Source organism: Anas acuta, chromosome 3 (assembly GCF_963932015.1).
Source record: "Anas acuta chromosome 3, bAnaAcu1.1, whole genome shotgun sequence".
Classification (NCBI taxonomy): Eukaryota; Metazoa; Chordata; class Aves; order Anseriformes; family Anatidae; genus Anas; species Anas acuta.
In genome coordinates, this window is record NC_088981.1 from 59,023,148 (window position 1) to 59,085,855 (window position 62,708).

Genomic DNA, 62,708 nt, shown 5'->3' on the forward strand with positions numbered 1-62,708 from the left:
CACCTTGAGCCCAGAACCTGCCAACTACTGTCTTCTGCTGTGCTCCTTCAACTTTGTTAACAATCAATGAGAATTGAGGATGTTGAGGCTACCTATATTGTGCAAAACTCTCTTCCCCACTTATCTAAGTGTGCTGGAAAAAAACCTTCGTGGCTTGATTGTTGCCTATAACAACACTGCCAAAACATTAAAGACAAACAAGATTAGGAGACCACGGGATTTAAGTAAAAAAGAACACACTTTATTTATCTACAAGGCAGTACATTGTCGTATAAAAAATTAAGTGCAGATGAAGCTGCACCAAATGCTATTAAGGCAGCAAAGTCAAAGGCTGTTATTAAAAAAAAATAAAAAATAAAAAAAAATAAAATAAAATCAGTGTTTTGCCATATCGATAAAGGTTTGGTATGGCAGTACAAAGAACCATGTATTTCTAAGAACCTGATTCAGTACACAAGACCCAAGTTAGGGAACAATTAGCTAGACATGGAACAAAACAGACAACATGAACAAGACAGTGTTCTCCCAAACATGTGAAGGTGCAATACATGCTGTTATAAATGAGAATGAGAAACAATGAGAAACAAAACAACACATCCAGACAAAAAAAATCTCCCAGGAACAGTGTTCAAAAATATTGCTTATAAAAAAAAAGGGGAAAATATAAATGATGTAAAAAAAATTTAAAATAAAAAGGTCTGAAATGCTAGTGCATAGTCAATTAGCTAACATCAACATCTGTTTTCTTTCCATATAAAGCTCTACTGCTCCTTTTACACTAGCAGCATGTCTACACGCTAAGGTCTGTAGCAGCAAAACACAGTATTCATTTGGCATTTACAAAATTAAATTACTGAATAAAAATATAATTTTTTTCATAAATCTATGTTTCATACAGTAATATTTTTTTTAAAGCAAGCTAATTAACCCCCCCAACAGAAACACACAATGTATAATGGTCTAGAACCATAAACAGAATGAAAGAGTATTTCAAGAGGCATGGATGTCTGAGCATTCACAATCTTGGATCAGTTTTCCCCCTTTGCACAGACTAGCGTGTGTAGTAATGCTTTTCACTTCGGTATTTTACACCAATGCATTTTGTTCAGTGATTTAAAATAAATCTGAGTACCTGCTCTTTATTATAAAAAAAATAAAAAAGAAACAAACAAAACCCCACCCCTGGATAGCACATCACTGAAATAACAATACTGGTGCATTAGGTCTGCTTGATCTCAGAAAGTACAAAAAAAAAAAAATTACCTGTATTATAAGTCTGCACTTAAGATCATTAATTACTGATTAAAACTTAGTACCTAATAATTTAGGCAAGTATCGCTTACTCAAAAAAAAAAAATCCTCTTAAGTTGGGTGAAATCCAACAAGAATATATATGCTCAGTGACTAAATGCACTTCGTGCTGCTCCCAACTGTTGTACCACAACAAAGATAGGCTTGTCTCCCATTCAATGAAAGTCTTCACGCAGAGGAACAGGGACTTCCCAGCGAACGTGGAGTGTTTGACAACCATAATGCTTCTCCGGAGAAGTCCGTCGGCCCTTTCACATCACCAGAGTCCGGGTTGGGAACGCGGCCATGTACTTGCGCGCCTGGTCGGTCAGGGCCATCTGGTCCTCGATCTTCCCGCAGGACGCTGACTCCCAAGCATTGTTCAGATGCTGAGTTGGAAGGAAACAGTGGGGAGATTTGGGGTGAACATCACATGAACTGGTTTATTTAAGAGTTGAGTGAAGCTACAGCAGGATGTTGTACCATCTCCACAGAAAGTGAAGCCTCGACACAAGAGCCAAAAACGTGTTGTCCTTGCTTCCCAGCTTGTGACCTGAGGGGCAGGCAGACCACACCACCCAGCAGAGCCAGGATTCAAAACCTCTCAAGTTCCCACTGGGTTTCTTCTCTACAAGTCCACATTTACAGCCTCGCCTTTCATCTTTCCTCTCCATTTAAGGTCTAAACAGACACTTCATTTGCAGGTGGACTTTACAGTCAACAGGGCACAGGCAGGTTAAAACCTTCAGTTATGCTTGGTGCAGTAACCACAGAAAAATGACTGCTGAGCCCTCATTCTAGCGATGCAGCTGCAATGCCTCTGCACTCCCTGAACCACCCTGATGATCCCGATGGCCTGACCACAGCTAACAAACAGGCCCGCGCTCAAAGCTGCTTTCACCTGTGCGCAGCGATTAGCACGTGCCCATTAGCAGAGCTCCTCTGGCAAAAGAGAAGAGACGTGGGGGGACCCTTGGCAGAAACAGCATTTTAATTATCGAGTAAGCCATTTTACTTCTTGTGGTATTTATGGAGGTTAGAGACACCATTTAGTATAATGTTGAAGTGAGATAAACATATCTGCACAGAAGGCTGTGTGCAGTGTGTTTATTTACTCACTACCCATGCGAGATGTTTCTCATTGCCTTGAGCTATAAACAGTAAAGAAATTTCAAAGCTCCTGGAATTTACCAGTATAACACACACACACTTATACACACATGTTTTGTTTTATTTCTTGAACTCTTTCACTTACTCAGTCTATCTGTTTTTCCACATTGAGGTATTCATTAAGCCCTAAATAAAAACTAGATTGTTATATAGAAGCAGTTGCATGAACGCCCTGCATTCCAAAAAATCACATGGCTGTCCTCAGCTGAAGGTTGCCTGCCAACAAGGGGGTCAAAGTACTCTTCAAGGTTAAGAAGGTCTAAGCCCAAAGATCCACCAACAAAGACAAATCAGGAAACAAAACTGTTTTCGTTTGCTTACAAAAGGGTCAGCTTTGCATTTCAAGATCTACATCACTCAACAAGATGCCCAAAGCCCTCCCAAAAACTAGGACACTGGGTGAAGCATTAGTGGACTGCAAACTGTCTGCTAAGAGCAAGAAGTGTCCTGACAAGCCCATGGCTCCTTATGATGCTCCTTCTAGTTGCTAGCTGTTCAAGAGGATCCTTAAACTACGCTCTCAAAGAATGCTCTTCAGACTGTAAACAGTGTTATCTGGGGCGTATGTATAGTCAAAAGGCTCTGCAACATACAAAATGGAGATAGATTTCATTACATGCCCTAATTATGGCACTGGTACAGACACAAGGATGGAGGTTCCCTGTTCTGGAGGGCTTACAGGCTCAAAAGGAACAAAACCAAAGAGCAAGCACAACCAAGATGGGGACAAGCATGCTAATCCTCTGCGATTCCCCAGACATGGCTTTCTCTTCTCTGTAGATGTTTCAAATGTTGCCTCTGTTCCTGATGACTTTTTGTAGGCAAAACTCCTGCCAAGTTTCAGTAGGAGTTCTCCATGTGAAGGAGAACAAGGTCCAACCTCAAATCATTAGTTTCTGCAGCTTTTTTTGTGAAAGCCACCTCTGTGAAGTGAACAAACGTGATACACCTCTTTCTGGTGTTGTTCAGCCTGAGTGGGCTGTATACTTTGTGCTGTGGCTCAGCCTCGGGTACACACCGCAGCCAAAACCAGGTGTGACACACTTTTTGTGTGCTGCAGACATGCATGGGACATGCCACAGTTTCTCTTATGTTTTGCTTAAACAGCTTCCAGGGTAACTTTTACAAAGGTGCCTACATCAGCTGGGAACCTGCAACCTCCTACAGCTCCTCAGTGGGACTTATACACTTTCCCATATTATCTCAGAGACATTTGCATCAAGGCTAATGCTTGATACCATTAGGGCTGCTAATGCTTGATACCATTAGGGCTGGTGCAATGCCATCAGTCTTGCATAGAAATCAGATTTGGTCTGTGCACCTCAAAAGCAATTGGCAGTTCCAAAATATCCATCATTTTGAAGGACAGAAATATGTGTCCAGACAATGTTTCTCTGTGATCTTCCAGAACTTCAAAGCACTGGTCTAACAAGGTTAGATCAGCAGTCCCCTAAATAACTGAAAACATATCAGGAAAAGCCCAATTTTTAAAAATTGGAAGTAACTTCAGGCAAGTAGTGTCCCAATTTCATAAATTAGGCTTAATTGTTAGTATCTACACTGAGCTCTTTGTATTAACAGCCATGTGTTTAGAAAAGAAAGAAAAAAAAAATCTGTATCCTGGTATCTCCAACATCTCAGCAGGCTGCTACATGTCACTCATTCCACCTAAAGCCTGGTCTTCATTTAGCCTGATGTCAGAAGAGCAGCAGAAGCTGCATGGGCTGTAACCCCTTGCCCTCTCCCAGGGTGTCCCAGGGTGTCCCAGCACCCCGGGGAATCAGGGTGCAGCCGGCATGGGAAGCAACGGGAGGATCAGTCGGATCCCCAACTCCTGCCTGTACAAAATTCTGCTGGAGAGACAGTGTGGGACAGGCTGCCTCACCGAGTTTCAACCTTGATATTATTTTCCCAGAAACACATTACACTTTTTTTTTTTCCTCCTAGGGCAATATATTAAAAGAAACTAACTTTCCAGTCTCACTGAAGATGGCGAATGCAGAATTTGACCCAAAGTGGTGTATTTACTAAAGCAGCCTACTTACTGAGAATTTTCAATTTCATCCCGGGGAACTCACGTAACATTTACAGTAGGCATTTTTAATAAACATATTCTGTGTGAAGTCTTGGCTCTGAGCAGCAAGCACATAACAAAGCACAATGCCGCTGCCTTGCCAGCCCTGCAGCGCAGCGCCGGAGGCATGTGTGAAAGTCATCTGAACGCGAGAAACTCCGCTTCCACTCTTGGCAGGGAGTGCTGGGTCTCACGACCCAGGTTCCGGGGCTGAACACCCGCAGCTTAGGGATCACCGAGTAAAAAGGGGAAGCAAAACTGGAGACTGAGAAACACGTTGTGTCCTTCCATGTTAGCGTCTCAGCGAGTATTGACATGGCTCTGCTACCAGAAAGCATCGGTGCCCTGCAGATAGCAGTGCTTCCCAGACTCATCAGAAGAGAAGGGAACCGGGCAAAAAGCTAGGGGCATGCAGGAAAACAGCACAGAAACAGAGTTAAAACACTCCCTTTGGAGAAAGCTCATTTGATCTCCCCTATCACTTTTAAAGGTCCAACTCTGCAGATCAATGGATGGAAATGCAGAAGCTTTGTAATTAGAAGCCAAAAGGCCTGACCCCAAACCCACTGAAACTGATGTGCATGTTTTCATCAGATCAGGGGATTCATTCCACTTAAATTCATCCGTCTAAGAGTGAGGTGTTCCTTTTGGCACCTAAATCCCTAGCCAGTGGGGAAAGAAAGGGATTTCCGCAGTATGATTCATTCCAAATATGTCTTTTATTGGCTCAAAGAGCAGGACACTACTCTTAATTTTGCTGTTAATTAAAAGAATTTAAGCCTTGTCTGCCAGCATTTCCATAGCTGCATTTTTCTCTTCCATGCACAGCAGCTTTTAAAATTAAAACTGGGAGTAAGGGAAGAAGAAGGTATGCTACTGTGAGTTCCCATAGCATAAAATTACAGACCCATGGTACAGTTCCAGCTCTGTTGTTCACCCTGGTTCTTTTTTTCTTTTTCTTTTTTTTTTTTTTTTTTTAACCTCAGTAATCCTACCAGCACATCCTTCTCCTGGCAGCAGGACTACCTCACTTATCCTGTAATGTGCCTTCAACTGCCCTTGGGCAGATGTGAACAGTAAACAAGCTGTCAGAGCTGTAACTGGGATATCCAGTTAAAGCACTTTAAATAAAAACTTGGACCATCTAGAGAAAACAGGCAAGAGTAAGGAAAGAAAAGCCTCTGGAAAGGTGTTCTTCAAACTCTCTGCACTCAAGCCCGCCTCTTCATGTGCTGTAAGAGAGTTCCTGCATCAAAACACCTTGCCTGAGAGGGGACAGCAAAGCCAAACACCGCTGCAGCAGCGCCCTGCAGAGCTCGCCAACTGCTGGAAGTGCTGTACGAGTGTTTTGGCAAAGAAATATTTTAAAAGACAGATTTTAAATCCCTGCTGCGCTGACAGATGTCTTCAGCAACTCCAGCAAAGTTGCTGGTGTTACATACATTTGCGTCACATTAGCCAAATCTGCAGAACATGCCACAGAAGAGAAGGCTTGCAACAGAAACTCAGTATTCCTTCCTAAGCACTGAAACAAACAATGCCGGTGCCCTAAACAAAGGATTTTCGTAGCAGGATGTGATGTGATGATATTAATGTATAACTGTTTGGTTTTCCATTCCGTAAGAATGCAGAAGCAAGGGAAGCTCTTCTACTGATCATGAGCAGACAGCAAAGACCAGCTAAGAACTCTACTACTCCACTCCATTTCCTAAGGCAGAGCACTATTTCTGCTAGTTTTTCTCTGGGGCGTGGGACAGCCTTTCTCCAAACTCTGTGGTTTCTGCAGTTGTTCAGAAATACAGCTTGCTACATGTGCAAGAAAAAAACAGCCAAACTCTTCAGCTTTTATTAAAAGCCTGATGCCAGTGCTAGGCAGAGCTATTTGATGGTGCTTTTAAGAGCTTAACCCTGAAGCCCTCACTCAGACAAAACTCCTGTTTGAGAACTATGAGCTCTCTAAGTAAGATTAACAGGGAGAGATGGAAATGGTCTGAGCACCTGCAACTCACATTAGGATCTTCGGTACCTTTCTAGTTTGGACCTTAAGTAATTTTATTTGTATTCACAGATGAGAACACAGGGCTGCAAATGGCTGACTGCCAAGCCTTCCCTTTTCTGCAACTGCTCCACAGCTTCCAAAAGCTGAGAGACCATCACCTGCTCGGCGCAGCTACAACTCCTCAACTGTTCACACCCTAAATTCTTCTGCTCTGGGAAGAAAACATGCAATGACCGACCTGTACCTTCCAACCTCCCTTTGCTTTCCTCACCTGAACAAAGCACAGCTCCTGCACAGATCAGGAGAGAACAGATAACGTTGGTGCGGGAGAACTTCACAGCTACTTTTCTTTGCTATGTAAATCTTGAAACTCCCAGGACTTGAACACAGCATGTTTTCCCCTTTCCCTAGATTAAACAAAGCAGAGTATGAGACTTTGAGATCTTCTTGCCTGAAAGAGGCATGGAGGAAAGCCAGAGAAAGGCTCCTCTTGAGGTCTGCTGCTGCAGGAGAGCCTGCTGCCTCGCCTATAAGCTTTGTCTTCCAACTAGCTGTAAATGAAATTCCACAACTTTCTTTTTAAATGGAGAAAATTAAGGCTAATGACAGCTCACGCTCTTGAAAAGGTTAACTAAGTAACTGTTTTAAAATCCTTTAAACTTACTCTTTAAAGAAAAGGGTTACATAAACCGCTGAAAGTCAGGAAATTCGAGCTGAAACGTGTCAGTCTGTGGTTAAAAAATGGAAAGTGACAGGAGCTATGGGTTTAAGAACATTCTCTTTAGCTTGCAGGGCTTTTACCTTGTGTTGTTTCCTTTGTAACTGGGGGAAGAAGATATCAAAGCAGCGCTATTTTCTTAAAAGGCTCCATTTCATGGTGTCTTTTGATAGCCTGCAGGGTTAGGTGGATGGCCTACAATTTAGCCTACTTTTCTAACTGTTAAAATGTCTATGTTAGGATAGTTTGAATTATGTACTGCTACTTGTTTGACTGGCTACAGAACATAATGAGAAATAAAACATAACTTTTAGACAGGAACAGCCAGAAACATAGTTTTTATGTAACCACTTATTTGGTGCAATTCAAGCAAATGCTCTGTATAGATCATCAGTCTGCCTCATATGCTACGCCAAAATCTTAACCCTTGAAAAAATTCCTAGTGAGGCCGAGATCTCCCTGCAGTGAAACTGAGCGTGGTACAAGTGACAAAAATATAGAACACTGGTTGTAACTAACTCTGCCAATATGAAGCAAAAATATTTGGGATCCATGCAATGCAGTGTAAGACTAATTCCATGCTTAGGCAACACATGGGGATGGCAAGATATTTCCTGTTCCTGCCAGAAAAAGAATATCCAATGCACAACCATAAGATTTGCCCTGCAGGACAAAACTGCAGGCTGAATCTTCACACCTTACTAGAAAGGTCCTACACACAGTGCATTTACTCCCAGCATTTTACAGAGAAGGGACCAAATGAGGATGAAGCCCAAACTCCTTGGATTTAAGGACATTTTCTCCCCTTGTTCTGGCATGTAATACTGATACTGCCACATTCCCAGTGCCGTTATATCCTGCCCTCGCCTGCCAAATGATGTCACATGCTGTTCCTCTCAAGTGATGGTGAATCACATCATGCCAACTGATACGGTCATCAGCTATCATTTACCAAGTTGCATACGATCAGTTGTGCATCCAAAATGCAGTAAAAAGTATCTTTAAGAGTTTGCTTTGAGTGTTTGTAAGTAATCAAACACTTTGGTGAGCTTATGGCTAGCCAAGAATCTTTTTCTTTAAGTAAATGCAGTGCAAGTTACTAAAGCAATGAAAAATGTTGCAGGCTGGTAAATACACTACTTCCTTCTTAAGTAAGTTGAAATTTAAAACAAAATGGATTTTTAGGAACAAAGTGTATTAAAAGAGTATTGGGAGAAAAAAAAAGTGTAGTGCTCTTTCTCTCTTCCCTCTCCATGCACGCGTCCCAGTGTGGAAAGAGTGCTATAATTCATGCTTGGACTGAAGTCAGTGAGAATTTGCCTCAGTAAGAATTGTTGGATCAGTCCCAAAGTATTAACAGCAGCAATGTAAACATATGCAGACACAATTAAATTTCACCCCGATGAGTTCCCTGGTGTTTCATTTCTACCTGCATGGAATCGATGGATTTAGTTCAGTGTGTGTGCATCCATGTGTGTGCGTGTGAATATGTGTACATCGGCAACACAACAAAAAGCTGGAAAGCATGGAACAGTAACACATTAAAATCTGATCACGTACAAAATGCTACAAGTCAAAAATGAAGCGCAAATACCATCATTTTCAATTGCTTTGCACCTTTGCACCCTTTAGACAGTCTGTGTACTCAAGATAGGCACACGGCTGCCCTGTGACGGATGGGGAGCACAGGGACACAGCAGCAGCACACCCGTTCTGGCATGAATCAGATCCAGACCACAGCTCTTTTTGGTGCTGTATGACACCAAATTCCCCTCTTGGGGCCAAGCAAGCTTTGTTGGGGAAGAAGATTCCCCCTCATAGCCGTGGCACTAAGACTGTTCAGTGGTGGACACCCAATACAGCAGTGTCATGAAATGTCTGTATTTCATTCTGAAAAACCTGTCTATGCTGCAGATACATATGCCTCTAACCTCATTTTTTTTTTTTTTAGGTTACATTTCATTTGAAACACTCAGTGTTTCTTCATTGTCAAGTAGAATAATTTTACCTTCATACTGGTACACAAAGAAGCTGCAACTAAGTATTCATTTGGGGGCTTTTTACAGCTGCTTTTTCTTTCAGTTCAACACTTTTTAAACACTGAGATGAGTTGGGAAATCCTTTTTAACTCAGTTCTACCTAAGCAAAAGTCCTCTTTATCTAAACAATGAGAATACCTGACTTTTAGCATGCAAAACTAAAGGTTTTTCCTGACCAAGGACTAAAGAATGGGATCCAGAATAGGCCACAACCTTATTTGTATAAACTTCCTGGCCAAAATCAGCATGAGTTAGAAGAGTAGGTTAAACAAGACCTTTCGTTTATAGCAGCTTGTAAAGAAATTATTTTTAGATAGCAGGAAACATAACATTGTTATACCCAAGATCAAAAGATCCTACTCTACAGGCACCTCAGATGCTTCATTTTTATTACAGGCAGAGTGCAGGCAACCACCACATAACAGGACAACCTATGCCATAATTCTATTTAGCTACCTGAAAATTTTGCCCTAAGTCTACTGAGGAGCCTGGGGTCCAGCTGCCGGACATGGCCAGGCACCAGAGAACCCAGGCACATGTACCCACAGAGTGGGAGCCCTGGGTTGCTCCACCACGAGATGGTTCAAGGTCAGGCCCCAAACGACTGCCTTAAATTCAGGTTGCAGAGAGAGGGCGAGTCTTCAAACCTTCCTCTGGCCCCCTACCGTGGTGCAGCTCATGAGCAAAGAGCAAATCAGGAAGTGTGAGGGTGAGTCTTTGCCACTGTGGACACCCCCCTGCAGAGGGGAGACACTGACCCTGCTCCCTGAAGCTGTTTTCACCGAAAAACTCTACAACGCAAAATGTAAACCTGCTCCACAGTAAACTGCAATGTTTCATCCAGAAGTGGTTTGCTTTGTTTAAATTTCAGGATATTTCATTCACATTTCAAAGGGAAAATACGTGATGAAATCATGGAATTCCTACAAAATAAAAATCCAGTTCTCACACAGGTCTGTTACTGCCATCAGCATATATTACCGATGCTTGAAATGCAAAAACGGGGACATGTGTGAAATTTTAATATCTTTATAATGCCAGGCTAGAAAGGCTTAATCTAAACCAGGTTTCATTCATTCTTTTTTACTGCAAATAACCCCTACTGTAAATTTTAGAGAGAGAGGGGAAATAAAGGTTTAGCCACGTGGACTGTCTTTCTGAAAGTCAGGAACGGTGGAGTTATAATTTCCTTTCTGACAGTGACTCACTCTGGGGAATGACACGCTCTCCCTCAACTCACCCATGTGGAGAAGGGATGTAAAATCACTTACTCATCCACCTCAAAAATAAGGGTTGTAGTGGAAGTACAATTAATCATTATCTACACTGCATTTTGTTCTCTGAAAGAGGTTGGAGGGCCTGATCTGAAGTCTACACAAATTGACAAAAAGGCTGCTAATGACTTTGGTGGGCTTTGGATCAGGCCCTATATAATAGTGATTTATTTATTCAAAAACATAGCAAATGTATAGAACTGCTAACACTTGGAAGAAGCCTACCTGCCCCAAATCCAGCCTGACACCTGTCTCTCATTAAGTGTCGCACATTTAATTCAGCTCAGAGGCCTCATGATGTACAAGGAGAATTTAGGAGTCTCCTGCATCTCCGGTGTGCTGCCGGAGCTAGTGCACAAGGAGCCCCGGCTGCACCAAACCTGCGCACCAGGGCTGCTGGAGTCCCTCCTCCCGCCCCGGGCTGGCTGACAAGTTCTGGCCAGCGCCCTACTATCAAACCCTCCTGCTCTCCAAAACAGCACAACCGCGTCCAACAAGTCTGCAGAAAAGAGCCTCCGGCCTACGTTAGCTCCCGCACCGTGCCTGGGAATCGCTTTGGTGAGTAATGGTTGGCGTGGTGTGAAAGCCAGCCAGGGACTATCCCACCCCTGCAACACCGGAGCCTGCTGAGATGCAGCACCCCACGTGAAAGGCTTTGCCACGCTCAGCAACCCAGCACTGCTCTGAGCACCATCTCCTTGCATCCACAGGCATGGCGCAATCCTCAACCATGTTCACCTGAACATTCTCCCTTATCCAAAAGCCTAAAATCAGTCTGTCGGAAAGCATTAGGTATGTATACATATACACATACATAAAGGACATTTATATATATACATATAAGGGTATTTTTTGTTACCTGCAGTGGACTAGCTAGTGGCCTGTTCCTAGGCATGGCAAATGTTTTATGAAAACTACCATCCTCTTCCGACACTGGCATTTTTAAAATGGAGCTGGTAAGAAGATTCTGAACAGGGAAAGAAAAAAAAAATGTTGTCAGGAACTCAAGAAAACAACCTGAATTTGAACATATTAAAAGCAAACCTGGCCTGACTGTGAAGCAAGCAGTGCTGTGCACCCCCACAAATGCATGCTCAGCCTGGGAGCACAGCTCAGCCTGGAACTCCTGAGTGCAAGAACAACAGCAGCACCAAGCAGTCTGGTGGGACAAAGGGAACCATGAACATGCCAGGTCTCCTCTGCACAAAACAAAACAGAGTGTCTTCTTCTTTTCACAGTTTTAACTCTGTGACCCACTCATTTCTATACGCAGGCACAGATGCCCTCCACGTGCACGCTTTTTATAAAGACTAAGGGCTTTTTCAGAGACTGCAACTTCTGTGGCCTTCTATACGCATCACAGTGATCTAATTAAGAGCACAATTTTGCTTCTTATGTGCTTAATACAGGAAAACAATATGGATGTAATTAGTAATGCCTACTGGTGAGGAAGGTCAACCATAAAAAATCTTTTCCTTTTAAGAACTGAAAGGGGTGCAAAACAGAAAAAAAAAAAATCATTTAGTGGTGTGAAAGCTCGCACTTACTGGCATATCTTCCATAGTAGGTGCATGTGTAAAGAGCTGAGTGTTCAGGTTTTCCCCTTCCCAGTGATTCGAGCAAAAAAAATTTCCAGCTTTATCTGTTGGAGACTCCACCTAAAAGCAGGAAAGGAACCATGAAAATAACAGTATCTAACTGACCAGAAGCAGATATATCTGTCAGTTGTTTAACAAATCGAACAAATATTCTTCACAGCTGTGCACAACGCATTTACAGTACTTTCTTTTACAGCAACCTTGCTCTTTGTTGAAAAAGATGTTCAAGGTTCTCAAAAAAATCCCCTCCTAATAAAACTTTGAATACTTGCACTCAGCGCTGTCAGTATTCAAGAGTTTAATCCCCTAAAAAGGATTGAGAATATATGTATTTTTAGAATTTTAGTGACAAAGTAATATAATGCAACGTCCTCAAATGTTCAGGTTTCTAAGTCACTCCATGTAGCTTGGTCCCTGTGGGGTTCTTCTATAGTTTTCACCAATATTAGAAAGATTCAATCCAAATTCCTGTCTAATTTTTTTTCTTTTTAAGTTTCAAATGAAAACTGCATTAGAACAGCCCAAGCAAACCCCTGCTGAAAACAGCAGAAAGACTTCTATGGAAATCAATGGGAGATGAATTAGGCATGCCTAGTACACTATATAGAACCGACACTAAGATCTTGGGGCTCACATGAAAGAAAAACAGACACAGCTATTTAACAGAAAATGGTATTGGTCTAAGTTTCTCAGCAAAGAGGGCTGAATTAAATTGCCTCAGGTAAGTTTGCGATTTACCTCTTGTTTGATTTTCTTCAGCAAAGGGGGTCCACTTTCATGTAGCCCAGCCACTATTGCAGATTCCTCCGACTCCTGCTTGATAACGTCCTGCAGATCTTCTACAAGATGAGTCGGAGTTTGAGGCTGAAAGGAAGAAACGTTACATGCAAGTCCCAGAACATCCCTCTGCACTAATATCAAAGCAACTTTTATCATTGTTTCCTTCTTACCAGCATCTTCAAAGGACCGTATTTGATTTCCTGAGCTGCAAGTGCGTTTTTGAATGGAGTGGGTGTTCTCGGAGAGCTCTCCAATATCGACCTCTTGATTGCGGGAGTTCTGAAACTTTAGAAAGAGGGAGAAAAACTTTAAAGGAACATGCTTAGAAATATTAGCTCCTTAAAAAAATACATGCATACAGGCAACGACAGCGATAAGACTCTGAAAAATGTTTTCCAGCAATCATATACTCCATTTTTCTTTTCTGGAAGAACATCTATTTAACTGTGGCAAGGCAGAACGGCTTTGTTTAAAAAAAAAACTTGAGTCTATGTGAATGACAATAACCCATCTCTGAAGTTATTCAGTGAAAGTTTTACTCCAAACTAAGAAAAATCTTAATGTATTAGAGCACATCTCCACAGGAAGCATACAGTTACCCAGAACTTTGGTTGTGTGCAAACCTGAAAAAGTTAACCCTAGTGAATCTGACAACAAAATGCGATTACAGACTTACACATGATTTTCCTTCTGAGTTTTGAATGTTTGGTCCCTGTGGAATGGGGTGGAAACAGCCATCTTATGGCCACACACTGGTGTGGAAGTTAGCGCAGGGTTGTCCAGGTTCAGATTTTCATGATTGGATGAGGTGTTTAAGAACTGTAGGCAGGAAGAGGAAAAATCAGCAAGACCATCTAGATTGCAAGGCTGACTTCTTAAGTTGACTTTATTGAACAGAAGAAAAAGAAACCATTTCTCTCTCACTGCTGCAAGTAAATCTCCTCTCTCTACAATATGGGTAGGTGCATGTGGGGTACCAGACTATGTGACAAAACTGTACTCAGGTCGGAGTACTCATGAAGCAAAAACTAGCATTTCTGGAGTGGGAAATTACAAACAAAATGACACTCTGTCCCAATCAGAAACTTTCTCCATCACTTCAAGAGAAAAATCTTAAAAACCTGCTTTGGATTTTCTGCACATATATTGTAATTAATTTAAATTAATTAAATTAATTAATTTAATTAATTAAAATTAAGAGCAGTAAGGTAAGTCTTACCTCTTGCTTGAGGTAAGAACCAAGTGAAAAGGAGTAGGGGATGTTTCAAAGAGAAACTCACAGGAGATGGGGCTAAACTCCACAAAGATTTATTAGGGGAATCGAGGAATTTTTGAAGTAGTAAATAAAGCAGTTATGCCAGTAAGCAAAATTTCCTATTATCTCTCTCTCAAAACAAAGTGCTCCACTGTCACAGCATAAAATGAAAATTGCTGCCTGTGATGGCTGCATGGAGTGTTTTGGAATGGAGACAGCTGACTGAAAAGGAGGCAGTGGTAACAGTCTGGAGAAAATTGCTTTTGCACAAGTTCTACTTAGTAACCTAAAATGTGGCTTCCATTTCTAGTGTCTACAAATCTGTGAGTGTCGTGGTATCATTTCACTGGGCAAATGATTTATGATTAAGATACCTAATGCATAACTGGAGATATAGTGGGAGGTCATTATTTGCAATCTTCTGGTAACCTTCATGCAATAGTGTTTCTCTGACTGTAAGGACTACACCAAACCAAGGCAAACACAACAGAAACAGACAAACAAAACCAAAACACAACACTTTTAAATAGTGCCACAGCTGTGAAACAAAGCAACAATGGACAGGAATTTCAAAGTGCACACCAGGTAATTTTAAGAGGCCAATTTTCTCCTCATTCCTACTCCACCCCACATGGCTGGTATTGAGGATGACGAGCCACGATTTGAATTTTCTGGTTGTTGTCAGTTTGTCTCACAACCTGAATGCTATTTAAATGCAGCTTGGGGTTTTCTATGTCGATGTGAATCATACTGTAAGTGGACAGAGATGGAAAGTATTACAAATGATCAGAAATGTTAAACTCTGGTAGTTGAAGGAGTTAACAGCAAAAGCAAAGCAAGCAATTGTACTCTCCTACAAAAATGATCCAAATCAAGCAAACAAACAAACAAACAAAAAAACCCAAGCCCCACAGATGAATTTAAAAGAAGAGAATCAACAGTTAGCTTGCTGGTGATCTGAACCCAGTGGTGAAGACTAGGAGCAGTGAGAAGATTCAAACACAGAGTGAAATCAACAAGCACAACGGCAATTAGTCATTTGTTCCAAGGGATTAGTTTCTAAATTGTTAACACTGCGGTGACTTTTGAGAATTAGTAACATCTGTGCAGAAGTCTTGATCTACCTGCGAGGGAGAGAAGGGCAGGCTTTTGACAGGGGAGCGCTTAGGAGTTGAGCTGCTGCCGTCAGCCAGTACCGAGGCGCTACTGCGGCCACTGGCTAAGGGGCTGGAGTGCCCTCTCCTTTTGCGAAGAAGCACCCACGGAGCCGGGCTGCCCTGTGAGGCAGACAAGGACTTTGGTGAGCCAGGAGGGCCCTGACTCGACAAGATTTTGCTCAGGTTTGTGATGGGGTGTCCTGGAGGTCTACATGCACTGGCCGCTCTGTGCTGAAGCTGTGCGGCTCTGCCTGAGGGAGCTTTGCTAGCCGAAGTGTCTGTGTCTTCAAAGAATTCAAAACTGCTGAGATCACCCCATGATGAAGGATCCTGAAACAACGTGGGAGGCACGGAGCTATAAGACAGTGTATAGTGCCACCTCATGAAAATACAGCGCTAGGATATACCAGTAACCACCACCAGCAAAGTCTTTCCCAATTCATTTCCACTTGACCCTGTTTATTCGAGTAGTAATAATCTGATGGCTTTTGTGTGTTTTCAGTTGATACCTCAAGCATATCGAGCTATCACCCTAACAGTGTTGCTGGCAACTGAGCTTCTAAAGAAACAATGAGTCAAATGAGGTCCTTGCTATCTGCTTGTCCAGCATTTTCTGCAGGGTACAAAGACAGAAAATCATTACAGAGAAATGAGCGCCTTGGACTCTAAACCAGGACTGGTCTCTAAACCAGCATGACTGCTCTGGACATGATGAATGTGACATGGCACGGCGTGAAGCAGCCATCTCTGCAGCTGAAGCAAGGTGCCACCAACAAACCTATTTCAATGCACCACGCCTGTTATATACGGTTTCTTGGAGACCATAATGAGAAAAAGCCGTGTCAATGTCACTCAGCTACCTATAAGTTAAAATCCATGTATTCTTCACATATGCCAGGAAAAGCTCCTTAAGCCTTGAGAAGCAGCTATTGATGCTACGACAAAAAGTTTTAGAAAAGGGTGCAGATACATGAGCAGCCACACATAAACCTACAAAATGTGTCATTTCAAATATAAAAAAGTTTTGTTTCAGTGCTTAAAATCTTCCACAGTGTCTCTGATTTTAGTTTAAGGAGATGCAATATAGTAAGAGCCTGTTTCAAACTCCTATTGTGTATTTGCTAAGAATCACACTCCCCATACCAAGATGCAGCAGGAAAGGGTGACACCCACAAAAAGCACACGTTTTCACAGCTGGGGGCTTCATTTACGAGCAACCGTGTGTTGTTATACAGAAGCTAAGCTTCAGATCTCACAGCAGTTAGAAGTTACTCAGAAAAACGAAAAACAAAAAGAAAAAAAAAACCACTTTTAGGATGGTCCCAGTTCCTCTCCCCTTACTCCTTGACCACACACAAATTCACCTGAGGAGGCAGTTCTACTTACGGAGTCTATTAACTGGAGTGTTTCTGCAAATTCTAAGAGATTCTTAACATTATCCAGGATGTTGCTCTGGTGAACAATCATGCACCGTGCAGGGGATGCACTTTCCTCAGGTAAGCAACCATGATCCACCGGTGGAGATGGAGTACAGTGGTGGTGTTCCCCCAAACAGGAAACAGGTGCATTGTCACCACTGGTCCTGGTATTGTCAGCAACCGTGGTGCTGTGCCAGCCGGGGTAGTTGGATGTGTGGTTCTGTGTCTAAAAGAAGAAGGAAAAAAAAAGAGAAAGTGGGGGGGGGGAAAAGGCAGAAGGAACTTAGCAATGAAATTGCACAAGGTGTCAGATGCCACTGGAGGAAAGATAAAAGTAGTTGCATCATCATCTAAAAACTTATGCCTATGAAACAATTGTCAAGATGTTTCCTTTCATCAGTGCAAGATCTTGTTTTAAGTAATATCAGCATCTTATTTGTTATCCCAAAGTTACCTCATAATTTACTTCCAGGATTATGAGCATGGATCATGACTAACATGTTATCAATGCATACTGCGTTAACTCCAAACAGTTCAAAAGCTGTCTGCAAGCCATTTTCTGTGAGAAGCAAGAAACGGCAGGAGTTCCCTAGTGAGCACTCAGCACTGTAAAAGGCTAAAGGGTTTAGAGTTAGAGTTGCTTTTGTTTGCTTATCTCCTTTTCTTCTTCTATCCCTGTCTAACGCTACAGCTTACACCAATGCAATGAAGAGGCTGTCAAATCAACGTGGTTAGGAAAGCAGAAGAACAAATTAACAGAAGTTTCTTTCCAGTGTGATCATGCAACAGAAGAAATTGCAAAATATTAACTAAAGTTAAAAAGTGGCCAAACTAACGTATCATGCATGCAGTTGTTTTACTATTAATTTAAATATTACCCAAAAATAGAAAAAAAAATAATATATATATATATAAAAGAAACTGCTGGCTATCACCTATCTTCAAAAACGATTTGGGGAGATTCTTGGCTTTGGTGATGGTGTTAAGTGACTAAGTAAGGTTTTTCACATATTAACATCCAATGGCATATACAACGAAGTGTGAGAATTCAGTAATAGCCAGCATTTGTTCCACACATGCAGTTATGAAGGATCTAACACTATTCGGAGAAGTAAAACGAACTGTCAAACATGCACCAGGTCTGAAGCTTACAAAGTATAAAACATAGCTGAAGAAAAGAATACAACAGAGAAGAAAAATCTAACGTACAGGCACTACATTTTCATCATATGAACCATTGCACACTTTCAGAAATGCAGATCCTATTGATTTAAGATCTGTGGGATTTTTCATTTTAGTACGATCATGATGGTTCCAATATTATGTAATATTACAGAGCCCAGCCCTGCTCCCACTTTGCAAAGTAAAATACCCGCAAATTGATTTTTTTTATCGAAGAATTTATAAGGCAGATACAGAGTATACATGTGCTATGTTTCATCCTTTTAAAACGGAAATATAGAGCCTTGATTAGTATCGAAGGCAAAGGGGGAATAAAAAGTTAAAAAGACAAGCACTGGGGTAATGCTGCTATCCCTCCATCCAAGCACACAGTGACAATCTTACTGGTAATGCCTGCTGCCCTTTCAGTTCATTCTCAGTCGACATTAGTAGCAACTCTAATTCCTTTATTCGTTTTTCTTTCTCAGGGTCTTCATCATTATAGTGTCTCTGAAATTAAGAGTTAAGGGAAAAGAAAAGATAAAGGTCTGATAGGATGTAGCAACTAAAATGCTTATGGCTTGCCGTCCTGTGGTTATAATAGCCAAATTAGACTCAAAGATGAAACAAACGTCAATTGTGTTTTCCACTATCAAAGTCCCTGCTGAATTTCAGTACAGACATTTGAAATGGAGAAAGTGAAAGCTACCACACCAGAAGACAACTATTGTGTGTTAAATTCACTTCAGAAAAAACAATTATTAGCCTTGTCAGAACTCCCCCACCTTCCCCATTTTCTCTCCACACATATTACATTAAAATGTTTCCTTAATGTAAGATGTTTGCATTTTGACTTAGCAAATGTTTAACAAATTGACTCTCAAAATTATGTTCAAATTATCTACCTGAATAGCTGCAGCAGCTGGCTGAGGAACATTGACAATATTTACATGCAGTGCTACTGGATATGGGATCTGACCAGGGACCTAGGCCAAAAAAACAAAAGACACTGTTATCTGCCGGCACTGTGAATTTGTGTTAAACAAAAATTTGCCTTTAAAATTTATAAGATATGGAGATAAAATAGCAAAAAAAAAACAGAAATATTTACAAGCAAAATAAACAGCTTTTAGGAATATGACAGTGAGCATTACAGAGGAAGAAGGAAAATTCATATGTGAAGTATGTACCCTTCCTGAATGAGAAAAGATGAATAATTTATAGACGCATTTGAAAGATTTTTCTAAATTGAAGTGAAAATGCAAAAGATGCAATTTATTATCGTCTAAAACTCTACAATGTGAGTGTTTAAAGCAGTGGGCTGTTTCATTATTAATCACTAATAGGAAAGGAATCAGATTAAAAACAATACTTGTTTACTTGGTTCTGACAGGCAACCCATAAACAGAATATGACTGAAGTGAATGTGGGAGATTTTGACATACAAGACAGAATTAACCAGATTCAACTGATTTTCAAAATGCATACATATTCACCACTGTAAAAAACAGTACTCAAAACATTCCCATTGCTTACAATACACTAAAAACGCTAAACCTGATTCCACCACCTGAACACCAGCAGTCAATTTAAAGTGTACATAGACCCATCAGTGCTTAAGTCAAAGCCATCCTTGCCTGACCTCAAACACGTCCTCAGAGACCAGGAAAAAACCCTTCGCTCTTCCTGGAATCAGATACGGCCAAATCGCACCCACCCATTAAACACAGCAAAACAAAAATGTTTCTTGGGAGCTTACGTTCTGTGGCTCAGTGATGTGGTAGTAGGGGTAGTCACTGCCCAGCGGGGGCTGGCTGGCCACTGGGAGCTGGGCAGAAGGCGGGTTGTGAGCAAAGGCCATCAAGTGGTTGCTCTTCTGAAAGCCGGTGGCTGCCGAGGCGTGGCCAGCTTTGGAGGACTCCTGCAGGTAACCCTCCTGCTCAACCTTGCGGCGCATGGTGGAATTCCAGTGGTTCTTGATAGCGTTATCAGTCCTGCAACAGAAACACCAATGTTAAAAGTGCGGGGTGTTAAAAGCAAGTGCTTCCAATTCAGACTGAGGTGAACGGGCAGGAAACTGCTGTTAGCATTTCTGTTTAAACCTTCAGCCCTTCCCTGACCTTCCTCCAGCCCTGACCTTTACAGACACTACTCTCAGCCTCTCACAAAAGGCAGGGAAAAATACAAATGGGGTAATGTTGTTTATACACTTTTTGAAGTAATCTCTAAGCCTGAAGTACTCAAACTATGAGACATTAACAACTTCAGCTTCACCTCTTTCCCATGAGGTGAGGTGACAGAGAAGGCCAACAACCCTTTGAGACTACCCTGAAGACTGCCAACAGCATCTTTGTAAGTCTTACTGTTTTATTGTGTTCCATTGCTGGAAAGAAAAACTATGGAGCACAGCTAGACTAACTCCCAAACAACTTTCCAATTGGCCACCTAGACAATGACAACATTGTCCTATGTAGGCAAATCCAGTAAACAGAGCTGTTGTGATTTTTCTTAGCTGCAGGGAAACTGAGATTCAAATTCTCAAATACATTAATCAGAAAAAGCAAGCTTAAATTCTGTGAGGCTGTAAGAATACACTTAGCAACAGGTCCTCTACTTGAAAAAAATCACCACCACACGATACTGTTGACATTAGTATCTGTGATATGTGAAGGCTACAGAAAAACTTGCCAAGTGGCAACTGTTTTCTTGTTTTCTTCTTGAAGGCAAAAAAAACTTATGGAATGCCCATTTAAAAGGATCTCAGGCATTACAGTTACATCTTGAAGATGTTTTGCCAGGAATAAAACGGGAATAAAAATGGAAAAGGAAAACCCTCTTTTGTTACATTATTTGCTTGACTACACTTGATGATGAGTCACTTTTACTACAGAGCGTGTAAGATACTGATTCTTTGAAATTGCACACAACTTGTGCATATATTTTCAATGAGACAAGTATGTCTATGACTCTAGTGTGAGAAAGTCATTTTCTCCTATGTTATACATGGATTTTTACCAGGTGAAAACTGGATGATTCATGAGCAATTACAAATGCTGAAGCAGCCTTCTCTTAAACCATTCTGAATAAACTGACAGGATGTCACTTTGCAGGTATACCCTTAGCTGAATGTAAAGTTCCACTTGCAGAGTCTGATCCTTCACTGCTAAACCAATTGAAATCTTGTCGATTAATTGAAAGCACAAAATAAGACTGCACATACATTTAGGAAACTGTCATGATCTTGCTCTACTTACTGCTTTTTTGACTCTGGCAAACATTAAAAGCACATAAAAATATCGAACTGTTCCACGTACTGACCAAATAGTACAGTTCCCCACCGAGACAAACACACATTGATGTCATTGGCTTGCCACGTTTTGATTCCAAAATTTTTGATGTATAATGTGCAGGCCGAGGCAATTGAAACAGCCTGCTCAGACCTGCAGCTTTTCCCTTTTTTCCTATTTAAAAGCTGAAGGTATATATCATTACCGTCCAGGCAGCAACTTTGCAATTTCTGCCCATCTGTTTCCCAGTCTCTTGTGTGCCTGGTAAATAATTCTATCTTCCTCTTCTGTCCAGGAGGTTTTCTTCACTTCTGGATTCAAATGGTTGTGCCACCTCTCCCTGCACTGCTTTCCAATCCTTCCCTTCAAATGCTTAGCAATGACAGACCAGCGCTTTGGACCGTATTTCTGCACGAGTTCTATTACCTTCAAAGAAGGACATAAAAACTGCCTGTATTTAATGATGCATAATGAATCAATTAATTATTTTTTTTTTCTGTGGTGGGGTAACAGTTTCAACAACATTTCTCAAAATTGCCAAGGTAAAACTAACACATGATTAAGGTTCCCCATTTCCCATTTACACTTTTACCCAAAAGGAAAAAAATCTGGCAATAATTAAGACATTTCTAGATTGCATTTCTATGTGACAGTGCTGTAAAGCAACATTAATTAATTTGTGTGGAAAACTCAGAAAGCACTATGCAAACAAATACTCAACATTGATACTAAAGGATCAGTCCTGCCTCAGACCACATTACAGCTGAGACCACTGAAGTCTCTAGGAATTTTGCCCCAAAACACAAAATCCATTATTAAGGTATTAATCAGATGGAAAGGAAAACTGATTACCCTTTGATCCTCCTCTTTAGTCCATGGACCTTTGATAAGTTCTGGGTTTAGTACTTTCTGCCATCGGTGCTGGCACTGAACATCTGTCCGATTCTAGTGAAATGTAAAACATGCAAAGTAGATCATTCTTTGAAAAAGATGAACATAGACTGATAATGTTCTTATCTAGGTACACTTGTCCCCGACATATTCCACTGCCAACTACGATGACTAAACACGTGGGAGTTTTGTAATTGAACTAAAGACATGTGAGCGGTACAGTAGGTCTGTACTGTACTAAACATTTAAGACTTGGGAAGTCTGAGAAGATGCTGAACTATCAGCTTGCTCACTGAATTTGATAATATTTCCATACTTTCTGCAGTTATGACTGTATTGCCACAACTACACAAGCTGAATCTTCACCATCTGGTACAATAGCTGTCATGTTTTCACATGTAGTATTTCTACAGGAGCTGAAGTGTTCACAAAACAATTATTTTCTAAACCACTCACTTATAATTCACCAAAGCTACTTTTCCTTTGTGCTAAGACATTTTGTTTCAGTGTTATATTGACCATCTACTGTGCAACATCTCCCTACCCACCACTGTAGCCTGTTTGATGAAACAACCCTTTCTGAGAAATGCAAGGAAAATGAAGGTATGGGTTTCCACAATATTCTAACCAAACTTCTGAGGTCCCCAGCTGCAGAGGTTTTATATCTCCTGCAAAAAAAATTAACTATGAAAAGCCACTCCCCCTTCCCTTACTTGGAACCCTCTGATAAAGAGTTGTCACTAGAACTGGAAACAGAAACCAATGTCCACCTACAGGAAGGAAATTGGCTATGACTTTCCAGTCTTCTGTGCCGTTCTGCTCCACAAGCTTCTTCAGTTTCTCATCCTGAATCATTAAAAAACAAAACAAACAAACAAACAAATATAATTAATATTGCAATCTCTTACAATGCAAATGAAATGTATTCAAAAAAGTGTCCCCTTTTTAGCTCTTTATGCATCTATTTCTTTTGTTTGTTCGTGTCCTGAGAATAAGAAGAGGTGGTCTGTACTCTTCTCATATTTTTAATTACCTAGATCAGAAGAAATTGATTTTGGTGGGCTCTTTACTCTTTTCTAGGAGAAAGACTGACTTTTTCTGTGCTCTTGTTTGACTTGCATTGTACATTCCCATTTTACTGCTCAAAGCAATGTAACTGTTACTCTAGTACTGTATTTACAGGAGCGCATGGATGTTTAGATGCCAAGCATCAGAAAAACAATGAAATTCAGTAACACTCAGGCACCCAGCTGTCTGGAGACCTCTGAAAATCACAGCCTCAAGCTTTAAATGTCTTGCAAGTAATGGGAGTTCCAGTAATTTGCTCATTGCTGGTCCGCGTACAATGAATGCGCAATAAAATTAATGGCTCCTTTTTGCTCCTGATCGTTGTGAGGGAGTTTTGCATACTTGCAACAGCAAGAAATTTGTCCCAGTATTTTTAATAGTAAGGTCAGAAATATAGACCCTGAAGACAAAGGAAAGCAATGCCATGTCCTGGGAAAGATCGAAGTCGTGCAACACAAGAGAGAAGTGCCCCAAGAGATAAGAGGAGGACAGCGACCCTCCCTTTCCCCCATTAGCGCCTCTCAGTCTGTTCCCAGTTCATGTGACAGGAAAGTGGCCATTGGGCTACGCTGCCATCCTTTCCTCCCACACTGTATCAAGACCACATCCATCCCTGCAAGAGCAGGCTATGATTTAAAAAAATAAAAAACGCTTACAAGAGGTGACCTGCCACTGTTTATATATCAATATAGGTTGTCAGAGAGAAGAAAGTCAAAACATAACTTAATAACTGTATTAATGTATTTCACAATAAGCTCAAACCAGTTAAATGGCCACAGGACTTCCACCTGGCGAAGGAGTTTGATACCAGAATTTATCTGGAAAGTCAGCACAAGGGTACTGTGACTAAGACGCATTCTGACCTTCAGAAGCCAAACACATTCTGAATGCTCAATTTTGGTACCGCTGGGTTTCTTTCTTCCAGCTTTTAATTTATTTCCACTCAGAATCATAACACTGCAATTAAAGTGCAAATTTCAAATGGCACAAAAGGACTGCAGCAGTGTCTGCCACAGTTGTTTGCTGCTGTGGGACACTGAGCACACGTCAATCCTCACATGGCAACCATTCTCAAACAAAAAGAGGCAGCGCTAACAACCCAGCAGTGCTGCAGGTGACTCCTGAGCTGTTTCTCCAACAGGGATTGCACTGACTCAAATACCTGTAACATAGACCTTGGTGGACATTTAAAAAAAAATGGTGCTTACAGATTTTATTTAAAAGAAAACAGTGGTCCTCAAAGCTAAGTAAAGCACTGAATGTAACTAATAGTTGGAAAACATCCTTGTTCATGTGCTTGGCATTGTCATTGAAGTTGGCATGCAAATAAGTACTCAGAGAAGAACGTGATCCATGCTCTCTCTCCGGCTTTTCACACACTGGAGATGAATGAACTCATATGTACCTCTTCACGGGTCCACCTGGTTTTTCCTAGGTGACGTTTTCCAGTCTTAGGAAGCAGACCATCATAATCATGATCGTACATCTCGACATCTTCTTCATCATCATCGCTACTGTATATACTGCAGAAGGAAACACAGGGAGACACAGAGCGGAACATGAGGACTTGAGCTGCTTAATTACAAAGCACACAAAAAAACACTACAATCTTTACAAAGGTTACACAGATAAAAGTTTTAAAACTTGCACAACAAGATTTTGTTCTGCATTCTGTTGTTCTAGTATTCCGAACTGGTTCTGCTGTTTTTGGTATCCACAGATACAAGCAAAGGGCTGGCAACCTTCTTATTACTGTGCATGTTTAGACCTGCTCATACTGTTAGATCAGTGGTGAATTACACATTTGGCAAACTTTCAACCAATGAAGGTTTCAAATTAAAATACAATGTTTGGGACAATAAAGAGAACTAGAGGCTGTGTCCATTACACAAGTGCACGCTCAAAATCTTTAACTCATGCCACACGTTCTGAAAAATATTAGGGGGTTTTTATGTTTAATAGAACAGATAGCGCTACTGTTCCCAAATAAGATAGACTGCGTGCAAATACAAAAAGCTGACCAGTAATAACCTTGTCTGAGACTATCTTTATGGACCCTATCTGTGAAGCCAGAGGTTTCTCTAATTAAGTAAAGCCAGTAAGTGGTAGCATTAACATGTAATAAACTAATGTAAAACGTGCCTGCCATTTATGGGTCTAGACAGACAAGGGCCGAGGACAAGGATATTTAATATCCTGCAACCAACAGATGAATGACTGAGCCATTTTATACTACCCGGTTTGCTAACTTAAGACTTTATTACCTCTACTCCATTTCTAAATACCTCGTAGTGTTTTTGAAATACTCTGCTACTCACCTAATTCATGACTAAGGGATTTCCCCAGAGGCTATCCATGGGCAGAAAGGGCTCTATTACTGCTTTCACAAACAGCCCTTGCTCTACCTCAGTTAACTAAAGGAGTGTTTTGCAACAAGAGCTGCCTCTCTGGTGGGAAATATTTTATTTCCAGCTTCTAAGATATGAACAGCAGTTTTGACACTTTAGCTGAGCGATGGAAACCACAGTGCTAGAAAAGGGACGATGCTATGCTATCTGTGATGTAGCTGACAGTGGGGTACGGTGCGGCGCGTTTAGGTGTGACTGAGACATTCAAATCAAGTCGTTTTGTAATAAAGCAATCCACTGTACCCTCCGCCAGGTAACCACCGGGCATTGTTTCCCCTGTTATCCCGTTGTCGGGAGATCACGTTTTAAGTCGAGGCACGGGCTGTTCAGCCAAGACACCAACACCTCCCCAGACGCAAGCTGCTGAGCGTAGACTCTCCGAAACTCCGCGGGGCTAATCACGCCCTCAGCCCTCAGGCCTGCGGCATGTGCCACAAACCTTGCGTGTGGCAGGATGCTTTCCGGAGCCCGCTCTGACGCCAGCGGCCTCCCCCCGGCCTCTGCGGGGTGCCCCTGCCTCACGCCCCGGTGCCACAGCCCCACAGCCCGCATGGCCCCGCAGCCGAGGCAGCCCCGTGGGGCCCGCACAGACGGCGGGTTCGCTTTTCGGAGCGACACGCGGAGACAGCTGGGCGACTGCCCGGATGCCAAAGGAAGCTCTGCGGCTCCGTTTCCAAGTATCGGTTTGAAAACGAGTTTCGCAGGCGGTAAAAGCAGCCGGGACGCGTCCCGCAGCGGGGCACGGCCATCCCGCCGCGATGCCAGCGAGGCAGCCGGGTTATTTAAATAACCGGGGCCTGGCGGGCACCGCCGCGGCACGCAGCGAGCCCCGCCGTGCTACCTGTGCTCTCCAGCAGGAGAGAGGGGCCATAGGGTTTAGGGACGCCCGGCACCTTCAGAGGAGCACCGGGCGCTGGGACAGCGTCGCTTTGCGCCTCTGCCCCCCGCCCGCGGCTCCCCGCGGCAGGGGGTGAAGGGGGCAACGGTACGGGGGAGGGGGAAGGAAAGGAAAGGAAAAAAAAAATTAAAAAGGAAAGAAAAGAAAATGAATGAAAAGAAAAAAGAAGGGAAAGGAAAAAGTGGGAAAAGGAGGAAAGGGGGAAAGAATGAAAATTAAAAAAAAAAAAAAAAAAAAGAAAGACAGAAAGAAAGAAATGGAAAAAAAAAAAGAATTAAAAAAAGGAGAAAGGGGGGGGGAGGAGAGGAAATGACTCGCCGCTGCTCCCGTGATTGAAGGAATTTGGGCAGCGGCCCCGCGGGGCAGAGCCCGCGCCCGTTCCCGCCGCCGGCCCCGCTCCGCTCCGCGCCCCGCGGGGCTGCCGCAGCCCCGGCCCCGGCCCCGCCGCCCCCGCTCCCCCCGGGGCCGGCGGCCGAGCCCGCACCCGGCGGGGCCCTGCGGGAGGCGCCCGCGAGGCAGGCGGCGGCTGCCCCTCGCTGTCGGGAGAGACAGCCCGGCTGATTCATAGCCGGCCCCGGCGGCACCCCCCCGCCAGCACCGAAAGTACGGCCCGGCGCTCGCCCGGCGGCCCTGCGCCCGCTCCCGCACCGCGAGCCCCCTTTTCCCTTAGGGACGCGCCCCGAGGTCCCGAATGCCGCCCGCAGACGGGCAGGGAAAGGCGGGAGCGCCACTTTCTCCCCTGTCACACGCAGCCCGGCGGGAGGGGAGGGGAAGCGGGGAGGATGCCGGGCTGCAAAGAGAAAGAGAAAAAAGCCTCCACGTGTCCGACCCGCCGTCCCCGGCTAATTAGACAACAAGCCCGCACTGCGCGCCCGCCCCGCAGCGGGGGACGCGGCCACCCCATCCATCCATATCCCGTCCCGTCCCGTCCCATCCAGCCCAGCCCGCAGCCCCCGGGGCGCCGCTGCCCCCGGCCCCGGGCTCGGCACGGCACGGCACGGCACGGCACGGCATGGCTCGGCACGGCATGGCACGGCACGGAGCGGCCGGGATCGCCCTCGTCCCGGGGAAGAGCCGCGGGTGACAGCTCCCGCCGAGCGCCCCGTCGGAGCCGCAGCTCCCGCAGCCGCCCGCCCGCGCCGCCGCGCCCCGGCATGTGGCGAGCGGCGTGTGCGGGGAGAAGCCAAACCTGGCGGGGCGCAACCGCACCGGCGCTCCTGACGGCAAAGGGACCGCGGCTGCAAAATCAAGTCAAGACGAAGAAGAAGAAAAAAAAAAAAAAAAGGAAAAAAAAAAAGAGTCCAACCCCGCGCCCGCCGCCCACCTGCCGTCCCACCCCGCCGGCACTGAATGAATGAATGGGACGGGACGGGACGGGACAGGACGGGACGGGACGGGACGCGCTACCTGCGCCCGACATCTTCCCGGTGGGCAGCTGCGGGGCGCAGAGCCCCGCCGTGCCGTGGGCACCCAGCCCCGGTCCCCCCGGCACGCGTGGGGGGCTCGGGGCCGCCCGCCCCGTCCGGGGGCCGCCGCTTTGCCGGCGCCTTCGGGGCGGGGGGCGCCGGGCGCTGCCGTGCCGCGGGGTGCCCCGCTGCCGGGCGGGGGTCGGGGGTCTGCCGAGCCGCTGCCCCCCGCTCCGGGGTGTCCGCGGCGCCGAGTGACAGGCGCGTTACCTGTGCCGGGGTCTCCGGGCCATCCTCGCACCGGCCGCTGGGGGAGGAGGACGGGGGGAGCCCGCGCCCTGCTGCCGGGCTGCGCCCAGGCGCTCCGCCGCCGCGCACCGGAGTGCCGAGGAGCCGCGGGAGGAGGAGGAGGAAACAGGTTGAGATTAAAGAGTAAACTCTGTAAACAGAGATGCCATCAAACAAAGGCCTTTTGGACACTCCCCCTCCCGCCAAATCTGGCGCCCCTGCAGTGCGCAGGCGCCTGGCGCCGAGCGGCGGCCCCGAACCGCGGCGGCGGGGCGCGGGGCGGGCGGCTCGGGGCGCTGCGCCCGGCGGGGCCCCCCCGTTCCTCCCCCCCCGGCTCCCGCCGCCTCCCGCCCTTCCTCCCGCCGCTGCCCGCCCGCAACCCCCTCGACGGTGCGGCCGCAGCCCCCGCGCCGGGAGGGCTTGCGCTGGGGGACACGTCGGGGGGGGGGGACGGGGGGGACACGGGGACCCCCGCCTCGCGTGGGGCAGCGGGGATCCCCACGCCGTTCCCGGAGGGGGGGCTTGGTGACCCGCATTGGGGTCTCGGTGCCTCCCCGCCGGTCCTAGGGGCGCTTTTCGGGTGCACCTGCTGCGCTGCCCGCGGCAGCCCTCGCCCCCCGACGGAAAGTGTGAAATGCAAGGGGGGGAGGAGAGGGGACAGGGGGGTGCTGCCCGTGCCGCGGGGGATTTTTGCTCTAGTTCCCCTCGCCGCTGCCAGGCGCCGTGGATGTGCCGCCGCCGCTCGGGAGAGGCGGTGGGTGTCCGCCGAGCTCCAAAGAGCACATTTTTTTGATACAGAAATGAGTCAGGAGGCGAAAAATGGCGAAACATGCAAAGTTCCCAGGCTACGCTGCACTTTGAAAAATCGGGGCTCTTGCAGCGCTTTGGGCGCTCTCGCCCTTTCCTCAAAGGCTCGCGGCTCATCAATGAGCCGCCGCCGGGGGGGGCCGGGCCGAGCCGAGCCGGGCCGGGGCGGGGCGGGGCCGCGCCTCCCGCCGCGGGACCGCGGGCGAGCCCCGGGGGGTGGCCGGGGGCGGCGACCGCCCCGTCGGGTCACTGCGGGCTCCCAGTGTCCTGCAGCGGGAGGGCTTTGCCCTGCCCGCCCGTCTCCCCGAGCTGCCTTCACGGGATCGCTCGTTGTCCCGAGGGATGAGCGTGGCGTCCCTGCTTCGCCCTGCTCACACCTCCGACGGGAGCTGCCCGCCCTGCCGGCCTCCATTTGCCCAGCTGTGAAATGGGTCTGCTGCGCCAGGGGACTCAGTGCGGGGGGAAGGTGCTCCGTGCCGTCTTCACACAGCGTTTCTCTGCCAGGAAGGGGGTGCTTTAACGCCAATGGCACCGGGAGAACTGGGAAACTAATTCAGTTCTGTTCTGAACCCAGATTCAGGAGCTGGGCTCGATGATCCCTGTGGGTCCCTTCCCACTTGGGATATTCCATGACTCTATGACTCAGATAACTTTGTAAAGTGTGGACTGGTATCAGCAGAGAAGTTGGGCACTCAGATCCCTCTATTTTGGAGGTGGTTTGGGGTTGAAGATTTGGGGGGTATTGGGTAAATTATTTGGGGATGGAGGAAATCAGAGAGAAGATATAAAAGCTATATGGGCTCCTTCAAAAAGACATCTCAGTGTCCACACCATAGCTGAGTGTTGGGAATATTGCCTTTCGTTCCACTGGGGGAAAAAAAAATAAAGTAAATGATACAGAATCAAAGCCGATAATAATCCACAAGAGTATATATATTTTTGGTGTGCAAAATGTTGCTTTCATTATAGTTAATGGGGATGACACTTCTACAGCTCTGCTAGGATCTAATCCCGAATCCTTCACAGACAGCTATTTAAAGAGAGACTTCTGAGTGCAGCTCTGCAGGGGTGTATTGCTTACGTACACAGGAGGCCTGATGCTGGGCCTGTAGTCAGTACAGCTACAAGGCTGTAGCAGGATGCATTAGATCTGCAGTTAGTAGGTACTATTTATTCTGTGTCTGAAAATGTGCATTTCAGTGAAATGGTGTGGTCATGTTGCCTACAGTTTCCCGCAGAGGTACAAACTGAACTGTGCAAGCTTATTTCTTCCTGCTTCTGTGGGAAGCATTTTCCCCTGTTGATTTTTGCAATATTTCAATGTGAGCTGAGACAAATCCAACATCTTCCCGATTTGGATGTAAATTTGCTGAATAAATGCAAAGAATGTCTATTATTGCTCTCAAGAGAGCTGTTAATATGCACAATTTTCTTCTGAAGGTTTTCTGTAAGACGACATTTTTTCTCCAGTGACTCTGAATAAATACTTTTTTTTTTCTTCCCAGATTAAAAAAAAAATACATTTGGTTTATAAAAATACTTAAAATTGCAAATAAAACACATTTTTATTGTGTTCAAAATAAAGAGGGAAATAACAACATCACTCCAGGTTTAAAGATCAGTCTTCTCTAAGTCTGCATATATAAAAACCACTAAAATCAGTAAGGCATGTACATACACTTCACTGATGTTGCTTCATTTTTAATGTCTAAAGTTTAGCTAAAAATGAGCCATGACTCTACTATTTTATTTTCTTTCCTGAGCATGCATATCCCAAGGCAATTTGGAGTGTGAGGGTTCTTTTTAGTAAATCCTCGCCAAAGCCCTGAAGAAAAAGAAATCACCCTTCTGCATCTGAACTTAAAGATCATATGCCCTAGATGTGCAGTAGTAGGCTTCTTACATTACCCTTCCAACTTCATTAATTAGTGATGTCTCTGAGCCTATTTATAGTAATTGCATCAACTGACGGAGCAATTGTAAACAGTATAACTGTGTGTTCTGGTGATCTTTTACTTACACAAATTATACAAGTAATTTAATAAAAGTAATTATATAAATGGTAAATACACATTGAATTACCTGATTTCCAGCACCTCCGCTGCAAACAAAAACCTCAAAGTGGAGTTAAAAGCATGTTAAGAAAATTTAGGGAATCCTAGTTAAACATCAAACCCACAATGTGTTGTGTTCATCCTTAGTATCTTCCTGTAGTGATCTGCTGTTTAGCTGGCATGACCTGGGCCGAGTATTGCCAACGCTAACTAGGCATAGCCAAATAGAAAAGGAACTTTAAAGGAAGTTTATCTGGGAGAAGAAGAGTAGTAAGCCCCTACACTGGGATTTTCCAGATGGATCAGAGGTAGCTGCAAAAACTCTTTCAGACTTTGGAAAATCCCAACAGCTATCTCTACCTATGTGTTATTCCTAATTTTTCTATGTTTGTCAAAGAATCTGAAAGGAATATTGCGAAATCAGTGTCTAACAATTTATGTGATCACACAAACATTTCTTTCTACCAGGAGTGTTATAAATGCTCACCTTTCTTTCCATCTGGTCCGAAGGCATCTTAGAGTGCCAGAAGCATTTTTATAAATGCATGTTAATATCTGCTTTTTGTTTACTTTCTGCATTTCTCTCAGATTGTGCAGCGAAAAACAATAAGCAACTTTCACTTTTTTTTAGTTTCACTTTTAGACTGTAGTTACTGTAAAGTTTCAAATGCAGTTGTGGTATTTTTATCATTGAAAATCATTTTTTTTCTGATATTTTGGCCAGAAATATTTTCAATAATTATTGTTAACACATTTGAAGCAAAATTTTAAAAGTGTGTTTCCCCTTAATGTAGACTTCCTAACACAGTTGCTCTTAAAATAAGATGAGGGTAGATTAAAAGCTCTGGGGAGAGAGGCAGGGGATTTACTCTGGTTTAGCACCAGTTTAATGCTGGTTGTGTCAAGCACCCAATCACTTAAAGGTGTCTGTGTAGCCAGGTTCCCTTACTCACAGATGAGGGGAGTTTATATCCAACAATGTTCATCAACATCTTTCTTCCAGTAAAATGTTTTGGTTGTGAGTGCATGCATGGCTCCCCTGGCGTCGTGGAGGGTTCCTACCTCAAAGGCAGCTGGAGGTGTTACCGCACCGATTTGTATGTCCTATGGGGACCCTGAGGGCAGCAAGCACCTCAGTGGGAATGGCTGGAGGCTGACGTTGTGCAGGCCTGATCAGGGCCAAAATGTGTGGTGAACTGACGGGCCTCAGGAGATGTGGCCATCTCCATGCCACCAGATCAGCAGCTGGAAACTGCTGTCTGTGCAGAGCCTTGGGCCACGATCTCTCTTGCAGTACTGGGCTCCCGTTCCCTGTCACACTTTGCAGCATGTCCTTGTCTTCAGAGAAAGGAGGAGCTCTGCTGACTCTCCAGCTCCAGCTGTGTGGATGGCATGGCCTAGATCTTTAACATTTACACATGGTTTCAGCACATGCATTTTTAGAGCCTGCAACACCACTGCGTGAGCCACAGGTTATACCAGAGCACCTACACTGCAAATCTGCCTTGCATTCTTATACAGAACTAGAATAAGAGAGCAACGATGTAGGCCGATCCCAGCCAACTGCCTTATTTCTTCATTCATTTTTAAAGTGAACATTGGCCTTAGCCCAGGTCAGGTAGCAGTAAGTATTCAGTGATAAGGTTAGACTGAATCAACTGAAATTTTGTATGAAAAGGACTCCCAACAGAATAGGAGCACTGTTCTCTTTCAGGTATAACATCTAGGTTCTCCTGATGGCTAAGTCTTGGGTGATCATATTGGTTTAAAAGGTAAGGGGAAAACAAGATGGACCTGGGCTGCTGCTGGAAGACAACTGTAGGTTCAAGCTACACAGTACCAGAGTGAAAGGAAGGGACACAACTTGGTGAAATTAGGATCTCGAGTGAGGGAGTGAAGGTAAACCTTCTACGCTTCAGCAGAGGTTTTTTTTTTGTGGTAAACCCTCTTTGTTTGTGTACGGCTTGGAAGGAGAGCAATGCCTGAGGCCTTCCAACTGCAAAAATAGAGTACTATAGGAACTGAACATATGTTGTACAGAAGCTGTTATTTCATTTGTTCTGAAACGGCACAGTATAGTAGGTGCAAAACGAGGCTCGGGGCAAGTGGCACCAGTTCCTTAGGCATCAGCAGAACCGTGCGCGGAGCGGGCTGCCCGAGCAGGGCGGGCCTGGTGGTGCTGCGAGGGCAGCCCGCTGTGTGGAAACGTACCACACAGAACGATTTCATTAGTTTTTTCTTGTCAAAACACAGCGCTAACAAGAAGAAGCACTTGTTGCACCTACAGCTCCATCTTTTTTTAACCTGTAGCGGGTCACTAACATTCAAAGCAATAGAAAATTAACAACGTGGTGGGGTGCTGACATTGAATGTTACCAGCGCACCCGGAGCAATACATCCTTTCCACCTACTCTTGCCGCACAGGAGACTATGTGTATTCTTGCCTTTATTTTACTGCTAGCAACGAGTATTGCAAAGGCAACTGCAGTGTTTATTTATTTATTTATTTAAAACAAGATGTGATAAAAATATTAGACAAATTTGGTTAATAATAGAGGGTAGGACAAATAAATGTAAACATAGGCAAATAAGTTTATTTTCTTAAGTGATTCATTTAAGCATTCTAATATGTCAAGAAATAGCAATATGCCTTTCAAAATGATAAAGTAAACCCTATTCACAAAAGAAGTGATTTGCTCTATGTACAGTTTACCTAGAAGGGTGTGGTTACTATAATGTATGCCCGGCTGGCAAGGAGAGCGGCTTTTGTTCTGTAGCTGCTTTTAAATGTGTCCTCTGAAGTGCACCTTTGCACTGCTTTAACAGAGGATCCAGCCTGCTGCTTTTCTCTCAATTTTGCTCTTGTAAATGTAAATTGACTCCTCTGATGTTTTTTTGAGGTGCTCTAGGCTTGCCCTGCTGTAACTGAAAGCCGAACTTAATCTGTAAACCATAGTAGTGCTGCTGAAGGTAAGCACGTGCAAATAAGTTTAGCCACTTGTGCAGTGCAGAACTCAGCAATGTCTCAGACGCCCACTGCTTAAGGTTTCCATGTCACACCACTGGGGTGGAAGGCATGATCCTCCCCTTACAGAAGCGGTCTTTCTATCATCTTGTCCTATTGACTGTGATACATTGTAAGGAAATACATTGCATTTACACTGGTTTAAATAACAGTGTGGACTGCCTCTTGTCTTGTCAGGCCCATTGGCTATAAAGTCCAGTAAAAACAAAATCATAAAATCAAAAAAAATTGTACTGGAGGATACGTAAAGGAGATGTGTCTCCTATGGTCCTAACTCACTGGTTGGTGTGTTTTCTTAGAGGTTTTCTTTAATAGTCTGACTCGTTACTAACCCCATGTTGTAGAACTGTCATGGACACTTACGAAACCCTGTTTTCCACTTAGTCCATTATCCTCTTATAAAAATCCAGTATTTTAGATGCTTATACCCTTCCCTCTCTCAACCTTTCTGTCAGCGTTGCACTAACTGGGTATCATGAAGTAGAATCAAACAACCCTCCCCCCCCCTTTTTTTTTTCTTTTAATTTTCCTTCACACTTGCCCTGTTGCTGTGGTAGCCTAATGTAGGCTGCATGGTAAAGCTTTTCCTTTCGCACTGTGTTTGTTTTACATCCTCAGGCCCAATGTCACTCCTTTCTGTATTAGTCAGTAGGAGGTGCCAAAAGATTGGCAAGAAAAGTAATCATTTCAGGTCAAGGCGAAATTAATTACCTCCATTTTATACCTCGCAACCCTTGTTACCCACTGCTGTTTAAGAGCTAGTCAAATTATGTTTGCAGTAACACTGTGTATCCAAATAGCACCGTGCTCCTTCCTGACTTCCTTGTGCCCGTAACTGCTTCCATTTCATTCAATTAAACTTCTCCTGCATCACACCATTAGTTTTGAAAGAAGTGCTGGATCCTAACTAGTAGTAAGGTGAAGTGGTTAAAGAGGTGATTGCTATTGTTCTGAAGCAATCACTGTGTTCTTACTGAGTACTTGTGGCCAACAAACTTTGTGTGTATTCTGTTTTGAAGCACATTCACAAAGTGCTTTTTAGCAATAACTTTTCAAACTGGGAGCACCATTGCATCTGCATTCATTCACATGCACTGTTTTTCCAGTGTTGCAAATGGTTTGGGGACCTGCAAAAATATTTCCTGATGTACCCTGTAAATGTTCATCGACAGCACTCGGAAACTTGTGGTTTGAGAGCTCAACCAGATAGGAAAAGGATAGTCAAAAGCATTGAACAGGCAGTATGCTCAGCTTCCTGAACAGAGAGCACCTAAACAGAAGCTGGGTGCTTGTTTTTCTTTAGGGATTTGAGCCTTAGTGCCGATTTTGAAGAGTTGCTCCAGTAAACCAGTGGCATAAGTGAAAGGAAAAGCAGGTCTACTGCAGGACTGACTTGCTGCAAGTGTTTGCTTTTTGTAGCTCCGTTGTGCAGGAACTACAAAGATAAATTGTGAAAATGAAAACAGCTTTAGAAGACAGGTGTCAAAATGGAATTTTCTGTGCTTTCCTTTACTTCTCCCTTCGGTGAAGGGTGGTGAGTTATATAGAAAACGATACTTGGAAGACTCTTTCATACACTTCTTATTAGATACCCTAGTCTCTTGCTGTGCACTCTTTCACACGTGTAAGAGAAGCCATTGAGTTTTGCAGTCACACTTCCAGTGCTTTCATTACGTTCATTACTAATGATTGCACTTTCTGGACACACTGGTGTTTGTATCTCTATTCTTTAATGTTTTATTACTTTTGTGTTGTGCTTCCCATATGTTTCCGGGGAGAATTCCCTTCTTTCTTTTACTAGTCTTGTTTCTGCTTGCTCTTTCTGTGTATGCCAATTAATAATGAAGGCTATGCGTGTGCTTCCCCTCCCTATGGCACAATGTGGTTTTCTCTAGCTCTCACTTTTTGTGAAAAGTAGGCCATCTACTGTTGCTTTCTAGTATGTATTATAGATCGCCCAGTACATGTCCACATTTTGCATACAGCTTCAAAAGTGTGCTGCACAAGTGGAAAGCATATTCTCCTGTGTATATGCAGCTATTATTTTCCAGAAGTATTGTGATGCAAAAGTCTCCATAGCAAACTGAATGACTTATTAATCTATTTATCTATTTATTTAGTGGTAACCAATACATTTGGATTATGTGTTCAACTGTCATAATCTTCCAGTTTTTTATTTTTGTCAAGTAGTGATTTTATTTTATTATTATTATTATTATTTTTAATCTAAGAGTTTTCCCTGAATAGATGTTTTCCAGAATCACACATTAAGCACTCTTCCCCTTTCTAACCCTCACCCCTCACTGAAGTTAAATGCCAGGAGATGACCAGCTAACTTAGACAGTATTAGTGACAGTTTTTGTCAGTTTTGCATGTTTTTGTTGTTTGGTTTTGTGTTCTTTTTTTTTTTTTTTAGTGTGGTTCTGAACAGAAAAGTGACTTTAAAAATTGAATCTTGCTAGTACACATATCTATTCTCCATATGTCTTCTGAGTCATATCTGGATAGTATATTGACGAAAACAAGCTCTAGTGTTGTCAGCACTGTCAAGCACAAAGAGCTGTGAAGAGGGAGCTGGACCATCATCTGCCTGTTGTACCACAAGGTCAGCAGTTGGGTTCTGATTTCTCGGTTATTTTTGGAGATGCTACAGAAACTGAGCATTGAGAGTGCTTAACTTCTCGGAGGTGAACTTGCTTTGGGTGCAATTGTTTGGACTTCAGTTTGATGGGGGTATGACTGCTAGATAAAGATCAGATATAGCCATATACAGCTTTTCTGGTCCATACATTTAGGTCAAAGGTGGATATTTTTTCCTCTTCTTCCTGTGAGAACTGGCTAAGGGAGTTGTCATGCAACATTATTATTGGAAAAAAATTTCCTTTACTTAGTCACCTATTAGTCTTAAGTCTGTAATAAAATATTTACTACTTTGTTCATTAAGAATAAAGCACGAGTGCACTAACTTCATTATGCTGAGTTCATTTTTTGTTCACTTTCAATCCTATATTATTTTTTAGTGTCTTGCCTGTCTGTATGCTTTCACATGGAACTCTCACTAAAATGGTTTATTCCAGTTTCAGGTACAATTCAGTTTTCAGTGATATTCCCCTTTTCAGTGAGAAGGACAGGATGACGGTAGTTCCTCTGCAGTGCGATTTTTTTTAACACACCTACTTTACATAAGCAAACATTACAATTCCATCTTCTTGAGAATCTGATTCTTTTTAAACCGGTCACTATGAGAAGGCAGCCTTGCACTGGGTGCAATTGCTGTGCAAAATAAAAGGAGGAAGAAAGGAGGCAAAACCTTTCGTGGCTCTGACAATGCTAAAATGAGGTGGATCCTTAGTGCTTAGTGGGTAGAAATACGGCAAGTAGAGGCAACTCACTTTTCTTAAACAAGACAATTAAGGCACCAGCTAAATTGCTGGGAGGTGCATATGAATAAGTAAAACATCCCTCCTTATTGATCTATAACTTGTCAGATGTTGCTTTAACTCAATGAAGAGGCCAATGTCTGCTTATACACCCACACTCTGCACAAATAAAACTGGATAGTAGGATGGCTCTTAGGACGAGGTACCAGAAACCAGCTGTGGCAACACACCAAGTAAGTGCCAGTATAGGCCCATGACAAATGACTTCTTGAAAGGCATGTTATAACTGTATGATTATACAGGAAGGGGCAGGAATTAACCTCAGATGTCCTAAATTTCAGTGTGGTAGGCTAACATACATACACGCACACAAAAACACACACATTCTCTCCTCTGGTACCAGCATCTTCCAGAGATCCAGAATGAAGCTGAAGGCATTTACCCTGCCTCAGAAGAAATGTGCTTCTGGAGGAATCTGGACAGAACCAAGAAACGTTTTGAATGCTTCTAATGTAAATGATGAAGTAGTAAACAATGACAATGTTTAAATGGTCAGTCCCTAGTTTTCAGGCTTGGTCAAATAAGTGTTCTGAGCTGATTTCACTGCTTAGAGCTGCTGTAAGGATGTTTTAAACATTGGCAGAAATCTCATACCAGTTCATACTTCACAGGTTCCTTTGACTGTGCAGCTGTGAGGGATAAAAACACTTAACTGAAGTAGATACATATTACACGTATTTTTACATTTTGCACTACTAGAGGTTCCTTCTGTTGGAAAATCATGTGATTTTTTTGACTTCAGATACCTTTGGGCCTTGCATTGTTGCTGTTTCTGTTTAAATGTGCAATTGCAGGCGCTCCTGATAATACCTCAGCATTTTCTGTGGAAACAGGCTGATGATTTTGCTGAGACAAATTTTCATGTGATTTTGCAGATACTGTTCACCTTTGCTCCTCATCTTAAGTTCCCATCTAAATCTAAATGGTTCCGAGACAACTGAACATTCTCATAATATAGTCTGTACAACCTCTGTCTTGTACAAATAGATAGATGAACATACAGATGAGAGTTTTTTCAAGTGTCCATCACTGAGAAGGCAAGTGTTTCCCTGTGAAGTCTGTTTTATTTAGCTAACATAACAGGAGCTGATCTGTACGTAACTGTGCCAAGGAAGGATCATCTTGTCTGCACATTTCTTGCAGTCTCTGCCTTTGCTTGAGGATATTGAAGGCTGGTGATAAAGCGGTGGAAATTATATCTTGCCAAAAAAGCTTTGAAACCTTGCCCTATAAACCATGGTCATTTTTTTTCTTTTTTTTTTTTTAATAATAGTTCCTCTGGAATTCCCCAGTAAGAAAGCATACTCTTAACCTTTCCAGTGACATTTTAGTTGTACTTGGCAATCACACGGTTCATAAGTATTTTGGCTAATATTCTAGCCCAACTGGCTATTTCTCTCTCTCTGGTGCAGAATGATTGACATCCACTGTTCTGGCCTTCCTCAGACAAAGCTGGCATTATCAGAAAATCACCCTTTCTGTACCGCCTTACTCATATGTCAGAATTCAGAGAGTCTCTGACATTTTTTTTACGTGTTCCAGTCTACTATGGAAATAGAGTGTTTATTTATTATTTTTTTTTCCCATCAGTTTCTAAAAGCCTCAGGGCCTTCCTGTCTTCTGTTCTCAGTTTCCTCTCCAGGTTTTAGGGATTACCCTTACCCTATAGAAGAATACAAATTTTGCTTGTAATTTGTGACTCACTACTGTTCAAAAAGGCATGGTATTTTGAGATTTTGTTCTCTACTTCATTGGGTTTTGGTCAGGCAAATGTAGTTTTGTTTGTTTTGACTTTCCCAAAGAACAATGGCCTGTAGATTTCCCTGACCTTGTGGTGGCCTTACTTTCTTCCACAGAATAAATGTATTTAGATTTTTGTTTCTGTAACTGGGTGACATGCTGGGATATCCATTATTATGAACACTTTTTGTAGGACAATGTCATGCCTGACTTTGGAGTATATTACTCCAATAGCTTACTGGTAGAAATGTTGTGTAAGGAACTAGTAATGGAAACTTTACATGATTTCATATCAAAGAGGAAATAAAGAGGACTGTTCTACTCTTATGTGGAAAGGAGCAACACCAAGAATACTTTTTGTTTTACAGGAAATATCTTTAAGGCATTTGGTTACAGAAACACCATTCTCTCATAGGGTGTTGGAAAAGACCCATCACTCTGTGTTCCTTTTCTATTCGATATAGATGAGCTGACTGCAGAGAATGACCTCAGGGTTGCTGTAGACAACAGTGAAACTCACAAGAGATTCATTTGTAGAATATGTGTCTTCATCTGGTCTCATTTCACAGGAGAGCAGCATGAAATGCACTAGCTACTTCCTTTTGCAGGAGGAAGATATTCTCCCCTTGCAGTTATCTCCTGCTCTCTCTGAATTAGTAATGGTGATGTAGGCCCTTGTTCAAGGAAACACTTTTGCACTTACTAACCTTAAGGAAACACTCAAACCTTCATGACCTCCTTTAATCACGCATTTCAGATTGGTACTCAGTACAGAAGTACAGATGGCTCAGGCCTTCCCAAATTAGCTTCTTGTGCCAAAAAGTGGGGAAATAATGCCAGTACCAAAGATTAACTTCAAAATTTAAAATATTGGGCAAATGGAGAAGTAGGAAAATAATTTTGAGAATTTGCAAGCAGTAAGGCCTACCCAAGTCCACTTGTGATACCATATCTTGGGGAAACATATCTATCTGCATGATGGCTTTGGGAGGGTGGTTACCTGAATGCACTGCATTCCTTCCAGGATTTTGCCAGTTTGACTTTGGTCTACCTGTATGCTGTGTTGCTTCATCCTGCAGGAGCTGTTACTGTGGTGCCAGGATCTCTGGGCTAGTTCTTCCAGACATTGTCAATAAATGAAATCTGGTGCTTTGCATTGCAGCTGCCAGAGCACTGCTACCTCTACAGCATTTTGTCCTTGCCTCACGTTTTGAAAGACACACATTCTTCCGACGCTCCCTTTGAACTTCTGTAGCAGTTGTATTTTCATGATGGCGCAGCTCAACTAATTGTTACCCTGTGGCCTTCCCATATGATGGATCCTAATGAACAGGATGTGCGTTGTCCCCTCTAAAATACCTGTTCAAGGCTGGTTCCCCCCTTACCTATCTAGGGCAATGCTGGTGAATTTTAGCTTGGATAGTAATGAAGATCCTTGTATACTAGCTCTGGCAACAGAAACTAATTGTAACTGTTTAAAGGTCATATGCTTACCATGGATTTGGAAGTCCACTTTCCAGGCTTCATCAGCTACTAACACAAGTAATAGAGCCTAAGAAAAATGTTCTGCATGCTCCTCCTTAGTGCCTTTTGTTTGGCACACAACTGAAAAATGACCTTTCCTCTGGCATTTCCTACGTTTTGCATTTCTAGCACATCTATGATAAAGATCAGACTTTAGGTACTACCTACTGCTTTGATTATATATGGTTGCTATGCTTTTCTGTGTCTTGTCATTTGTTGGAAATACTTTTTAAAGTCTGTATCAAATATTTTGCTAAATGCCTGACATTTCTTAGGGTCATATCAGTGGTGTTCTTTAGGATGCCAGTGGTGTATGACTAGAAAGCCATCCATCAAACCATTTCAGAAATAACAATTACCAGGTTGTCTCAACTTTAATTGTCCTTACAGAGTTACATCTTGGCAAATACTTCACAGCCTCCCTTTGGCTGCACTACCACTTTTTAGAGCTTTATTTGGACATAAAAATAAATTCAGTTCAGTACAATTCAGTTTCCTAAGGCTTTCAAGGCTTTCATCTTTTTTTTTCTTTTTTCTTTTTTTTTTTTTTTTTTTTTTTTCCCTCCTTGATTAGGAAAACTGTGATCAGTAAAGCAGTGCTCTCCATTTACTACCCTGTTGCAAACTAAGGGGTTTCTCCTTTACCTTTAACTGTCCTTGTGTTAAAACTTGGTAGCCACGTGAGAATTCCTTCCAGTCTTGCTATTCGGCAACTGTCAGCATTTTAGTGCTTTGAAGCATTAACACCAGACTTAGGTTTTTGTCTTTACAGAGATAAAGTTGTTTAGCTTGAAATCACACTGGAAAGCACATTAGTGAAAACAGTGCAAAACACAGTATGAAAGCTATTAATATTGTTCAGTGTGACTCATATTAATTTAGCTTAACTATCCATTTTGGATAAAATGCATATGAATTGCAAATGGTTTGAACTGATTTTACTACATCAACTTAACTGAAAATGTAATTTTAAGACTATATAACTTTTAATGTAGAGAACCCTTACTGGTGATACATAAATAATATTATTTACAATTAAAACTATATTTGCAATTTATCACTATTTACTTTTACATTCACTTCTTCATATTCTGAGCTAGTAAAAACTACAAGCCAAATTATTGGAGAAGGTGCAAGATACAGAGATAAGAAGTAGCTGACTTCAGTGTTTGTAGATCAGTTGCCTCATTTCTGTACTGAGGTTTGAGCATACAAACTGCCATTTAAAAAGCTCTCTTAAACTTTTGTGTGGCAGTTTCTGAGGTGGTGGGTGAGGATATGTAAAAAATCATGGAGAGGAGGTAAAGTTTTAAGTGGGGTAAGAAACAGGTTGTTAGAAGCGATAGAAAAATATGTGTACATATGAATATGTGTAAGTACATATATCGGTTTAGACAGACGAAATTGAGACTCAGATGTAAGCCTGAATTTAGTTCTCAGTTCTTTAACAGGCTGCTTTCATGATGTCATATGTCTGCTTCTGTTTATAGCAGAGTCAAAAGGATTTTTCTAGTAATCTAAATGAGAGAAGAACAAAGCCCAGAATATAAAGCACGAAGCTCCACCCTACATGGGATGACCTCAGTAGCAATAGCCAGCAGCAATTTACACAGGTACAACTTCCTCAGGTGCTCAAGTGTTCTCCTGGAGTTGCTGAGATCACTTGTGGGGCTAAGAGTTTAAGTGAAGAGGATTGCACGCTGCCATGGACCCACTGCATGATGCAAAGCACATCATCTAGCTTAAGCATGTCCAGCTTTTGGACTGTTACAAGTGGTAATAACTTTTCCATTCCTTAGAGGACGTTGCAAAAGTTAGTCCAGTAATGTTCATAAGAGTCACTAAAATGATCGTGATATAAATCAAATGGAAAGTTACTGAAGCAAAAAGCTCTCTGAGAGATATCTTTCTTTTAGAACAGTTTCTCCTGCTCCACTTCCTTCTTTCCACACAGGTCAGCAGGGGCAGACACAGCTGTATTGACTCTACACATTTTATTAAATAGTAGCTAGGCAATTTTCTAAAAGGGGAGCAATACTTATGCCTTTTTTTTAAAGCCTTCTACATCTTTGGCCTGAGAAAGTTCAGCTTGGGTTTTTATATCAGATATTTAGGTCTGTTTCTTCCTGGAAGACAATGCAACACGGAGGATAATGGTATCAGTGTCACCCATACAAGTGAGACCCGATTAAATAAGGTGGGACTTTTTTTTTTAATCTGAATTATTCCAAAATTTATTTTCCATAACACTTAATCACCACAAATGCCTAGACTATTTGTGAGAAAAACTTCCTTGTTCATTTTTAATATTCTTATGCTTCTTCTGAGGCTTGAGAGAGCTCAAAACGCAAGGAGAATTGCTAACAAGGGAAGGTCTGATCTATAAAAGCAGGAAGAAAACAAAGCAAGCAAAAATTTGCATGAAGTATATGTTCCTTTAAAACAGCAGGGAGAAACATACCGTGCCATATTTTCTTATTCTTACAGAACATGTTGTACAGCAATACTCAGAGCCTTCGTTACAAATGATAATAGCAACAATATTAACATGGGTCCTTATCTGAGACCTACTGAAGTCAGTTAAGGACTTCCATTGATTGCGGTGGATACTAGATCAGGCCCTTTCAGAACACATTCTGGTCAACTCTTGTCCAACCGTTATTTCATATGAGAGAAATGGGTTTTATCTCCTTCGTGCACTCTGGGCTTCTATCAGCAGAGTGACATCCAAGCGAGCGATCCATGCCCAGGAGAAGCCCAGGCTGTTGCGCTAGTGAAGTGAGGAGGGAGTGGCAGCTTTTAGGGAGCATCAACATGACACGCGAGGGAGAAAGGGAGGGGAGACAGAAAGAGTGAGGGAAAATAAATCACAGAGGGAGACTGGAAGGTGAGGAGGTAGAGAGGTATGAAAGCAGTTCTTCAGTTTTTCTAAAACAAAAATAGTCCAGTCATGTTAAGACCTGAGCAGGTGGGAAAGTACAGCTTCACAGCTTTAAAATTTTATATTGTTATTCAGCTGTAACACAAAGGAGAGTTTGAAAAAAGTGAAAAATGTTCCAGCAAGTTTCAGAACAGGAAGGAGGCCATGCCAAATTACTGCTGATGTTCAGCCTTTACAGGTGTGCTGTCTTCCTCACCTTGATGGGAAATCCCCACGTTTAATCTCATAAAAAGTGGCAGAGTGATTGCAAGCAACTTCCTACCTGGTGTCCTTTTCTCCTGCATCCCAAGCTGCAGCGAGGACACAGGAGTGAAGACCCTGCAGGTTGCAGCAGACAGATTAAGTCCTCTTGCCTCACTCAGCAACAGTGGCAGCACGTGCAAGGGGCACTGAGTGGGGCAGGGGTCAGCGTAAGCTGCTCTCTGTGGCTTGGTCTTGCCCTGAATACTTTTTCCCATTTCTCTCTTTAGCAGGGAAGTGTTGACTGTAAGAGGAATGGGCAATTGCATGGTATTATATTGGAGTGAATATGCTTCACAGGGAAAAAATACTTTAAACTCTATCCTTGCTTGTCCTTTCTCCATTATACAAGAGGAACTACATATTAGTATCTCCAATTGCGTATTTTGTTGCCCCAAAACCACAAAGAACAAAAAAAAAAATATTGGAAAGGACAAACTAGAGTGAAATACATCGCTTCCTAAGGATCATAAGATCCTAATTATTGGATTCCTTCAAAATATTAGCACATTTTTATCAGACAATACCATTCTGCTGTCAAAATACACATATTTTACAAAGTATTTTATTTATTTAATAGTTTGAACCTTACTGGCAGTATCAGCTTCTGTATGTTATTTCAGTTTTCTTGTGCTATTTCATTTTTACTTCACTCATTATATATATATATTAAATTTGCATTAGCACTAATATGCCGTCTGTATTGTGTTTAACAATAAAAGAAAGAATAATAACACGTATTGCCAAACAGACATCACATAGCAGAAACACTCTAATATTTAGAGTTTCAGTATAGTTGTTTTGGTGTTTATACAGAAACCTTTTGGAATTTGCTTTCTACAACAAACCTCAATATTTTGACTATTAGCCCCAGATCTGTAAATGCGATTTCTTTTTATCTGGCAATAAGATGCTAATCAGCACCATTTTCTTCTCAATTTTCATGGGGTGCATATGAGATCAGACATACTTCTTGTCTCATTTTCATTCCTCTTACCCACTCATTTCCATCCTAACACTACAGCTGTAAAACCAAGACCAGCCTCTTCCCTGTGCTCAGCAGTCTGGGATGAGAGTAGAAACATTTTTCTCCTTCTGTAGAAGCTTAGATGCCAGGATTCTGATAAAAAACCTAGATAGTTGAAGCAAACCAAGGCCACATCTTATTGATATAATTTGGGTGAGATGGTATCTTATTTATTTATTTTTATGACATATTAGTATGAGGGAAAGAATGGGAGATGAATAACTCAATGAGCTCTTGTAGTAATTATACAAACATACCACAAGAAAATGTACGCTTCACAATAGTTGGTAGCAATGCACATATACATACTACTCCTGTATATGCAATGAAAACATACAACATTTTCTCTAGCACTGTCACTGGAAAATGTGAGTTGTTGAAGAGCTTTTTCTAAATACAGAGAAATTTTTTAATTTATTTTTTATTATTGTTTTTCACTGTTTTTGCACAGAGTAAATAGAGTATTACAAATGAAGTGTTTGACTAAGATGAACTAAACAACAAGTTAGAACAGGCCTTGAGAAAAAAAAATCTATTAATTATTTTTGAATAATTTATATCTCTTGAGATTTTTACTGTGATGAAAGATGTAATTATTTTTTCACCAAGGGTCTGATTCAAGGCTTGTGAAAGGTTATAGGTGATATCACAGTTTCATTAAAACTAATTGTCAAGACTCCTCCACCAGGAACAGATTTTGAACATGCAACTTGTTTGAGTTTTGAAAATTCAAGCCTTATATTTTGAGATTGAAATTCCTGTTCATAAAAGTACAGCTTGTAAAAAAAAAAAAGGAATGGAAAGTTGGGTGGAAATCTTGTAGTGCTTTTTCAATTAAATCAAACTGTTTTCAAATTAAATTTTCCTCCTGTTTAGAGATGAAACAAAATGTTGGCATCTCAGAGCCTCATGGGAGTGACAGCACGAAGATGCAAATTTATGTCCCACTTTCTTTAGTCATATGTCTGGCTTGCCAACAAGTTGTCTTGCTGAACCCAATTGAAATTTTACTATTAAGTGAAATAGGGGGATAGCTAGGAACTTTATTTTCTTTTACTTTTGATTAAACACAAACCTTTCTTAGCAGTTCTTTTTACCTCACCATTTCCCTTCCCTGTGCATCTCCACGGACATCTTGTGTTTCATACAGCCACGGCCTTTTCATACTCGATAAACCATGTGCCACATGGAGATCAAATTTTCTCACTGCGGGCAAAGGCTGCCTTATTGTGATGTCTTCTGGGCTGCCATCTCTCTGTGATCAAAAAACATCCCTGTTATGTGTATGTAAGCTGATTCTGACCAGCCAGGAGGAAGGACAAAAGAGGAAGGATGCTAGTGTGGTTATGGTGTTAGCCAGAGCCTCTGGGGATGAAGGTGTATTTCCTGCTTCTGCCACAAATGGCTGTGGTGGCCTCGGATAAATTATTTAATATGCTGTATAAGCCCCTAAAATGGTAATTAGGCAACAGAAAACACTTTAAAAAACATGGCCCTGAAACCCTTGCTTTAGCTTATTGTGGTCTGGAATTCATCAGGCCCCTAAATTTTTGTTCCTATCTGCTTGTGTAAAAAAATAGTGCAGTGTGGACATGACCGAACAGCTCAGTGCCTGGCTCATGCCTGAGCCTGCCTGGCCAAAAAAGCCTTGGCACTTCTCCACCCATCTCCCCCTGGGGACGCGGTCTGCTTGGCAGGCTCACGTGCCGCCAGCCCACCAGGATGAGTCCCTGATGAGGAGAGCCTGTTGCAGCTCTGAGGGGCTTCAGGTGGCACCCCCCAGAGCTGAGGTGCTGCTCCAACCTTTGGGAAGATGAAGTGTGAGGCCCTTTCCTGGGTGTCTCCCCCCATCACCCAGCCCCATGTCCTCTGCTCCTGTTTGTGCCGCAGAGTGTCCCAGGAGCGCACAAGCAGGGTTTTTCCTTCCAGGTGGAAGTAACCTGGGTGCGTGCAGCAGGAGCACACCTAATGCACTGCTGTGCTGAGGAGCTTTCTGTGCGTAGTGCCAGCCTACAACTGCTCTTGATCAAATCCTGAAACACTCACCGGATGGACATGGGGTCCCCACCTCCAACCATTCCATGCAGCTAATTCACTCCCATTGAGCTGCTCTGCTTGCTGATGTCGACATAGGGTTAGGTGCTTAGATGTTCAGCTATGTCCCTTTTTTGTACCCAGCCTTAGAGTGCTCCGTATCTCAGCTCTCCATCTAGAAAGGAGGATGACTGTACATTTTTATCTTTCCGGTGTGTAATTACTGGATTTCACCAGTGTTTGCTTGAGAAAAGATTTCATGAAAATAAAAAATATTTTTTTCTCCTACAAAGATAAATGTTAGGTCAATTCTGTGCTTATTTGAATACAAAGAGTAACCAAGACCTTGGAGTTCTTTTCCTCTACTTAGACCTTTGCAAAGAGTCAGAAAACCTGTTGTTTTTTCCCTGATTTCATTTACTAAAGGGCAGGCAACTGTCCTGTGTTTTTTTTTTTTTTTTTTTTTTTCAAGACAATGGCTAAGGAAGGATGGGAACTCCACAATCTGTTTTCAGTGTTTTGTGGACTTTTACATTTCCCCAGTGTTTCTTAAGTGAACTATTCTCCACACCTCCTTTTTCACAGGTGTAATTAACTGATGTACATTTGACCTCCTTGCTAATCTCTCTTTGCACTTTGCCACTATCAGGTGGTTAGTCTAACTTCTCCAAAACTGTCTTTCTGTCTGTATCATTAAAATCTTTTATTTTCATATCCTGAATCTCCTAGTAATAACATAAAAAAGAAAAAAAAAAAAAAGAAACAGCCTTTCTTATATTAAAAAAGGGATACATTTCAACCCATGCTAATTAATCTTTGATAAAATCTTGAGGAAGACAAGTCAATTGCAGTGTTTAAGCCCTTTTAGCCAGTGAGGAAGAGCTAGGGATTTTAACAGAGCTGTAAATACAAAAACAGTTGAAGATGTTTTGAGTATTTAAATCTTATGAAGTAAGTCTTTGACAGAGATTAAAGCTGAGGTAGAAGTCTGGCATCAGAACACTTGAATGTCTGGTATCCAAGTGACTCTGGTTTGCCACATATTTTTAAGCTCCAGAAAGTCCAAGAAAATTCAGAAGAAAGAGATAGGTACACTTCCTAGATACCAGTCAAAATGATCACAGTAGGTTCCTTGGGCACTTGTTTACTGCCAGAGAAAGCTTAAAGATTGTACTTTCCTTGGTTTCAGGATTGTAGCATAGATCATGAATGAACTGGATTAAAAACAGAATTCACTTTTTTGTGTGTATCTATTCCTTTTAAGAGAAGACAAGGTCTGTATATTAAGTAATTAGGCAGGTGCATAGAAAAGCAATATATAGTTTCAATATGAAAATGACCATCTCTCTGCAGCAGCACCCTGAAATATATGCTTTATATAACATGATCCGGAATATGTTGTGATTGTCACTCCCAGAGTCTTCAGAGTCATACCAGCCTACTGTGCCCTAACAGTAAATTTTGGATCAGGCCCTTGGTTTCCTTTTCTGAACTAAGAACTGTCTCACTTAAAATCCTTGAACAAGGCACTTGGGGGAATCTTTTCTAAAAAGTCCCCCACATTTTGGGTTCTTCTTTTTTTAGACAGCCCAATTTAGACACCTGCTGGTAAGTGCTTAAAGCCAGACAACCGTAAACAGAGGCATGCAAAGTCAGTGAATACTTTTGAGCCCTTTCAGCCTTATCTCTATATGGCTGATTAATTTCTGCTATGATTTGGGAGGCCCAGATGAGTTACATCAGGGCTGAATTGTAAAATACAAGTTAATAATTAGAAAAAATATATTGATTTTTTTTTTTCCAAATTGATCAAGATTTTTAAACTGTAAGAACTACAGGTAAATCTTCAAATCTATCTGCCTATGGCCTGCTTGGATGAGGTTCTTTGTCTCTGTTGACCAGAGATGAACAAGACACATTTATTAGCTTCCATAACTTTAGGCACCTTAGTTAAAGACTGAAATGAACCAATCACTTCTGACTGTTATTACCAACAAGAAGTCCTGAACTGCGACTTAAATTGAAATTACCAGGGATGATATAATGAGAAGAAAGCATATTTGATTGTTACTGATTTTCAGTGCTAAGCTCATCATTGTCATGTGGAATTAAAAGCGTAATCAAGAAATAAAATATTGAAAACAGAAATCCACAAGAAAAAGAATCTGACTCATTAAAGGGATGCCCTTACTTTCCCTATTGGTAAAAATGAATCACCTCTATGTGTGAGCTAGGTGAAAAAAAAAGATCAACTGTAAATATTGCTTTCTTTTTCCCCCCTTTTATCCTGTTCTTGCACATATAAGCTGTGGTTGCTATGAAAAATAAATGACATTTGCTGAAGTGATATCCACAGAGGCAGAGTACCAGTGATACTCAGCCAGCTAACATGGAATTTAATCTATCTTCCTTTATTCTGTTCAGTCATGGGCCAGATAGCATGAGACTTATTTTTAAGATTCAGTTGATCTATATTTTAATTTAAAGACAGTACCTTGCTATTTGGGAAGGTTTGTACTTGGCTAAGATGTAGGTGTGTTTTGCCTGAGCAGGCTTTTGAGTCTTTGATGCAGAAACTTTGTGCTTACCATTTGAGTTTATTATGTTTGATCAGTCTTTATGGCACCTTGGTGTCCATGAATAAGCCTAGTCTTTTTTTGTGTAATCTGTAAGAGTAAAATAAAGAGATTCAGAACTAAATGTAATTTGACTGTGAAGCTGACAAAAAGCATGGGTATGATTCAGTACTTAATGGAGATCCTGCCCCTCAGCTTGACTTCAGTGGTTGCTGGCCTATGATATAAAGCCCTAAGAATGGGATGTGTACCAATGTTTGGTAAAAAACAAAACCAACTTTATTGATTAACTTTTTTTTTCTTTTCTTTTCTTTTTTTTTTTTTAATTTTACTTTTTTGACAAAAGATGACATATAAAGCAGAAATGTATATTTCTCTCTCTCTCTCTCTTTTTTTTTTTTTTTAGAGAAAATAAAACTCAAAAATGCTCCAAATAGAATAGCCTCAGCAATTCTGACTAACAATACTCATGTACTACTGGCTGTCATATTAGCATTTGAACAGTTGGGGCCAGACGACAAACCAGCTTATAAATCTAGCAAACTTATTTTTTCCAGGCAGGGTTATAGACAGCTTTCACTCTCTGAGCATCTGGACTACTGTTTCTAAATTAACATTAAATGAATGGTGGAAGTGTGGTGCCATCCTCAAAAGACTATTGTCATTGAAGTAGAAACAAGTGTAATTGTCAGATTATTGTCCAACCTGCTCTCGAAATACACCCATCACTCTGGCAGTGAAGTGACTAAAGTCTTCTGCAATACATCCAGAAGACTTTAACACCCATCTTCATACCAGCACATAATCACTTGTATTAACTGAAGTGGCCTTTAAGTCAGATCTGTAATGTTTGTCAACTTCACAGTACAATATTCCTCACCAAACCTCTCCAGCACAGGCAATATCCTTCAACCTCTTACATGTATTTAGCAGAAGAACCAGGATGGCTACTAGGATTTGCAGGAGGACTGAGACACAGAATACATCCACTATGCACTCTGGATGTGAGTAGGATACTTTTGGGAGCTCATAATACAAGCACATATAGGGCACTGTCAGAAATCTCCCTAGCAGAGAGTAAACCAAGATTTGCTTTCTGTCCTAGCCATGTGATGTTGTTGTCTCTCCTCCAGTTTCTGGTCTGCCACACTGCCAAGATAGTTCCTCCTTTTGTGTTTGTGGTGTTTTGCTTTTGTGTAGCATTGGGCAGGTTTCTTGTTTGAATTTTGGTTCACTAAATTTTCACCATTCTTCCCATTTAAAAAGGCTAGCGTGAACTGTGATCCTACTTGTGGCTGCCCACAAGTTTCTTTAAGTTGGATTTCCCTTGTACTGTGCAAGTCATTATTGAAATATTAAATACATCTAGAGTTGGAAGAACCATGGCAAAATCCACTTGAGATACTTTCTTTCTTTGTTGGGGAATTGCTGGTAACTGGATTTGAAACTAATTTTTCAGCCAATCTTATCTACCTGATGGTCACTGTATCTAGATTCTGCTTCCGTATGAAAACACCACATAGACAATGACAAAACTACTGTGGTTGAGATACAGCATATCTTCTCCTTCTCCCCTATATGCTAGGTCTGTTAACCTATCAAAGAAATAATTTACTTTGGTTTGAAGTGAGCTGTTCTTGACACACCCTTGTTGCCTGTTTTTATCACTTTATTATCTTCAAGGCACTTGACATGGATTGTTTAGTAATTTGTTCCCGGATTTTTATAGACTGATTAGTTCATAATGCCGGGTATCTTCACATCTTCCTTTTCCCTTCTTTAAAAGGTGTATGTCCTTTCTCATTTTCAGGAGACTCCTTTGTCCTCCCCAGGTTCTCAAAGGAAATCACTCATATCTGGGAAAGTGTCTCTGTTAGGTCCAATTTCAGCTAGCCTGGCTAATTCCAAGTTTCACCAGTTTTCTAGAGTAATTTTCATCTTGCTCTGCCAGCTAGAATGCAAGTCACTTATCTAAATCTTCTTTAGAAAGAATACACTTGCTCTTTCTGTGCTCTAACCAGTATTTTTCTGTCCTTGTTAAAATACTTTTTCAGACAAATGTCTTGATTTGGTTGCAACTTATTTCTGTGTTTGTGGTGTGAAGGCACATTTACTTTCCTCTTACATAAAGCAACGGATCTATGCATTTTTTTCCTCCTTTTCTAATACATTTGTAGCTACTTTTTTTTTTTTCTTGCCTTTTATGCTTCATGATAATTTAAATCTCTATTTCATCTGAGGTTTTCTGTTTTTTTTTTTTTTTTCCCCCCACGAACATGTTTAGTAAATATATTTGTAAAATAATATGCCTCTCAAGACTGCTTGCTGTAACTGTGGAAATCCTAACCCGAAGGCCAGGAAATACAAGTTTAAGTACTACTTACCTTGCAAAATAAAGCTTCAAAATCAATGAGAATGAAAGCGAATAAGAAACAGACTACAATCACTGTTCAAAAAAAAAGTGACCTCTTCATCTGACTTGAAGCCAAAAAACAGTAACTATGTGTTATATGACATTATGAACTGACTCAAAGATATTATATATATATATATATATATATATATATTTAAAAATAGTGTCTGATACTATTAGGAAAATTGTGTTAAGTGTATAGTGTACTATTAGGAAAATTGTGTTAAGTGTATAGTGTGTGTATATATATATATATATATGTATGAGCTATTGTTTTTTCTGTAGAAGATCATATTGTAGATTTGACAGGGGAATACCATAGCTATATTATGAGATGGGTTGTACTGATCATGTAACTGACCTAAAATGTTTGGAAAATATCATATATACTTCACAAATAGCTTCTGTGAATACTTATTGTCCCTTGCATGATCATGCACCTTTCTCTCTTGTCTTTAGAAGTCTGTGTTTTTCTAAAGAGGATGTGTTTTCTTTTAAAAGCTGCTGTGATATGCCTTTGAGCATGTTTCATTTGCTGTTTTGACTGGCTTGACTTCTCACTTCAACAATGCAGCTGAACTACAAGTCTTGCATTAATTTTAATTCATCCTTTTGATAACATTAATGAAAAAGAAGGCACTCTTATCAGGGGTGAGGATCAAGGAGGATTAAGAAGCTGAAGCTTGTGGGATAGAATAGTGTGTGAATCAGGTTTGCCAGATGGGAAATGAAAAGATGAAGAAAGAGGAGTAGGGGAAGGCTCATGAAATAGAGGAGGTGGAGGAAATTGGGAGTAGAGTGTTACTGTGAAACTTCAGGCTTTGTGGGAATTGACGGTTATCAGATTTGCCTTCAAATATCCTAGAATTTTCTTAGGAGCACTATGATTATAGATAGTACAGTTCTGACATTGATTGCAACAGAGGAAGGTGGCAAGCCTCATTATTGTACTGCATGAAGATGGGAGCGGGTCACATGCGGCTGCTGTGGTGAGATCATACGATATGAGTCTGTGCAGGGGTGTGAATTGCTAAGTACTTCAGGATGCCTAGAGTAAAAGGCAGAGAAGGTTCAGATGCAGGATGCCCAATGACCCAGCTCCAAGCCCTTTCCCACCCATTCCACAAGGCAGTGGTGGGGCATCTGAAGGAAAAGTTGCTTTACCTCTCACCTGTCATCACATCCTCCCCCAGTATCCCTCTGCCTAGTTTCTGGAGATGCATACTGAGTTTTCTTGCTCTTGGCCACACGCAGATTATTTTAAGTCACCTGAAGGAGCAGGGAAATTGACTGCAATGGATGGGTATCAAGAAAGCCAGGGAGCAGACTGGTTATGAATTAATGAACACAGTTGTGGCCACATTAATTTAAAATAGAGACAGAGTTATTAGCATGTTACTATTCATAAGGGAATTTGCAAAACACTGAAGGGCAGTTGGTGCCTACTCTGCGGTGAAAGTCAATGATGGCTAGACACCTGACTCTCTTCCTTCTGAATCACTTATAAGGGCTGAGAGAAAATAAAATTAGGGAAGAGGTAGCCTAAGGAGTGTTGCAGGGGTGAGTGGAAATGAAAAGGGAAAGAAAAGGAACAGCAAAACTTACCCACATTTTGGGCTTACAGGGAATGGCAATTCGCAATGGGTAGTATATGAGGCAGAAAAACACATCTGCATGCATCTGCAGAGAGAAGTTTTTATTTATTTATTTATTTATTATTTTTATTTTTAACAAAAGAGTATTCCATGTAATTGCAGGTTTCATGTTAAAATAAGTTGATGCTTCATTACAGCATTTGCAGTGTGGCTGGTCAATTTGTAGATATATATAGACATCCTCTGGAGTCCAAGAACCTTTTCTCTGACTTCCAGTGCTATGTTTAAAATAGCACTATGCCTGTTACTATAACACAGCTTTATCATGTGCACTATTCAAGTCTGCCAAAATAAATGGGGATGTAAAGGAAAGAGGGACGGTGGCTGACTGAGTAATGTTCAAACTGTCAAATTCCTCATGAACAAATTAGCTGATCCTAATCTAGTTGACATTGGGAAACTGTCCAGGATTTTTTTTTTTTTTTTTATTTTTTATTTTTTATTTTTTGATATAAGATGATGTTTTATTGGAACTGAAACAACAGCTTCCTTGGCTTTGATTACATCCTTCCTCATCAGAGTGCTTGGAATGGCTATCAGAGAGAAGTCTTATTCCTTGCCTTACGCATCTTGCATGTACATCAGTACAACAGGTTGGGGAAGGGGAGAAGGCAAACATCTTTACTGAAGGCAGCCTGGAGAGGGAAGCCTACAGTAGTAGATGTGAAAATGCCAAAGGGTTGCTAGAAGGCTAAGCCAGAACTGAGCCGTTCCGCCATACAATACCAAGCAAGACTTTGTCCTGGTCTTTCTCAAATGGGGCCTTTCCTTATCCATCAGCTTGGAATAATTATGTACTCATATTTTTTTCTCCTTGAGCCTGTTGGAATCAAACCTGACAATAAATGCAAAGACATGAAAGACTTCTGTTGTTGAGCTATGTGAGTGAACTGTGCCAGTTTTCAGTTGTCTTGGGAAATCTCTCGGTGTGCATATGATGTGCTTAAATATGGTGCTTGGGAAAGCTCTTCAGAAGTCTGTTCTTCAAGTTTTGTTCCAGTTCCAGCAGGCTGGTCCACAAGCTCAGCTTTCTGCTTGAAGAATGAACAATTTGTTACTTCAAATACCTTTGGGTTATAGATTAAAAGTGAGGTTTGGCTAAGTATCAGTGGATGTTTGCTGGATGCTGGGGAACTAAAAGGCCACAACCAGAGGGAAGAGAAGGAATCTCACGTCTTCTGTTCAGAGACAAAGACAGAGGAAAAGAAAACCCTTGAAAGGGGAAAATTAAGAGTTACAGCAACCACATATTAGAGCTAATTGCCCGGACACTTTACGAAATTTGATTTCAGTGTGGGGGGAACTTAATTTGCTCTTGGCAACAGGGTAGAATGCTTAATTCAACTTAACAAAAATACGTTTTTTGAAAGAGGAAACAAGACTGACAGAATTTTGGCATGTCAACAAAAGGCAAGAATACAAAAAGAAAAGGATTAGTGAAAATGAAGATCAAGAAAGGATCAAAAATATATTGGCTAGAGTCCAGGAAACATTTGTTACATTTTATAAGCAGCGCTATTCTTCCCAAGTGTGTAGAACAGAGGAACTAGCTGATCTTTACCTAAAGCGATATTGGCCACCCTGCGTGCTAATGAACAGATGTCCCCATAGGAATCAGAAAAGCATTGATCTCCATACTGTAACTGAAATGGAATAAACTGCCAGGTCCACGTGCATTAAAAACAAATGGCAAATTCAGAAGGGACTTGTACAATTATATTGATTAATAAGTAAATATTAATGTCTAATACATTAAATATGACACAATAAACTGGTTTTACACTTCATAAAAGCTTTTCTTGACTTTTATTTCTACTTCTTACAATACAAGGACTAGAGTCACTCCGTAAAATTATCTGTAGAATTATCAGGCAACAGGTTTAAGTGAAGGAGTATATTTTTTCCAGGTGATGCCCAAGTGCCATAGGATACCAAGATGTCCAGAGTATAGACGACTTAAAAGAGATCAGATAAATCAGTATAGAATGTGTCCCTCAGGAGGTTTCAGCTTTCACCAAAACTGCTCATTGCTGATAAATACCAGCATTACTCAGTACTTGGCCTTGTTCCTTATGTTCTCTCCTTAGCATTTTTGCTGGTGGCTGACACACAGGTCCAATACGGAACTAGATCAGTCTTAGGTCTGATCCAATATGAATATTCTTACAGTCTGCAGTCTAGACTTGCATTCCTATGCCCTGATCATATTTCTGCCCTATTTTTCTAACAAACAATTTAGGAAAAATTGACACCCAGCTGAGATTCCCAAGTGAGACTTGGTAACTAATACGTAAGCACTTCTTTAAGAAGTCGAGTGGATTAGCTCAAATGAGGCTGAGAGTGGTTCAGTTAGCCTCTCTGAAATGGACTAGGAGTATTCACATGGTGAGAAATGATGTCTCAATGCAGCGCTCAATGAATAACCCAAGACCAGCTTTTATTTCATGTGGTTGCAATCACTGATGTATGCCTTGGAGTAGAACGAAAATTTGGAGCAGAATTACTGGAAGAATTATCTGACTATTGATGTTTCCCATCCCAAATTTTCATATTTCTTCTGTGTAATAAGATGCAATGGAATGAATAGACTGGAGAAATTCTTCCTGCGGTCTCAACTAGGAAGTGTGTCGTTTATGTTATTCAAATAATTTATCTGCAAAGCAGATTTAACTTGAATGACTTTCTGAAACTATACAAAGTTATTCCAAAACTGTATAATGTCAATTTTCAAACCTCTTGCCTGCAAAATTTGTCTGGATACTGTGAGACTGCTGGGACACTTTTTACCATGCCTAAGTTCCGATCAAGAGAGAAAAGAAAAGGTTTAGGACAGAATACTGTGAGGACTGTCAGAAGGACTAGTAATAATAGAGCTGAGTCTGTCACTGCTAAACCCTGTCTAAATGGACTTTGCTGAATGTGTCGACTTTGATTTAGCTAGTCTCAAACAACCCACAACCGTCTTTTTCTGATATGGAAAAACTTTTTTTTTTTTTTTTTTCAGTTTATGTTATGTCATTTGGAAAGGGATTCATGCTTGACTAGAAGAAACGTTCTCATACCTGACAGAACGTCCATGGTTCTATTTTTATCTGCGCAATGATACTGGTGTAAGCAAGTGATTAAACATTCCTGCATAAGCAAGGTATGAGTCACTGGCTCAAACAGAGGCCATGTTAGCAACCAAAAGATAGAATCAGATGACATTCCAGTGGTCTCTGACCATGAGCCCTATTCCCAGTTCCTAGGAAATGACCATGACCACCAGAAGTAAAAGTAATTTATAGTCGGAGTTGGAGCAGTCAAGTTCTAAATGTACCACACTAGAAATGGCCTTCCAAGAGACGAGGAACAAGAAATGTAAGCAATCTTAACCTAATAAAACACCAATGTGCTTGTTTTGGGGCTTACAAAGAAGATGCAGGCTTGTGACATGAAAAGCTGTCCAAGCCATTTGTTTGAAAAAACGTTTTTGGAAACAACTAGAGATTGTTATCAGAGTTTTTTAAAAATGGCAATGAATCATCAGAAGTCATTTGCAATGACTCATAATGTGGTCAGAGTTTTCATATGTCAAGCAGGTATTTTTCTTAAAGAATACCTTTTGGTGTTTCTTTTTTATTTTCAGTTATTCAGGATATTACTTAGTATTTAATCTTCTGCAGAAGTTCATACTATTAGGACATTTGGCTCAGACTGCCAGACTAGCTCATCGTGCAACACTACCTTCTGTACCCCTTTCAGTTCAACTCTTACATGCTTCAATTGTCAAAACAAAGAGAGTTGAGCTCACCTTTGGGTTCCATTAATTTGAGAGAGAAATCTACGGGTAGGTACCCAAGATTGCAAACTGCCACAAGATGGGTTTCATGGGCTTCTTCTCTTCCAAGGCCAGCTTTTGTGCAATTGGGGCCTAATCCAAAGCCCACTGAAAGCCCACTCGTGTTTGACTTCACTAAGCTTTGGATCTGGATTCTCGCTTAGAGCCAGCAGCAATATTGTTCATCGACGTTACTGCCTGTCACATTGCCAGGACGATTTAGCTGTCTGCTGGAGCAGTGCTTAAAACTCTCAAGGCAGAGGGATGCAGTTGAGCTCCAGACTTCCTTCTTAACTTCTGTCTTGTTAAGCACCTGTGCAATAACAGTTCTTAGAGGTTCAACAGCAGCTAGGTGGGTAGGATTTCATTTTCCTGTAATGCATGATTTAGTGTGGTACCATACTACTTCCTTCAGGATACTAGCCTAAAACCACTCCACCCCAATTTCAATAACACCTGTTAATTATTCGGTAGAATTTTTTATTTTGACTGTACTCAGTCTCTGGGGAAGATTTGTGCTGATGATTTTAAAGGTAATTTTCCATTTGGCTTGTTATTTAATCTTCTTTTCTCTATTGTACGTGACATACATTGGAATTTTTCATTATTTTAGCAATTAGTGCAGAACTGTAGCTTATAATTATGATCTATAAATGTTATTGCTTGTACCTGCAGTCACATCAGGAAGATGTAAAAAATGTAATAAAAGTACCAGAGAGTTTCCCCACATTTATTTCTTCAGAAATCGAAATAAAAACAAATGCACATGTAAAATCTCTGTACATAATTTTAAAGACATCTATTGTGTGTTAATTTTTAGGTAATTACTTCATCTTAGAGTAGTTTGTTGATCTGGGCAGAAATATTCTTCACCAGTAAAATATATTCTTATGTATAGGGATGGATTCTTAACGCAGGTTCAAATTAAAATCAGTGAGATTAAAGCTGTAATGCAGTTTTGCCAGTAGTAGCCCCCACACTTCTCCCTCCTGGCATTCTTGGAGTGAAATCCAAGGGCTTGCTGTAGGTGGAATAAGAACATCTTGGGGAACAGTTCCTGAGGCACCAATACATCTCTGCTGGGCAGAGCAGCTGGGATCATGGGATAATCTGCAGCAGTGTCCAAGCTGACTCCCCACTGCTCTTGTTAATGCTAATCTCATTTGCAGACAGTTTTGCCCTTTTGTCCGACTCACCAAGGCTTGCACTGAGTGGCACATGGATGGATTTGATGAAGAAGTCATTTTGATTCTCCTCTTCTGGCATACTCAAATAAAGCTGTGGAGGCATGTATGAAGTAGTGTGGTCTACAAATGTGTTATCTCCTTTCTGTTGTTTGACAGACTTTTGATCCCCTGCTGACTCATAAAAAGGCGAGTTGGCAGAAAAGCCACGGTGGGCCATGTGCCCCACTGGTGATAGCAATAAAAAAACAATGTATTGGACTGGAAGTTTTTTTCAGCCTTTGTTTCAGAAGATATTTTTCATTATCAGCCTTTGCTTTGAAACATATATTCTTTCAATTAATTATATTCAGTATTGGTCTTGTAACAGTTTTGAAAGTGTTGCTTTGGCAAATAAATAAATGTATATACAGCATACGAAAATACTTTGGGATAGTTACTATTTTTTAATTTGACTTGAGATTTTTGTCACTAGTCTTTGGAGGAAATTGATAGTGTTAATCAAACTGAAATAATAATCAAATTTTCTGGGTGCCTATATTATAACAGCTGTAATTGTACATTGTATTTGTATATTCAAGTAAGCATTTGAATATATAGAATTGATGCATAAACATATAAAAATATTCCTCAGCTATTTTGTACACATATTTAATGGCATTTAAAGATGCATTTGGGGTACTTCTTCATGAATATGCTTATTGAAAAGCCTACTGCATACTGAATAATTCTGGTGATTGCAAAGATTTTTTTGTATGGTTAATTAATAGGTGGTTCTATCAGCAGAGGAATTGCTGACTTTTTACAGATTTGAATCCTTTGTTCCTTAACCCTTTCCACCACAATAGTCCCTTCTCTACAATACTTCCCTCAGTACCTCAAGAGGGAAAGAGATGTTGATGCTGTGGTTGATTTGGGGGTAATACTTGGAGGTATTGTAGTATATCAGTGGCCAGCCACTGTGAGTGAGTACATTAGCCAGTAAGGCAAATATTTTTTGTAACTGCCAAGTTCTCCTTCACTGTGCTCTATTGCAGTATATATGTAGGATGCTCTTCCACCTAGAAGCTGAATTCCATGAAACACTGAACATCATAATTATCATTAAGATACTTACCACACATAAGTTTGTAGAAACTGGTCAACGAAATCAGAAGATATTGGGCAGGAGACATACAAAAGAAGGGACAAAAAGACCTCTGGACAGACAGCACAGTCAAATCCTCATTGCATTAGGAAACCAAGCTAAAAAAATGAAGCCAAGCTAAATAAACTGAAAAATTAGGGCATCTGACTCAGAGTATTTTCCCCAGTTATTCATTAATTCTAGGAGTGAGTTTGCCACAGACAACTCTATAGTTGTCCTGAAACTAAGTTTTCACTGAAAAAGTAAAAAAGCTAAAACAACAACAACAAAGTGTTACATGGTCTTACTGTTGTAAGCACAGTCTTCCAAAGAAACATCAGTAAATAAAGCTTTTCCTACTTTGTTCCGTAAAGTCTGGAGTAGGGAAATAGGGTAGGGAAATTGTACTACACATAAGGGCTATAAATACAATGTTCTTGCACAGTGTTTCCTCTGGTCTAGCTAGAATGACCTATAATTCTCTTGGTTTGGGTTCTTTTTATCTCAAAAACAATTGTCAAAACTTTTGGCGTTTTTGCATCCTCTTGGCCTAACTTTAGTGTTTCTTTCTTTCTTTTCTTTTTTTTTTTTTTCTTGCTTCTAGTCTTCAAGGTCTCTTAGCACCTGTTGACTGTCTCATTTCCCACACTTTGTGTCATCATGTGATAACACCAGCTGAAGGGCTTCTTCTAAAACAACAACCACAGAGGCAGTCTGTGGTTTTGAGAAAGGCACATCTTGCAGAGGGTGATATCCAACACTGTTGTGATGCCACCTGCATCTATGTTTGAGGTAGTCTCAAAAGTAATGTGAATCATGTGTGACTGTATGAGTTCCAAAGGTCCAGTGTAGGACCTTGAAAATAAAATTAACTAGCTTTAGAGAAGTTAGTAACTATCTTAGCAAAAAGAAACAAATTTTAAGCATTGAAGTCAATTACCTCCATTAAGGTACTTTGGGGCCCTAGCTATGTCCTCACATGCCACAACTCCTATTTCTTAGCTTTCCCAGAAGCTATGGCCCCAGTCTCTGTACCACATTCCCATCCTACCCTGGGATCCCAATAGAAGTTGTACCCATACAAGGTCATTTTTATTCAAACTGCCCCTGATTCAAGGGCTGTGAACATCTACTTTCCGAAGACCTCATTCCCTGCCTTCAGACATATCGAGTGAAGAAGGAAGTGACATCTCCTGCCTATCTGAAAAGAAAACTCACCACTATCATGACAGAATTGTGATTGGACAAGAACAGTCAAGAACTCCCTCCTCCCTCCACAAACAGATAAAACTAGGATGGTATCAGTAGCTGTCTCTCAATGTTCAAGCACCTCAGCTTGGAGGGTTTGGCTTTCTCATGTCATTAGTTTTCACTAGAGTATATGATGCTTTCTGAAAGATAGGTACTGCGAAAAAGAATACCAAATCATGAGAAATACTGACAAAAACCAATAGGGTATATGATGACTAAATAGAAATTTCAGCTACTTCACTAGCCCCCAGAATGAATGGGAACCTGAACCTGTGGAGAAAATTTAATGCTGTAAAGATTAACAGTGTGCTCAAATTCATACTGAAAGATTGTCTATGTAATAAATCTTGACTTTTCCTCTCACAGACTACAATTATGGTTGATTTTAAGACAGTCTAAGAAGACAACTGTATAGAGTTATGATTAGTTTGTTTCCTTTACCTTCACCTTTCCGTAAGTCCTCAGATTTTTCAATTATCAGTTTTTTAAAGATTTCTATGCCGTCTTGTTGTTTTATTACATTCAAAAGACCTTATCATTGCATACATCAAAGCTGTGACTTTTCCCTCACACACTGTTTTCATTTGGATAAAACCAACCTAGTGTCAATCAAGATGGCTACCACCTGCCCATTTTCTCAGCAACTATGGTCAGGTTTCCATAGCTAAGGCAACTGCTTCATCCCACTGCTTTCAGCTAGCCGTTAGCCTGCTGTAGAGGATAGCTATTACATCACATTTTTATCTGAGGGAACAAACAGGAAACAAAACATGCAAGAACTGGGATGCAGGTTGAAACTGCAAGAGCACTCATCTCGGAGACCCTGAGGCCCCCAAACTATGATAGGCTGTAGCAGATAAAGTTTTTAGACACATAAAAGTCAAGACAAATAGAAGGGAGGAGTGAAGGGATCATGACACAGAGAACTGCATAAATGACAAAGTACACTGCAGATGGAGAAACCTAAGAGAAGAATGCTGCAAGCTTAGATAAAGGTCACTGAGCTTTTTTATCCTTGTAAATAAAACAGGGTTCAGGCTCATACTCATGCACCCTTCTGGAGTTGCTGATACTTTTACAGTTTTATCACACTTCCTAGCATGGTTTTAACCCTAGACAATTAGAATTACCCTGGAAAATGTGTGGGTATTACAAATTGGACAGCACGTTATATGAACGTTTCCATTTAGGACATTTGGGTAAAATGGGTCTGGATTCAAGCCACATGATGTCTGTGGTCTTCAGGGCAGCCTCCAATCTGTTTTTCTTAGTTGTATTCTTAGTTGTAGCCTGTAAAACCTGTTTCAAAAATGGAGGTAGAACAAAGTGGCCAGGATTTTTTGATGCAGGCCTTAACTTTTTTTTTTTTTTTTCTGATTTTGAAGCATTTACTCATGAAATTATCATAAAATAATACAGTCTAAAAGTCATGCACCAATTCATAGAAGAACTCATTCAGATAGTTGCTGTAGGAGGTCAGATTATGTGATAACAGCAGACTCTTCCTGATTGATAATATGTAAAATGATCAGTATTCCCGGACATGACAGAAAAGAAGTTTGTCAGAAAAGAATAATAAACTTGCAGAGAAAACATGTACAGGTGAGTTTAACTAACTTGAAGATAATAGCTGCCTCAAGTTTAAAGACAGGAACTTACGTATGGGTCATAA

The 62,708-nt window shown here is 41.5% G+C and overlaps 1 protein-coding gene across 6 annotated transcripts; it reads right to left on the reverse strand.

Annotated features, from left to right (window-relative positions):
* Positions 1-219: 219 nt before the first annotated feature.
* MYB (MYB proto-oncogene, transcription factor) lies at positions 220-28,323 on the reverse strand. 6 transcript variants are annotated; one of them, XM_068677354.1, is made up of 16 exons: positions 28,162-28,323; positions 24,585-24,702; positions 22,886-22,957; positions 22,073-22,165; positions 21,426-21,646; positions 19,693-19,927; positions 18,839-18,919; positions 18,339-18,443; positions 16,741-16,998; positions 15,322-15,474; positions 13,619-13,761; positions 13,113-13,227; positions 12,901-13,026; positions 12,112-12,222; positions 11,424-11,531; positions 220-1,679 (listed from the first exon to the last, which is right to left on the reverse strand). In XM_068677354.1, the coding sequence occupies exons 1-16, from the start codon at positions 28,182-28,184 to the stop codon at positions 1,563-1,565; spliced, it is 2,079 nt and encodes a 692-aa protein (XP_068533455.1). In that variant the 5' UTR covers positions 28,185-28,323; the 3' UTR covers positions 220-1,562. The 6 variants fall into 6 exon arrangements, with proteins under 6 accessions (XP_068533455.1, XP_068533451.1, XP_068533452.1 ...); XM_068677350.1 differs by having other exon boundaries at positions 15,322-15,684; XM_068677351.1 differs by lacking the exon at positions 28,162-28,323 and adding an exon at positions 25,831-26,695 and having other exon boundaries at positions 15,322-15,684.
* Positions 28,324-62,708: the final 34,385 nt, after the last annotated feature.

Excerpts from the sequence above, each read along its gene's own strand:
- MYB (XM_068677350.1), bottom strand. The coding sequence starts at position 28,184 with ATGGCCCGGAGACCCCGGCACAG. Across the intron at positions 21,647-22,072 it reads CTAAAGAGGAGGATCAAAGG|GTAATAGAACTCGTGCAGAA; the intron begins GTAATCAGTTTT and ends CCTTCTTTGAAG. Across the intron at positions 19,928-21,425 it reads GCAAAGTTGCTGCCTGGACG|GACTGATAACGCTATCAAGA; the intron begins GTAATGATATAT and ends TTTCTGTTGCAG.